This window comes from Puma concolor, chromosome B4 (genome assembly GCF_028749965.1).
Source record: "Puma concolor isolate L17-30 chromosome B4, mPumCon1.1.hap2, whole genome shotgun sequence".
NCBI classification, from domain to species: domain Eukaryota; kingdom Metazoa; phylum Chordata; class Mammalia; order Carnivora; family Felidae; genus Puma; species Puma concolor.
The window spans coordinates 114,149,587-114,221,675 of record NC_141673.1 but is presented as its reverse complement, the minus strand read 5'-3'; the positions used below and the strand labels follow the sequence as shown (position 1 = coordinate 114,221,675).

Here is a 72,089-nt window from a genome sequence, read left to right as displayed (position 1 = left end):
TGTACACCTTAAATACTTACAATTTTTATTTTAACAATGCTTTTGCTTTGGGGGTGCCTGGTTGGCTCAGTCGGTTAAGCATCTGGCTCTTGATTTTGGGCTCAGGTCATAGTCTCACAGTTCATGGGTCTAGGCTCTGTGTCGGGCTCTGTGCACGGCTCAGAGCCTGGAGTCTGCTTCAATTCTGTGTGTCCCTATCTCTCTGCCCCTCCCCTCTCATGCTCTGTCTTTCTCTCAAAAATGAACATTTAAAAAATGCTTTTGCTTTGGAAAATATAACTATGTTAACTTATATTAACATTTAATGGGTTTATTGTTGCTATTTTCTTTTTAATTTTTTGTTTGGGAGAGAGCGCGACCAGGGGAGATAAATTTTTTTGAGCATCTGGGTTGGTCCCAAGATAAAAAAGTTTGAGAACCACTGGCCTGGAGGAATGCCATTCTCTTTGCTGTGGATTGGTATGGGAATGTTCATGGACTCCAGAAATGTCCAATGAGACAAGAGAAAAGTCTACTGGGAAGCTTCTGGGAAAAGCTTTTCTACTCCTAAATGTGAGCCCCAGGAAGATATTCTCTTCTTCCCCTAGGGAAATGATGTTTCCAAATTTCATGATTACAGTGATTTGATGAACATCTTTCTATGTAAAATGTATTTGTTTGAGTCTTTTGGTGGAATAAATTCTTAGAACTGGAGGTGCTGGATATCAGCATATACACATTTAAAATTTTAATAAATATCAATTATTGAAAACTTGTCTTCCCAAAAGTTTTTACCAATAAAAATGTCTACCAATATTTATTTAATAAGCGCTTATGGGGGCGCCTGGGTGGCGCAGTCGGTTAAGCGTCCGACTTCAGCCAGGTCACGATCTCGCGGTCCGTGAGTTCGAGCCCCGCGTCAGGCTCTGGGCTGATGGCTCGGAGCCTGGAGCCTGTTTACGATTCTGTGTCTCCCTCTCTCTCTGCCCCTCCCCCGTTCATGCTCTGTCTCTCTCTGTCCCAAAAATAAATAAATGTTGAAAAAAAAAATTAAAAAAAAAAAAAATAAGCGCTTATGTAAAGCTTTCTACGTGCTAGGCAACTATTCTAAGGCTTTTACAAATATAAGCTCACTAATAGTATATGTAAGTGCCTGTTTCTCTATCTTTGCTAAATTATTTTTTTTAATGTTTATTTATTTATTTTGAGAGAGAAAGCACGAGCAGGGGAGGGACAGAGAGAAGGGGAGAGAGAATTCCATGCAGGCTGCATGCTGTCAGCGCAGAGCCTGACATGGAGCTCGATTCCATGAACTGTGAGATCATGACCTGAGCTGAAACCAAGAGTTGGACACTTAACTGACTGAGCCACCCAGGTTCCTTGCTGAGTTATTTATTTTTTGTCTCTGCTTATCTAATAAGCAGAAAATAATTTACTATTTCAGGTTTCATAACTTTGCAGCTTATAGTTAGTATGGTCAAACATTTAAAAAATATTGTCTTTAAACAGTCTACTTGTGTCCTTCATCCAGTTTCCTTTTAGGTTTCAGCTTTGTTTTACTTATTGATTTCTAAGAGCTCTGTGTATATTAGGGACATTAGCCCTTTAATATCATATATGGAACAAATAAGGTTGAATCACTTATTCACCATTCCAACATCTGAAAAGCTCTGAAGTTTTTAGTAAATTTGGTGCAAACTCATTTGATAACAAAATGTAACCTCTGCTGACATAAGACTACTTTTAGCCTTTGTAAATTCCACTTAATGTGAGTAGTGGTACATTTTGCTGAAGAAAAAAACTGATTATAAGAGACTGGTCTAGACCTCACTGGTGGTGGTATTTATATACTGTGTATTATTATCTTTTCTAAATTCGTGAAACTCAAAATTCCATAAAATATTTGTCCCCAAGGATTTCAACTAAGAGATTGTGGAGTTTATTTACACATATAATGCTTGGGGGATTTTTAGTGCCTGTGAGGTCTTCAAGTGTATATGGGCTGCATGCTGTTGACATATGAGTTAGAAATTTAAGGGAGAGCTTAGGGTTAGAGAAGCAGATTTTGGATTTATCGACATATAGATAATGGTTGCATTAGAATCATGAAAGCCCGTAACAGAAACCGTGCATTGCCAGAAGAGCAATGGGAACATCAGTGTTTAAGGGATGGATCAAGAAATGTGGAGAAGAAAGCTTGAATTGGACGGAGCAGAGGGTGTGATCATTCTGGACCATGACCACTAGCAGTGGCCAAGGAAAGACACAGCACACTTTTCTGGCTTCCTAGTTCTCAGTGGAGTTATTGTCAGATGTCAGAGTGAACTTAGACTTTTGGAGCACGTGTGTGGAGGATGGGGTAGGAAGGGCTCACAGTTGCCTCTGCGTCCAGGCTCAGGGATCTGACCTCCACATTCCTGGTAACCAAGCATCTTTCCATCAGCCTTCTTGAGAAGGATTATACATGCTTCTTCTCCCATAAAAGTTCAAGGGTCTGCTGCAGTTTTCCAGTCCCATCAGCTCTCTGTTGAGCTCAATCCTCTAACAAGTTACTCAGACCCCAAAATGAGCAAAGTATTGCAATACTGGGTATAGGAAGAAGTTGGTCCTGGACACAGATACTGGGCCAGAGGAGACCAGAAAGGAGACCAGGCTTGTTCCTGTGTTTTCTTTCAGATAGGCCACGTTGGGAACCTTGGCAGGAGCAGTTAGAAAACACTTGCTGGTGGACAGCCACTGTCAAAGATAGGACAGTTCGAAGACCTCTGGTCTGCCTCTAACCTGCCCACTGCAAAACAATCTGTAAACCATTTGCATCTGGTCTCCTGTCTAATGAGAGAAAAATCTGTTTTTCCTTTTCAGTTGAATGTTCTCAGCCTTCAAATGTGTGCCTTTTGTTCATTCTAACTCGCCTACATCTGCATAAAACAAAAGTTCATTTTCAGAGCAGTGTGGAGGGGGACTGTGCACAATTCCAGTTATTGTATAGAAAAGCTGTGTGCCTAACTTTTTATTCAGCGAGAAAATAATATATCCAAGATGTTAATGTGGGTGTTTTCTGTAGCTCACACTGGTGATGTCTTGTCTATCTCTCCAGAAACAATGAGCATTTATTTGGGATTGCTTAGATTTAGTTACGCTACTTTATTTTTTATTTCAAATGGCTGTCAACTGTTAAGTGGGTGAAAAAAATGAATTAATTTCTTGGATATTTTAAATAGTTGTCATAGGTTCTAATCTTAGCTTCAGTGGACACATTTGAAAGTTCGTAATGTTAACATTAATTCATTAAACTAATATGAAGAGCATTAAATAAATATTCTGGTATAGATCATGACACAAATAATTCTAGTCCTGAGCTAATATACGTGTACATTTTTCTTTAGAAAGCACTTCTTGGGGCGCCTGGGTGGCGCAGTCGGTTAAGCGTCCGACTTCAGCCAGGTCACAATCTCGCGGTCCGTGAGTTCGAGCCCCGCGTCGGGCTCTGGGCTGATGGCTCAGAGCCTGGAGCCTGTTTCTGATTCTGTGTCTCCCTCTCTCTCTGCCCCTCCCCCGTTCATGCTCTGTCTCTCTCTGTCCCAAAAAAATAAATAAACGTTAAAAAAAAAAATTTTTAGAAAGCACTTCTTGGGGCGCCTGGGTGGCGCAGTAGGTTGAGCGTCCGACTTCAGCCAGGTCACAATCTCGCGGTCCGGGAGTTCGAGCCCCGCATCAGGCTCTGGGCTGATGGCTCAGAGCCTGGAGCCTGTTTCTCATTCTGTGTCTCCCTCTCTCTCTGCTCCTCCCCCGTTCATGCTCTGTCTCTCTCTGTCCCAAAAATAAATAAACGTTGAAAAAAAAATTAAAAAAAAAAAAAAGAAAGCACTTCTTTTCCAACACTACTGAATTGTACACTTAACAATTATTAAAATGGTAAATTTTATTTTATGTGCATTTTACCACAATTTAAAAAAATTCCCTTCTAAATTTTCAAACTTTAGAAACATTTATTTCATAAAGAAGTAATTTCAATAACTTTCCATTTCAGAGAACTTGTGGATTTGTTTTTGCACATCATCAGTGATTATAAAGGCTTAATTTAAAATGAACCCTTCAGATGTGAGATATATATATTTATCTTATATATATATTTGAACTCAGACAAACATTTTACTTAAAAATACGGAATGCTTCGGGGCGCCTGGGTGGCGCAGTCGGTTAAGCGTCCGACTTCAGCCAGGTCACGATCTCACGGTCCGTGAGTTCGAGCCCCGCGTCAGGCTCTGGGCTGATGGCTCAGAGCCTGGAGCCTGTTTCCGATTCTGTGTCTCCCTCTCTCCCTGCCCCTCCCCCATTCATGCTCTGTCTCTCTCTGTCCCAAAAAATAAATAAACGTTGAAAAAAAAATTTAAAAAAAAAATACGGAATGCTTCAAATTTGCATGTCATCTTTACACAGGGGTCATGTTCATCTTGTCTGTATTATTCCAATTTTTAGTATATGTGCTGCTGAAGCAGGCACCAGTTGCTATATTTATATCTCCAGGAAAGGTTAGTTGGCATCAAAGAATTATAGAGCAACAAGAGATCTAAGAGTCACCTTGCGGTTTTCAAATGACAGTTCTTTGTTCTACAAATGAACAAGTTAAAGTCTGTTAGGTCAAGAACCTGGGGCTAGCATCCAAAGCCATCTTCACAGCAGAGCTGTTGATGACAGAATACAGAGCTGAGCCCTGAAAAGTCAAACGTGCTGTAGAAAACTTGTTTCAAAAACAGTGGTTCCCCCCCAATCAAAATAAACAAAACTAAAAAGTGGTCCCCTGCCCCACCTCACCTCTTTCCCACTCTCCAGAAGCAGCCTTTTTCATTTTTTTCATCTCCAAATCCCTGCTACTTCTTGATTATTCATGGGTAAGCATCATCAGTTATCACTATGGAAGATGAAGAATGAACCCTTTTCGTTACTACACACACACACACACACGCACACCCCTCCTACCACACACAAATGCACCCCTCCTGCCCACCCCACACTCCCCACACGAGTGCACCCCCCACACACCCCACATACACAAACATACCCCACACCCCCACACACACATACACCACACCCTTAACCCCTCTTCTTCTCAATAAGGTCATATCATGGGGGCGCCTGGGTGGCTCAGTCGGTTGGGCGTCCGACTTCAGCTCAGGTCACGATCTCACGGTCCGCGAGTTCGAGCCCCGCGTCGGGCTCTGGGCTGATGGCTCAGAGCCTGGAGCCTGCTTCCGATTCTGTGTTTCCCTCTCTCTCTGCCCCTCCCCCGTTCATGCTGTGTCTCTCTCTGTCTCAGGAATAAATAAACGTTAAAAAAAAAAAATTAAAAAAAAATAAGGTCATATCATGAATTTAATAATTCATGTTTATGAATTTAATAATCAGTGTTTATATACTGTGACAATGAAATATGCCACTCGCAGCTGAGCCATGTTAAATATTATGGCAACTTTTCCTTTCTCACTTAGGGTTCCTTTTTGAATCAGTAATTTACCTTCTTTCATGGTTCTATGTACCAATCATTTGGTTAACCTTACTCTTCAGTTATATAAATTTCCTCTCCAAATCTTTAAACACATCAATTAATCTGTTTTATTTTGGAAACATATCTCTGGTAGCTTTCTAACTGGCCCTAATCTGGACTGGTTGCTCTTTATGTGTCACCTTGATGATTCCCTTCTTTTGTTGAACCCTTCTTTTGCATGTCCCACACCTTCTTTCTTAGTTTAATCCCTCATTTTGGTTAGCAATAGTTTCCCAGTAAAGGGTTCTAAGAAGTAAAATTTTGAGAACTTGTGTGTCTGGAAACTTTTTACTTCCTTTATATGAATTGAGATCATTTTCCCTGAGAATTTTGACAGTAGTAATACATTTTCTTGTAATTTCCAGTGTTGGTTGATGCATTCAGATTCTCAGTCCTTTGTATGAAATCTGTTGTTTTTTTAAGGTCTTCTTTGTACTGAGATATCACAATGATGTACCTTAGTGTGGGTCTATTTTTACCCATTGTGCTGTACATTAGAAACTGATGACCTTTCGTTAAACTTTCTTGAATTATTTCATTGATTATTTCCTCTGTTCTATCTTTGTGGGATGCTTAATTATTCCCATGTGGGTCCTTTTGTTCTAGTCTTCTAATTTCTTTTTTCCCCCTATTTTCCAACATTTTTGGGTACTATTTTGGTAGCAGTTTCCTCAACTTCATCTTCTAACCCTTCTATTGAGTTTTTCACTTCTATTTTCTATTTTCTTTTTTAATTTTTTAAAAATGTTATTTATTTATTTATTTTTGAGACAGAGAGAGACGGAGACACAGAATCTGAAGCAGGCTCCAGGCTCTGAGCTGTCAGCACAGAGACCGATGCGGGGCTCGAACTCACGGACTGTGAGATCATGACCTGAGCCGAAGTCGGACGTTTAACCAACTGGGCCACCCAGGCACCCTGTTTTCTTTTTTTTAAACATTTTTATTTATTTTTGAGAGACAGAGCATGAGTGGAGGAGGGGCAGAGAGAGAGGGACACACAGAATCCCAAGCAGGCTCCAGGCTCTGAGCTGTCAGCACAGAGCCTAACATGGGGCTCGAACCCACAAACCGTGAGATCATGACCTTAACCGACTGAGCCACCCAGGTGCCCCTTCATTTCTATTTTCAAGATATTTTGTTTTCTGAATATTTCTTTTTTATGGTCCCTTGGTTTTTAATCTTTTTTAGTGGAGACAAACTTTTTTACTACTTTAAAACCTGAGAATATTAGTGGCATTTCTTTAAGATATTCTCTTCTCCCTTCATAGAGCCACTCTTTGTCATAATATTTATTTTTATTTTAATTAAATATATTGTCAAATTGGTTTCCATTCAACATCCAGTGCTCATGCCAACAGGTGCTCTCCTCAAGGCCCATCACCCACCTTCCCCTCTCTCCCACCCTCCATCAACCCTCAGTTTGTTCTCAGTATTTGAGTCTCTTATAGTTTGCCTCCCTCCCTGTCATAATATTTTTTTTTTTAATTGTTTGTTTTGATTCTTTCACCTTTAAGGGCTTTCCTCAAATGTCTGATGATCCTTGACTGTACATATTTAAGATGGGGACACAAAGAAGCTGACTGGAAGCAATTGGTTCGTATGAATAGGATTTGCCTGCATTTCTGAAATTGCTTCCTTGGGTACCCCCAGTATCAGCTGTCAAATTTTTCACAGAGCAATCTTCTAATCTCCTGGATGGAGAGCCTAAGCCTGGCTGCCAGCATTCAGGTAGCCAAGTGAGGGAATAAAGGGCTGAGGTTCTAAATACTCACATTATAAACTTTCATATTACTCTCTGTATCAGTCATGGTCCAAGGGGATTAAGTATAAATGGGTACAGATAACTTTTATTTTTATTTTTTTTCCAATATATGAAGTTTATTGTCAAATTGGTTTCCATACAAGACCAAGTGCTCATCCCAAAAGGTGCCCTCCTCAATACCCATCACCCGCCCTCCCCTCCCTCCCACCCCCCATCAACCCTCAGTTTGTTCTCAGTTTTTAAGAGTCTCTTATGCTTTGGCTCTCTTCCACTCTAACCTCTTTTTTTTTTTTCCTTCCCCTCCCCCATGGGTTTGGGTACAGAGAACTTTAAAGAACAGTCTAGGGCTAAGGGAGAGTACCCAAGAATGGAACAAACTTAGAAGGGGGCCCCCTGTCCCCATGTCTGGGATTCAGATTTAATTGAAGGTGATTGCAGCCCACTGAATGGTGAAGTTTGCTAGGGTTCTCAGGCTAGAACTGGACCACAGTCATCAGGCAAGCAAGAACCATCCCTCTGGGTTGCAGTCAGGCCAAGGTTGGCAAGCAGGGAACCATGACTGGAACTGGGAAAAAGGAAACACCTCACTGGGATACAACAGGGTTGAGGCTAGCACATCCCTCCAGAGTACAGGTGAGCAGGAAATGCCTCTCCACGAGGCTGAAGGGCAGGCTCAGAGGGCGTCAGGACTTTGGAAGTCTATTTGCCAACAAGAGAGGTGGTCACATGCTCCAGGGCTGCAAGCTCGCTTAGAGACTTTGTACCCTGGGGTTGAGAGCCACTGGATGTCTCCATCCAAAACCACAAACACACCACTAAAAACTGGATAGTGTTAACAAGAAAAGCAAATGAAAGCATGCCAGCTAAGAAACGAGAAAAGGAAAAATGCTTGAGGGTCCAACTCAATATTGTAGTGTAGCCAATTGTAGTAGTTTGCTAGGGCTGCCGTAATCAAGTACCACAGCCTAGTTAACTTCACAGAAACTTATGGTCTCACAGCTGTGGAGGCTGTAAGTTCAAAATCAGGGTGTTGGCAGGGTTGACTTCTTCTAAGGGCTTAGGGAAGAATCTGTGCCAGACCTCTCCTTGGCTTGTAGATCGCTGTTCCCCATGTCTCCTCACATCATCTTCCCTGTGTATCAAATTCGTCTTTTACAAGGACCCCAGCCATATTGGGTTAGAGCTACTCTGGTGACCTTTAACTTGATTACCTCTGAAAAGACCCCCATCTTCAAGTAAGGTCACATTCTAAGGTACTAGGGGTTAGGACTTTTATATAGGTATTTGGGCGGGCAGGGGGAGGAGCACAATTCAACTTCTATTAGCAATGAAGGGTGAGTTTGGGGATAAGAGGCAATAAATTGATAATTGTCATGCTCCTTACCCTTTGTTTTCAGTATGTTACCCTCCCCTCAACTCTTTGTGGTGTTTCCTAGTATAGAGACCTTGTTTTACCCCTTCTAAATAAACACACAGGCTTATGCTGGGATGCTGTTGCCAAGCTGTATAGTATTGAAGAGCCCATCTGGGGATCAAATTGAAAGTCCTAAATACTTTCAACTCATCCTATATTCAAGCTCCTTCTACTGGTACCTGATGTCATATTCATGAACATTTGGGAGTTCTACGGGAGGCGAGATACTGGGTTGCTTCTTAGCAATCTTTTCACTGTTGACTTCAATGTCAGGTTTCTGGAGTCTGCTTTAGTTTCCAGAATGTTACTGCTGTATCTCTGTTTCTTACCGCTTTATAAATTATTAAATAAACCTTTTCTCTTGGAATAATTTTAGATTTACAAAGTTGTAAAGTAATACAGGGAATTCCCTTATACCCTTTACTCAGTTTCTCCCGATGTTAACATCTTTCATCACCAATGCTTCAAAATTAAGAAACTGATACATTACTTATTCACCAGGTTTTCCACTGATGGCTTTTTGTTCCAGGATCCAATCTAGGATACCATACTGCATTTGGTTGTCAAGAATCCATAGTCTCCTGTGATTTGTGAGTTTGTTTTTCCTTGTTTTTCATGACCTTGACACTTTGGAAAAGTACTGCTCAGGCATTCTGTAGAATGATCTATTTGGTTTGATGTTTTTCTCATGATCAGATTGGGGTTAGGAGTTTTGGGGGAGAATAACAGGAAAGTGCTCTCATTACATATCAAGGGTACAGGATATCCACATGTATCATTGGTGATCACTTGGTTAAGGTAAAAAGTTCAGCGGTGACTTTCTTCTGTATGGTAGGGCCCGATGCCTGATGGTAAATGAGGCTGTTATAGAACAATATTCATTGGGGTGCCTGGGTGGCTCAGTTGGTTGAGCCCTCCTACTTTGGCTTAGGTCATGATCTTGTGGTTTGGGGAGTATGAGCCCCACAGGGGCTGTCAGCATGGAGCCTGCCTTGGAACCTCTGTCTCCCTCTCTCTACTCTTCCCCTGCTTGCGTGCATGCTCTTTCTCTCAAAAATAAACATTAAAAAAGCTAAAAAAAAACCCAAAAAACAAAAAACCAAAAAAAAAACAAAAAAACAAAAACAAAAAAACAACCCACTAGGATTACTGATAGCGATGGAGATGACAAAATTCTCCCTACCCTCTCCAATATAAAGACCAGGTGGTGATACCTAACTACCAGAAGACAGAAGGATATAATTACCATACTGTGTAGCAGGGCTGACCTGGCAGCTTAGGGGCCTGGATTCACAATTATGGATATGGCTAATAGAACACAGTATGTCTAAGGGCAACATATACGGGCAGCAAATAAGGATACTATTCAGTTTTTACCATCAGAATATTAATGATGGAAGACAACAAGGAAGCTAAGGGCAGTTGCCCTAATAAAGTCACAATACCTTTCCCAGTTACCCAAGCCAGTTTTTCAACCCAGAACACAAAATGAAGAGGTTTGGTACCCAGGAGGAAGGACCTGGCAACAACACAGCATGCACAGACTAAATTCCCTGACCCCAAACAGAATTCTGGCCATTTACTCAGAACTGTACACTGGAGAGAGGGATAGATATCCAATGTTTTGAGGGGAGGCTGTTGGACACAGTCTGGGTTGGCACTGACACTCAGGGGTCTGAAGCATCATCATGGTGGGGAGAGGGGGAGGAGAACATGTACAGGCACAGTAATAAACATCAGTGTTGATCAAATTATAAATGTATGTGTTAAGTACTCTTACACTGCATACATTCATGGACTGGAAGAACAAGTATTGTTATATCTATGCTACCCAAAGCAATCTACAAATGTAATGCAATCACTATCAAAATGCCAACACAATTCTTCACAGACGTAGAATAATCCTGAAATTTGTATGGAACCACAAAAGACCTTGAATAGCCAAAGCAATCTTGAAAAAACAAAACTGTTAGTAACACAATTCCAGACTTCAAATTATATTACAAAGCTGCAGTAATCAAAAGAGTATGGTACTGGCACAAAAACAGATGCACAGATCAATGGAACAAAATAGAAAACCCAGAAATAAACCCACAATTATATGGCCAATTAATCTTCAACAAAGAGGTATGCAAATAGGAAAAAGATAGTCTCTTCAACAAATGGGAGTTGGGAAAATTGCAGTTACATGCAAAAGAATGAAACTGGACACAAAAATAAACTCAAAATGGATTAAGAATGTAAATGTGAGACAGGAAACCATAAAAATCCTAGAGAGAAATCCTCAGTAATTTTTCTGACATTGGCTGTAGCAACATCTTTCTAGATATGTCTCCTGAGGCAAGGGAAACAAAAACAAACTATTGGCAACTACACCAAAATAAAAAGCTTCTGCACAGCAAAGAAAATAGTCAACAAAACTATAAGACAATCTACTGAATGGAAGAAGATATTTGTAAACGACATATCTGATAATCAGGATCTATAAAGAACTGATACAATGCAATAGTCAAAAAACAAAAAATCCAAATAAAAAAAATGGGTGGAAGAAATGAACAGACATTTCTCCCGAGATTCCTATGGCCAACAGACAACACATGAAAATTTGCTCAACATCATTCATCATCAAGGAAAATGCAAATCAAAGCCACCATGAGATATCATCTCACACCTGTCGGGATGGCTAAAATAAAAAACACAAGCAACAGGTATTGGTGGGAATGTGGAGACAAAGGAACCCTCTTGCATGGTTCATGGGAATGCAAACTATTACAGCCACTCTGGAAGACAGTATGGAGGTTCCTCAAAAAGTTAAAAATAGAACTGTCCTATGATCAGCAATTGCACTAACTGGGTATTTACTTCCAAAATACAAAAACATTAATTCTAAGGGATACATGCGTCCCTGTGTTTACCGCAGCATTATTTACAATGCTCACATTATGAAAGCAGCCCAAGTGTCCAATGATAGGTGAATGGATAAAGATGTGGCACATATATATAAAAGTATATTATTCAGCCATAAAAAAGAATGAAATCTTGCCATTTGCAACATGGATGGAGCTACAGAGCATAATGCTAAGCAAAATCAGAGAAAGACAATTATCATATGATTTCACTCATATGTGGACCTTAAGAAACAAAACAAACCAAGGAAAAATAAAAAAGAGCAAGAGAGACAAACCAAGAAAACAAACTCTTAACTACAGAGAAGAAACAGATGGTTACCAGAGGGGAGGTGGGTGGGGGACAGAAGAAAGAGGTGATGGGGATTAACGAGTACACTTATCATGATGAGCACTGGGTAATGTATAGAATTGTTTTTTAAAAAATTGTATATACTGTGGACTCAGCTTATAGGTCATTTCCTTATCTCTCCATGTGTAACCAGAATTGACATAATAGATGGCAGGGCGCCCCACATGCATCTTTGGCCTGTAGGACACAGGCTATCCCAGAGGCCAAACAGAAGCCTTTGAAACTACTGTGCCCTCCCTTCCCACACCCACTGGCCAAAACAGTATATAACGTGCTCCTTTCAGATTATAAGCAGTTCACATTCATATGTAGCAGACAACATTCATGTACAATTTTGCTCCAGGGCCATGTTAACTCTCCTGACCTCTGTCAAATTTGAGAGTTCTGGACATCTGGTCACTCCACAGAACATATATCAACACCTTTTTAATTTAAGCTTATCGAAATAAATGCGACAGAAGTAGCTAGCACAGTGGAGGCCCTAAGACACACTGTACCAGTGTCCAGTGTGGGAGAGAATATGTAAGAGTCGGTTTCCATTTCAATTCCTCCATAAAAGGGAAAAATGATTTGGAGGCTCACAGAGTACACTTAAAAGAAAACCAAGTAACAAAAACAAGGGAAAAAATGCACTACTGGTCACCACTGGAAGATAGTAGTGACATGACTGACTTTGAGACTTGCAAGGAATCATTTATCCTGTTTTTCCTCTGCAGTTCTCTACTGCAACTAACAAATGAAAGCATCATCACATATTACTGCTATTCTGCAACCCCTAATAATTGGTGGATAAAGGCACTGATCATTAATGGCAAATAATAATCCAGGAAGAGAACAGACATTATGTGCCACCTGATGGAAGAATATCAGCATCTATGAAGCAATGCTGCACCTCTCTCAACAGAAAAGCTAAACCTGAAGAAGTCTGTGGATCCAGGATAAATTTATAGGAAATATAAAGGACCAAGGAGTTAGTATCAAAGGAATGTGAACAGCAAAATTTGGTAAACTACCGAACAAAGAACCTGCTTTCCTTATAAACTAATTACAGGGGGAAAAATGAGAAAGAGAAATGAAGTGGATGCTACTGCAATATATGGATTTTAATTGGATCTTGAGTCAAACAAATTGTTCATAAAATTGAATTTGTTTAGGGAATTATTCGTTTTTTTGGTGATAATGGTATCTGGTATTGTATGTTTTAAGGAGTATATACTTGAGAAGAGTGTGGAAAATGGGAGAGGCAGAGAGAGAGAATCCCAAGCAGGCTCCACGTTCAGTCCAGAGTCCCATGCAGGGCTCGTTCTCATGACTGCGAGATCACGACCTGAGCCAGTATCAAGTCAGATGCTTAACAGACTGAACCAACCAGGCACCGCTTAACGAGCATGTATTTTAATATGCATAATATACTGAAATTTTATGAAGAAATGCATATATCCAGGATTGCTTTAATGTATATATGGGGGAGGGGGCACATGAGTGGGGGTTATGGATTAAACAGAATTAGCCCTGAGTTGAAAATCGTTGAGGTACTTGGACGTTCGTTATTTACTGTATGCTTTTATATGTAATTAAACATTTCTATTAAAGAATTTAATATTATACACCCCGACACCCCCCCCCCCCCAAACAAAAAGCCAAATCACCACTAGAACTTAAGAACAGTCTTTCTTTAGTTTTCTCCAGCTAGGCTTGAATGATCACTGAGGACCACCGAGTAAGCATTGAAAAACAAACACTTCTTACACAGGTTAATAAAACAATCAGGCTCAGATGAACAGAACCATGTAGGTAGGCTAAAGTAAAATAACATGGGTGAGACTGATTTCATTTCTGGCTCTGAAGTTTTCAGCCTACATATTTAATACCCACTGTCCAAAGAGTAAGTAATACATTAGGAAACAGAATATACATGAATATAATGACACATTAGTCACTATTCTGTCAAGACAAAAGGCCTCTTAGTCATATAAAATCAACCTAATACTTCATCAACTAAGTTTTAAGAAAGTTATTACATTTCAAAAAAATTTTCCTCTTTATTTAAACATAAAACACATTTACAGCATGCAGGTTAACTTAAAATTATATGGCGTCTTCCCAAACCAATGATCTTTGAGTGTATCTTCAAGCACTGAAAATAAACCCACATACTCCACAGGTATACTCAAGACTCTTTTCTGTCACCTCATATCAAATTGAAAGTTACAAATAGTAGTTTAAGTTAGGCAAATAATTTAATTGCTCACCATGAATAAATATTATTCTTTTATTTCACTGAGTTTCTCTTCTGAACCATTTATCAATACCATTCAGAGGAACGTTGATATTGTCAAAAAAAAAAAAAAAAAAAGACACGGCAAATTGAAATAAGCGTCAATGTTCCAGATGATCAGAAATTTTCATTTATAAGAGTAAATGCTGTTTAATGACCTACCGTAGCAAATAGAGCAGTTCACTGAAAACTAATTTATGAAATTCTTTGTACACTTTGTGAAAGTTTGAAATTATAAATAGAAAAGAACCATTTCAATATTAAAAAACCCTAACATTGTGTATTCTGAACCACATGCTAGTTACAATTGTTTGTTACACAGCACCAATACCCGTGATACATCTAACAAGAGTGAAACTACCATGTTCAGATAAAAGAGAAAAAAAAAATCTGCTTCATTTAAGAGTACTGCCAAAGAAGCAAGCTTTCTTTTGAAAACAAAATATAAATGTCTATGTGAATGCAGCCAAATATTTCTCCATTTAGAAAACTATCATCATAAATAGGCTATAGCACTTTTTTTTTTTTTTTTTTAAAGTTAACTGTATTACTTCAATCTTGCTGCACACCAAGGTTTCATCTCAATTTCTGGAGTGTTTCTTTGATCAAAAGCAACACAATCATTTTAAAGGTTGCATACTACAACAGCAAGGATTTTTGACTGTTAAAAAAATAAATAAATAAATTTATCTTTTAAATCAAAACTATTATAAAAGTGGAAATTACAATAGTTAAATAGAAAAATAAGCCAATTATGATCTGAGTCTTCTGACTATGGCTCCAAATTTAATACAAATATCTGTGTATAAAACTTTTTCAAAAAGTTAATTCTGCCAGCCAGATCCTAACACAGAACTCTCCAACTTTCTTTACTGACTGAATAACCTTAAATCCTCATCCTCTGCAAATTTCTGCTAATATAGCTGTAGTCACCCCACGCACAGATGAAGCAAATATTGAAACCTCTTTCCTTATTACTTTTACAGCTTCTGAAAATAAACTTGACGTCGCCTAATCAGCTGAGAAGAATGGCAAAAACAGGTACACTTAGTACTAATTACAAAATTAGGGGCTATAGCCAACACAATAATTTGAGGATTAGTGACTTGCAATTTATTATTTCTAGACTAAACAAGAAATAAATTATAGTGTATGACTTGGTGTTAACAGATTAAAAACACCTCAAGGATTTCAGACCAAAATTAATCAACGTGTTTGTAAGTCCACCATATACTTGTCCTGTTCTTCCATACTTTTTCTCAATTTTCACAGACTATAAATTTAGAATAATCAATACAGCACTAACAATATAAAATGCTGTTTGATCGTGTAGTATCTTAATTCATTTCACTATATTAAGATGATAAATTAATCTGTCCAATTCTTATATTAATTAGCAGGCTCACCAGAATGAAGCAGGGTATTTTCATTCCATCAGGCCATATTGATTACAGAACTGGGAAGAGTCTCCAAACTCTCTTTCATAAAGTGAGACTGCTTTTGATATAAAATATTTCTATTCAAGATAATTTAGCAACAGGCATTTCATGAGAGAATTAAGTAGCATTGCTCAGTCTCAAATGCCTACTTATGCAGTTTTAAGGTTTCAGTGCTCAAACAGTAGTTTTCAGAAGCAAACTTCAGAGACGATACAAATAATTTTAACTCTGAAATCATTTCAAGGGATTTTAAAGTACAGTACTGACTGGATATATTTTGTGGGCATGTAGTGTTTTAAGTGGTAAAATTTAAGACATTTAATCTAAATGTTCCATTTTCCCTAAATAAGGAAGACATCGTAATAAGAAAAGCAAAATAAAAAGCAGTAGCAGCTAGGTAACTTAAACTGAGATTAAAAAATAAACACACACACAAAAAAAAGTACAAAAAGCACAATCCTATATGGTACAGTTAGCTTGGCACAGTGAAGACTAAATTTAAGACACAAAAGACAAACTGTGTAATAAATAGGACCACAGTTGTAAACTGTCATTTTTTCCCTCCTAAGACGCCAAAATTGCACTCTAGTTGTGTTGGGAAGCAGCAGAGTTTACAAGAAGAGTGGGTAGGAAACAGCTGTACAAGCCAGGTATAATTTATACATTAAAAAAAAAGTTATAATTCTACAATTCCCAGGGGGTAGAGGTTATAGTCACTGAAAGACTCTGCTTGATATTATGTCCTCTTCATATTCAATTACTTTCAATGCCTGAAAATAGATGAAAAACAGAAAATATTTTTATTTATACAAAACTTGTTTCCAAACAATCATGAAAAAGATGGAAGTAAGTTCATAAAATACACCAATAGTTTAAAAACATTTTAGCCAACAGCTTAGACCACTTTCCCCCAAATTAAAAAGACTGGCAATATTAAATGATTTTATTCCTTTTCCTTTTACTTAAGTTTTAAACAGTGTAGTTTATAAGCAGTATAGTGCTTAAAAGGTCAGCCCTTTATTCTCCCCAAGAGAGTTATGAATGAGCAAATGAAGGAATTACATTTTTTTGTAAAAAGAAACAAATGGTTAATAAAATGGGAGCAGTAGACGATATCCATGACATTTTTAAGCCAAGGATCATGAACTAGCAAAGTTTTATACATGGTAGCTGGAAAAGAAAAACAAAAAGTGGGGGTTGGGGACAGGAATAGGGATATACAAGAGATACATGGAGTGGGAAAAGTAACCTTAAAATAAACAATTCCAACTGCTGTTACCTGGAGGCATCTTGTATTAAACTACCTCTTTACCTATGTGTTTAGGAAAACTCAACTTGTCGAAAGTATTATGCAAACTACAAGACCAGCCACGTAAAACTGGGTTCTAAAAGAATCAGTATTAATACACTGTTGTCTTTCCCAGAAATAAATCCAGTGTCTCAAAATGTTTCTTAATAATTAAAAATTTCTCTACATATTATCTAATTTTTCAACACTTTATCACTTATGAGGCTTGTATACTCCTCAATCATGGTTTAAGACTGCAAGGCTTTAAAAAATAACAATCACTATCCTCTGGCTCAGCAATGAAACAAACCTGCAAACGACTACTTCAAGTCTTGCAAACCTCATCTGGACAGGTTAGCTATCTCCCTCATGTGCTAAACTGCTGTCATTACACTGGGATCACCATTCTACTTTCAAGCTAAAACTTAGTTATATTTAAGTAAGGCCATGGTCTATCTTGTCTATAAATGATAGTGCAAAGTTTACACATGAATGCTGATGTGAGGACAATACCCAAAAAGAATAAACTTTTATCTGTATGTATATATATGCTTTGAAAATCCCTTTGCCTTCCAGAAAAGGCAACTTGAATCTACTGTACAACTGTTGTGTACTAGGTAACACTTTATTATTAATTTTTTTTTTTTTTCAACGTTTATTTATTTTTGGGACAGAGAGAGACAGAGCATGAACAGGGGAGGGGCAGAGAGAGAGGGAGACACAGAATCGGAAACAGGCTCCAGGCTCTGAGCCATCAGCCCAGAGCCCGACGCGGGGCTCGAACTCACGGACCGCGAGATCGTGACCTGGCTGAAGTCGGACGCTTAACCGACTGCGCCACCCAGGCGCCCCGGTAACACTTTAACTTGTAGAATTCTCAAGCATGACTTTCATTCTTGTGGCAAAGGGGCTTCAACAAGTTAATTACTCCAAATGGAGAAAAACAGAGGCCACCTCTAATTGGCAGGAAAACCACTGTTTTACTGATGCAATACGATATTAATATTAAATTAATGCAATACAATATTAATATTAAACACATTATTACTTTATGTGGTAGTCTCATTAAGAATGGTTACTTATGCCCAATCTAATAAATGCTTTCATTACAACGAATAGAGAAACAAAGCTACTTACTATACATAGAAACAAACACACCCAGAGGTGGCATATGCTCAAGAGAACTAGCCTAGTCTCTTCAGTAAATCAATGTCATTAAAAAGGGGAGAATTTTTCTAGATTAAAAGAGACTAAGGAGGTCTAACTGAATGTAAACAGCAGTCATGGATTATACCCTGGTTTAGATAAACCAGCTATAAAGGACTTAGGAAAAAAATAACGATTAGAGAAATATGAATATGGACTGGTATTAGACAATGTTTAAAAATATTGTCAGGTGTGATACTATTGTGATTATAGAAAAAATGTTATGTTTACAGATACATTAGTTTTAGATCATAAACACATAATTTATTTTCATACTTAAGAAATTTAAAAGGAGTCAAAACAAGAAAGAAATTATATACAAAAAAAGTAACTTGTTGAAGTTCCTAAAAGTAGAAAACTCAGGATTCAAACTTATGGAACTCTGATGTCTGTACTCTTCACTATGTTACTCTCTTTTAAATCTTATACTTTGTGGACAAAAAAATTTTATGAGTTATTGGGATATTTGAATCCTTCAGACTATTGCTTAATTCTCTACTCAAACTGAGAGCCATTCTTATCCAATGTGTCAAAGTAAAAATAAGCAAGATGCAAATAAGTGGACTTTAGTATTTGTCAGAAAGTGTTAATAGGTAACGTAATAATCTTAGTATTTTTACTAAGATTTTTACTAAGATGTATACCCAAAGCGTGTATACATCTGGGACTTTCTACACAACAAAAATCTGTGTTTCTGCTAGATGATGACATACTAGGCAGCTTATTAACTAGTCAATCATGTTGTAAAAGAAAATGTTCAGAACACATTGCCAAGTTAAAGAAGGCTACAAAGAAACATGTACTAGAATAGGAGCAGTATGTTATTAGAGTATTTATCAATAGTTAGAAATTTTTAATCTAAAAACGAAAATATGTGGGCACCCGGTGGCTCAGTCAGTTTGACTTCAGCTCAGGCATGATCTCATGATTAGTGAGTTCAAGCCCCCCATTGGGCTGTCTGGTCTCAGCACAGAGCCCACTTCAAATCCCTGTCTCTCTGTCTCTGCCCATCCCCTGTTCATGCTTTTTCTCTCTCTCAAAAATAAATATTAAAAAAAAATTATAATATGTAAAGAAAACACCAGAAAGATACACACAATAAATTGTGTCGTATCTCTGGATGAAATGTATCTTCTACTTTGTGAGAATTCTTTACTCTCCTATAAGGAACAGACATTACCTGTACAACTAGAAACAAATAAAAATCACTTGCAATAGGTAAATGGAAAAGGATACATACAGGAATAACTCAAAAAAAAAGGGAAATATAAATGAGTCGGTAAATATATGAAAAAAATCCAACTTCTTAATAAATCAAGGAGATGCTTATATTAAAACAGAAGTTTAAAAACTATTAATATTCAATACTGGCAAAGATGCAACAAAATAGACAGTATCCCTGGCTATGACGCAATTTGGCCTAGTCCTTCTAGACAGCAATGTACTAGTATGTATCAAGAACTTTAAAAATATTCATGCTTTCTTATAATTCCACTTCTGGGAATCTTCTGAAAATAATCTAAAAGGTAAGAGAACACAAAAAGATATTTCACACTTGAAATTTTCCAAACTGAAATTTCCGTATATGAAATTCGAAATGTGAGACATCTTTTTATAGTAAATATAGAAAAAGAATTAGCATGCTTAATTTAATTAAATGTCCCATAAAGGGAATAGTTATAAGCCATGGTATATCCATTAGACAAAATACAAGAGCTTTTAAAAATATCCCAGTATGTAAGGTTAAAGATGTTAGGAACGCAAACTTGAATATAAAGTATGAGATCTAAACTATGATAAAAGACTAGAAGGAATTATGCCAAGTTACTTTTATAATCACATACATAAAAAAAAAAAAAAAAAAAAAACCCAATATGGATATCCAAAAAAGCAGTATTTAACAACCAATGGCTGAATATTTCCATGTAGAGCTGTGACTCAAAGCCAGATATAAACTACAAACCTGTGGGTAATGTGTAGAGGTTACACTTGTTTGCCTCCTCCACCTCGAACTGCTACTGGCTGGCTGTTCTGAACAAATGCACCTCCTCCACGAATTGCACTTGGATGAGTTGGAGAAGCTGCTGGATGTTGCCCAGGACGAATAGGTTTAGCTAGTGTGAAAAACAAAAGCTGACTTTAGCATAAATCTTAACACATGACTCTTGTCTTTATTCACAACAATTCCCAAATGTCGTTTTTCTTTGCCTTTTTGTTCCTCAGAGAATTCTTCTCTTTTTTTCAGTTATAGCCTTTTCTCCAGGACCTATACAATCCCTAGTCTCTTAAGAACCTAATTCCTGTATCAATATATATTCTAAAACTTGTAATATTGTTGCTAAAAGACTGCATATTCCTGTAAGTCTCTCTGCTTTAAAAATGCTCTCTATAGAGGGGCGCTCAGTTGGTTAAGCTGAGGTCTCAGGTCATGATCTTGTGGTTTCTAAGTTCAAGCTCCGGGTCAGGCTCTGTGCTGACAGCTTAGAGCATGAAGCCTGCTTGGGATTCTGTGTCTCCCCCTCTCTCTGCTCCTCCCCTGCTTACACTCTGTGCCCCTCTCTCTCTCTCTCTCAAAAATAAATAAACATTAAAAAAAAAAATGCTCTTTTTATAGCTTCACCTCCTCCTGACCATTTTTGCATGCTAGTCTAGTTCTTATTTATCTTTTTTTCCTGTGATGTGGCTATTCCTCAGTTTGCTCTTCATTCTCAACAATGCCACTCTTAGGTAAGTTAGAAATAAAGACAAGTACAACCATGACAACACAGAATCTGTCAATCAGATTACGTTTTCAAGTAAATAAAAACACTCAAAGTAAGCAAGGTTAAACGGTTTTAATGTGTTCTACTAACCAATTTGTGCAGAATGTCCTCTTCTAGCCATATTCTTTGACCTGACTGCTTCCTTTATACGATCTACTTCTTGCTGATAGCGTTTGCGATCACGAGATGCATTTTCTTTGGCTTCTTTCAGTGCTGACTCCAAAGCTTTTACCCTCTCAGCTGTAGCTCTAAGTCGCTTTTCCAACTTAGGAAGTTCACAGCGAAGATCTGCATTATCACGTACCAACTAAAAGTACATAAAGAAAATAAGGATTTTAGCTTTAACCAGATGAATTGAAGAAATATGAATGTTTCATAACTTCTCGTTAGAAAAGAAAACTACATTTTATATTAATGTTTTCCATTTATCTAACAACTTAGGCAGCAATAAGCAAAGAATACATACATCCATACAGATCCATATGTGTGTCTCACAAAATATAACTTCATTTAATTTTGGGAGGGGTTGAGGGAAAGGGTTCTTTCTCCCCACTAGCCAATGATGGGAAATTGTAACATCTGGTAAATACCATGTTAAGTGTTAAAATCAAGTTTTGAAAGCAAAAAAAGGCTAAAATTCCCTTAACTTTACTCTGGTGCAAACATCAGGTCTACAATAACGAAATGTACAATTGAGTGCACTAAGAAACTTTAAAAATAATTAAGTCACATATCAAGGCACAGAAAGCAAAACAATAAAAACCCACATAGTTTAGGTAATGTGAAAGCATTATTTAAAAAAAAAAAATGAACTGCCTCATTATTTTATTTATTTCACACTCTGGGGCATTAAATGTAAAAAGACAAAAGACAAAAAAATGTATTTGTAACTACAAAGACCTATCTATTGAAGATTTTTAAATTACCATGGGGGTGCCTAGGTGGCTCAGTTTACTTAAGCGGCTCCTGATTTTGGCTCAGGTCATGATCTCACAGTTTGTGAGTTTGAGCCCTGCATCAGGCTCTGTACTGACAGTGAAAAGCCTGCTTGGAATTCCTTCTTTTTGCCCCTCCCCTGCTCGTGCACTAAGAAAATAATAAAACACCAAAAAAAAATTTAAGGGGCACCTGGGTGGCTCAGTTAAGCATCTGACTTCGGCTCAGGTCATGATCTTGCAGTTCATGGATTTGAGCCTCTTATCAGGCTCTGTGCTGATAGCTCAGGGCCTGGAGCCTGCCTAGGATTCTGTGTCTCCCTCTCTCTTTGCCCCTCTCCCATTCATGCTCTCTCTCTCTCAAAAATAAACATTAAAAAAAATTTATAAAAAAATGTTTCTTAATTACCATGAATAACAGAAAAACTGACAAGACTTAAAATCCTAGAAAAGAAATACATGGCCTCTTGATAAAAGGGTTGCTAAAAATATTAAGTTCCCTAAAAACTGCTAGTGATTTATTTATACAATTGCTTGATTAAAATAATGGAACAGCTCAGGGTATGAAAATTCCTTAGTACTCTGAAATATATAAACACTCCTCAATTTTTTTCTTAATTTGCAGCTACCATAAAATACACTCTCTATTACCTGTTTGTGCACTTTAGTGAGTTGTTCAAGATTATTTTCAAGAAAGGAGATCTTCTGCTTTTGAGCAGCACTGCCTCCAGTGTCATCAGAATCAATCTCGGCACTCTAAGAAAAGAAGGTCAATGAATACTACAAAAACATTAAAGATTAAAAAAAAATCTAACCTTAACTACACAGAAATTGTTTTGATAACATAAAATTATTTCACTTATGAACATAAATAATCATAGTAAACACCACTTATATAAATACCCACCTCAGCATTATTTTATTACCTTTTTAACTCTGGTGGCCAAGTCCTGAACAAAGAGCTTACGCAGGTTGTGTAAAGTCTGAAGTTCTTTTGCCTTGAATTAAGAACAGCAATGTTTTGGAATTTGGTCTTTAACTTTAGTCATAAGCCAGGGGAAACCCATTAAACATCCCACTATCTTATTTATTTTCAAGTTTTTCTTACCACTGTCTCTTCCAAACCTTTCAAGTCTTGTCTTGCTTGTTCTCGTCTATCTTGCATGACTCTAACAGAAGAATATACATAATTTTCAAGTTGAATTTCATAAAGTCATAGTTTTATTTTCAAATAAATTTTTATGCCTTATAATTTCCTTCTAAATCTATAGTTTATTAGGAAAAAAAACCCTTATAGCGGAAGAGATGAAATAAAATGCAGCAGAATTCAAAGAATAAGGAGTGGTTCTGATATCTTAGTGCCACATAGAACACACTGCTATTTATCCAAAATAATTCCTATTAAGTGGGAATTAGAGATAAATTATTGAAGACTAAAACATTTTATGTATTTTATATTAGAATTATTCTAAACAAAATTATGGTTGAGATTCGCTAGTTTTTATAAAACCAACTCTGAGTTGATCCTGATCTGTGACCATCCTAATAACAGCAGTTCCACTTACAAATCGTCTTTCATAAATTCAAGATAGGAAAAGTTATAATCATGTGTTTTGTACCTGCTCAGATTCTAGAAAAATAAGTACAGACTATATTTTTAGTATGTTAGGAAAAAAGTAAATGGTGAAAACCTCTGTTCAAGAGGCAAGGCTGAAACAGTAATCGTCTTTTATGCAAAATCAAATCTGACAAAAATTCAATTTTTTTGGCAGACCCTGAAATCTTTGAAATGACTTAATGTCATATAAGGTATATTTTTACAATGGATCTTCAACTAATATGGTAGCACAGAAATCTGAATCTTGACTATCAGTGAAAAATACAGTATCTTGTCTTTGCTAAACTACAATAACATATAGTATATTATTGCCAAGTTTTAAGGTATAAATCAAACCAAATCAGAGGTTTAAGAAAAATACCCTTTAACCTATACAAACTGAAAAATGTATTCATTGGATATAGCAAGAATAATATCTGCAATCTTCTAATTTAGTTTTTATTTTTAAAAAATTTTTAAGTTTTAAAATTTATTTTGAGAGACAGCGTGCATACAGGGGAGGGGCAGAGAGAGAGAGGATCCCAAACAGGCTCCATGCTGTCAGCACAGAGCCTAACTTGGAGTTCGATTTTACAAACTATGAGATCATGACCTGAGCTGAAATAGAGTCAGACACTTAACCAACTGAGCCACCCAGATATCCCCCTAGTTTTCATCTTATTTTTTTTAATGTTTATTTATTTTTGAGAGAGAGAGCATGCAAGCAGGGGAGGGGCAGAGAGAGAGGGAGACACAGAATCCGAAGCAGGCTCCAGGCTCTGAGCTGTTGGCACAGAACCCGATGCAGGGCTCGAACTCATGAGCTGTGAGATCATGACCTGAGCCAAAGTCAGCCGCTTAACCGACTTGAGCCACCCAGGCACCCCTCTAGTTTTTATTTAAAAAAAAAATTTTTTTTTTGGGACAGAGAGAGACAGAGCATGAACGGGGGAGGGGCAGAGAGAGAGGGAGACACAGAATCGGAAACAGGCTCCAGGCTCCGAGCCATCAGCCCAGAGCCTGATGCGGGGCTCGAATTCACGGACCGCGAGATCGTGACCTGGCTGAAGCCGGACGCTTAACCGACTGCGCCACCCAGGCGCCCCACTAGTTTTTATTTTTAAACTTGAATTAAAACATTTACTCACGTAAGTTCATGTAGTTTTCTGCTCTTTTCCTGATCTGTAGCTTTCAATTTCTCATGCTCTACTCTCAGACGTTCCTGTTCTAACATCATTTTCTGGTTTTGGCTGACAAAAGAAAAAAACATAACAGTATCAACAGCATTGTTTTCTGAATGGCACCATTAAAATGTTTTCATCAAATTCTTTAGTTCTATAATCTCATCACTGAAATACTTAAGACTACCTGTTATCCTGTCCTCACAGCAGGGAGAAAAAAAAGGAAGAGCACATGGCTACTACTTTCAGCCATATAATATTTTTCATATTTTGGTTTGAAATCATGACTCTCATTCTATACTCATAATTTCCCTGAACCCTTGTCCCTAAATCAATTAGGTATTAACATTAAGATCCACATGTCAAAATTTATCATTTTTTGTTAGTCACCTCTGGTTCTTACTCAAATCATGATTTGATTGCAGACCTCCAATTTCTATAAATTCTAGGCTATATATGCATATGGCTATGGAAATAGGGAAAACCTCTTCTAGAAAAACTAAGATGACAACAACTATTAAAAAAAACTTCTTGAATTAAAATAAAATAAAAACTTAAAAACTCCTAAACCTCATAATTTCCAATAAAGTTTTTTCTCTGTTAAGAAATTTTCAAAGAGGAAGTTAATTTTTAAAAATTTCATCTGGAACTTAGAAGTTATGCTCATAAGCTAAAAAAAAATCTTTATCTTCAAGTCAAAATGACAGTATCAATGAAAAATGCAGGTTTCTAAAATGGACATACTGTCCATCAATAATTTATTATTGCCTCTTGCTAAACAGTCCATCTTTCTGTGTTACTTCTAATATCTTAGAAGGAAGAAAAGTTTACTTACTCTTGAAGATCAGTAATAAGTTTTTCTTTTGCCTCAACTTCATCTCTCAAACTACTAATTTGTTTTTGATGTGTTTCTCTGTGGCTCTGGATCTGCTGTTCAACAGCTTGCTAAAATTATTGGGGGAAAAGGATGTTAAGGTAAGATTAATCAACATAAGAATAACGAGTTCAAGTCATTAGAATCTAATGCTACATCAAACTTGCCTTAACTTCATTTGCAGTCTGAACTTTATTTAAGTGCTCCTTTTCCATTTCATGCACTTTCTCTGTTTGGGTAGAGAGAGAAAACAGAAGAAATAAGCCTTAAAGTTCTTCCTATAAACCAAGGAGCAAATAGGTTTAATGAAGGATCTGTTGCTTAACAGTACTAGACTTTATCCAAATGCCATACAGTAAATCTTGCTCTTGAAGTTCAGAACATTTTGACTCTTAGTTATATCCATTGTGTTATTAGTATTATGGTTACGGTTTCTTTTATTTTCTTTGCCTAATCCTGGAACAGATTGGTTAGGGAATGGTAGGGAATGAGATAGCTTTCCACCACATCCCCTATATTACGATTTATACATATATATACAACCTCATGACTCTGTGGGAAATTCCTAGATTGACCACTTCCACATTCAAACACAATTTTGCAAAAATATGTGTCAAAGCCACATTAAAAGGTATTATTTGTTTCCTATTGCAAATTACCCATATTCCTACTATATTCTATCAGTTTGAATATAAGTTTACTACAATTATACTAAGGGAAGAATATAGACAAGAAGTCATAAAACACTGAAAGCCAATACCTTGTGCACGAAGTTGGACTAGTTCTTCACTGAGGGAATCGACAGATTCCTCTAGCTGTCTTTTCTTTTGCTCCACATTTTGAAGGTATTCAGTCAATGACTTGATTTTGGCTTCATGCTTTTGGGAAAAAATATACTGATATGAATGAAGTGCAAAAAAATCTTACACGCACATTTTACAGATAAAGTTAACAGAAAGCAAGGTTTTATCTATGTATCTAAATATATATTGCAACAATAAAGAATTTAATCATTGAAATGGTCACCTGTTTAACTTATAACATTTGCACATTAAGGTACTGAAAGCTGACATATGAGATAATATTCTTACTATTATCTACATCTAATACTACTCTCTTTCCCTCCTTACATAATTCCTATCTTGGTGAAGGACCTCATCCATTCAGTTGCCAAAGCCAGAAAACGGGTCTTGCAGTTTTGTCTACCCTAGAATTCTTCAATAGTCAAATCAGTTACAGCTTTCTAATAAATTTCTATACATGTCAATAAACATAACCCAGTTAAATTCATTCATGTTGCTATACTGCAGCGAATCTAGGAAAAAACTACTTGCATTACCCTTTTAATTGTTACCCAAAATAACCTATAGAAGGTCATTTTCCTTAAACTTTGTTCTATAGTAATACATACTTGAGAGATACGAAGCTGGCATGCTGCTAACTCCTTTTCATTTTCTTCCATTTTTTTGTTGCTCTCAGTTTGCGTGCTTTCTAACTGTTTGCAGCGTTTTACCATTGTTTTTACTTCTGATTTCATTTTGCTAATGTAGAGCCTTGCAACAGTGAACTCTTCATCTATCATGCCAGTTCCCTCAGGCTGCTGTCAGAAAAAAAAAGAAAAATTAAATACAATAATGTTTTTTAATGCTTGCTTGATTTATTTATTTATTTATTTATTACATTTATTTATTTATTTAAAAAAAAATTTTTTTTTCAACGTTTTTATTTATTTTTGGGACAGACAGAGACAGAGCATGAATGGGGGAGGGGCAGAGAGAGAGGGAGACACAGAATCGGAAACAGGCTCCAGGCTCTGAGCCATCAGCCCAGAGCCTGATGCGGGGCTCGAACTCACGGACCGCGAGATCATGACCTGGCTGAAGTCGGACGCTTAACCGACTGCGCCACCCAGGCGCCCCTACATTTATTTATTTTTGAGATAAGAGTGAGAGCAGGAGCAAGGGAGGGGCAAAGGAAGAAGGAGACACAGAATCCAAAGCAGCCTCCAGACTCTGAAGCAAGCAAGCAGTCAGCACAGAGCCTGATGCGGGGCTTGAACCCACGAACTGTGAGATCATGACCTAAACCAAAGTCGGATGCTCAACTGACTGAGCCACCCAGTCGCCCCTAATGTTTATTTATTTTTGAGAGAGAGAGAGAGAGAGAGAGAGAGAGAGAGAGAGAGAGAGAGAGGGAGGGAAGGAGGGAGAGAGAATCAGACTCGGAGGGAGGGGCAGAAAGAGAAAGAGACACAAAATCTGAAACAGGCTCCAGGCTCCGAGCTGTCAGCACAGAACTCCACACGGGGCTCAAACCCACGAACTGGGAGATCATGACCTATGCCAAAGACAGACGCTTAACTGACTGAGCCACCCAGACGCCTCGCCTTCCTTATTTTGTTTTTTTTAAAAATGTTTTTAATGTTTATTCATTTTTGAGAGAGAGAGAGAGAAAGAGACAGAGGGTGAGCAGGGGAGGGGCGGAGAGGGAGAGGGAGACACAGAACCCAAAGCAGCCCCAGGCTCTGAGCTGTCAGCATGGAGCCTGACGTGGGGCTCAAACCCACAGACTGTGAGATCATGACCTGAGCCAAAGTCAGAGACTTAACCAACTGAGCCTCCCAAGGAGTCCCTTGCCTTCCTTATTTTCTAAAACTTAATGTTAATACATGCTTGCAAGAGAAAAAAAAAATGCAACCTAAAAACAAACAAAACTGATGACACTTGCTTCTTTCTATTTTTGATTTCCTCTTCATTCCTAATCATATGTGAGTCCAAATTAAAACTTTACAAATACTGATGTGTAGGTGGCAGAGGAAGGATGATTCTTAAGCTCACCAAAAGAACTGTGGTAACTGTACATTCCTTAAGTTTCATTACAAAATTCCAGTACAATATTCAGTGTCAAAATTAAGTGGAGCTTGAAAAGGAAGAAATTAAGACTGTCTTTGTTTGCAGATAGGATTGTTTAAAAAAAAAAAAAACAACTCCTAAAATAAACTATCATAGTAACATTGCAGAATACACGATTAATATACCAAAGTCACTTTCCTATATACCAGCAATGAACAAGGGAACTTGAAATTAAAATCACAGTGGCACTGACATTGTAATAAAAAGAAAAAAAGAATTATTTAGGCATAAATGTAATAGAATAGGTATAAAATCAACAGGACAAAAGAAATCAATGTAGAACTGAATAAATGTTAGATATTCTATATTCATGGAAAGAAAGACTCAAGATGTCCATTCTTCCTAACTTGATCTATAGATTTAACATAATCTTCATCAAAATTCCTGCAAGTTATTTTATGGCTATCAACAAATTTGACTCTAAAGTTTAAAGGGAAAGGCAAAAGACCTTGAATTTCCAACACAACACTAAAGAACAACAAAATCAAAGAACTGACACTACCTAACCTAAAGACTTACTAAAGCTACAGTAATCAAGATGGTGGGATACTGACAAAAGGACAGGTAACTAAAACAGAAGAGAGCCCAGGAACAGACACACACAAATACAGTCAATTGATCTCTGACAAAGGGGCAAAGGCAATTCAATGGAGATTTTTTTTTGAGAGCGACAGTGAGAACACGAGAACAAATGCACACACACGCGTGAGAGAGAGATAATCTTAAGCAGGCTCCACACTCAGTGCAGAGCCCACATCTCTAGACCTATAAGATCATGACCTGAGCCAAAATCAAGAGTCAGACACTTAACCGAATGAGCCACCCAGGTAACCTGGAGATAGATCTTCAAGATTCAGTCCTAGAAAAACTATCCAGCCACATGTAATACAATGAAGCTGGACAGACCCTTTTTATCTCACAGAAAAATTAATTCTAAATGGATCATAGACCTAAATGTAAGTATAAAACCAAAAAACCTCTAGAACATAGGAGAAAATCTAGATGACCCTGGGTTTGGAGATGAGTTTTTAGATACAATACCAGAAACACAATCCTGAAAGAAAAAATTTTCAAGTTGAACATCATTAAAATTAAAGGGAATGAAAAGATAAAGCCAGACTTGGAGAAATATTTGCAAAACACATATCTGGTAAAGGACTGTTACCCAAAATAATACAAAGAACTCAAGGTAACAAAACATCCCAAATGCAAATTAAAACAAGATAACACTACACTTCTCAAACCAAAAAACCAATACTTGTGACACCAATACTTGTGAGGGTGTGAAGTAACAAGAACTCTCACTCACTACTGGTTGGAATACAAAATGCTGTAGCCACCTTGGGAGTCTCTTACAAAGCTAACACTATCTTAACATATGATCTAGCAATCATGCTCCTAGGTATTACCCAACTGAATTGAAAAATTGTCCACAGGAAAACGTGTACACAAGTTTATAGCAGCTTTATGTATAAGTGCCAAAGACTGGAAGTAACCAAGATGGCCCTCAATAGATGAATGGATAAACAAACTAGTACATCTATACAATGGAATATTTGGTGATATAAGAAATGAGCTATCACGCCACAAAACGACACGGAAGAACCTTAAATGCACATTGCTAAGAAAAATAAGCCAGTTTGAAAAGGACATTTACTGTCTAATTCCAACTATGTGATATTTTGGAAACAGCAAAACTGCACACATAGTGAAAAGATCACTGGCTGCTAGAGGTTCAGGGCTGAGGCATGAATAGGGTAAAAAGGGATTTGTTAGGTAATCTACATTATTATATTGTAATGGTGGATCTGAATTATGTATTGTCAAAATCCACAAAATTGTACAACACGAGTGAACCATAACGTAAAAAACACAAGCAGTACTTACTGGTGATGTTAAGAGGAAAAGAATTACATACAAATGACAAAAATATTGAGAATCCATACATTAAAAAAAAAAGAAGCTATTTGCAAGGCTGACTTGTTTTCAAAATGCTATAATGGTATAGTGAAAAAAGCAGTCTGGGAGTAAGGGAACCTATATTCTATCACTGGCTCTACCACTGAACATAAGCCGAAATTTCTACTCTTATTTTCCCTATCTTTACCACCTTTTCATGTAAGATTAGTTCAACACAAAATGGGAAGATTTTTCTAAAAAGAAGCTGCAAATCTACAAAGCAAATTTTGAACACCATTCTAGTGTTTAGTGATATTAAGTAAATTTACTTTTCCATCCCAAAAGATTCCCACAGCTCTATCATCTCACATTAGACCACCCTAATGAATGACAGAAGCGAGTGATGAAGTGAGTGAAAAGACAAGCGAGTGAAGAGAGAGAACAAGTCAAGTCATCCAGTATTTAACAATAACATTTTTCCTCTGTTTCAATGGCATGACAATGTTAAACAATAATATATGAGGAGAATGAATCCCTGCCTCCATCAACAAACAGCAAATTTGAGTAACAATTGACAAAAGGAATGTGTGTTCCACATTGCAAACTTACTCATTTCAAGCTCTTGTTAAACTGGGCTTCTTATTCTTAGTAGGCTGTCACTATCAACCCTAGTTTGTTCTCTGTTACAAAATTAAGCTTTAATCAAGAAGATAAAATCCAAACAAATACCTAGCGCAACATACAAATCTTTCATATTATGTGCATGTGCTTGCAGCTAAGAGTCCTAGTGTGCTTTTCTGGTCTAAGTTTTAAAACCAGGTCACTAAACGTTTTTTTTTACCACATGCCTAGTGCTAACATAACCAATGTTAGTACCCTAAAAGAGACTATTAGAAAAAAGGCATAAATAAAATAGGTGTGGCAAATTTTTGATAATAACTCTGAGGTTCACAGTATTATTCTCTCTACTGTTTAAAATTTTTTATAATAAAACTTAAAAAAATTAATAAGCATATCCATCTTTTATCTTTTCAAACATTTAAAACAAACCACAGGCCAATTCATTTACAAGTTTACTCCCTGAGCTAATCTTCACTGTTGTCCCAGTGACATACTTTCAAGTACTGTAACTAACATAATTCCTAAATGCAAACATACATAGTAAAGAACCAAACATGGGGTCCAAATAAATACTTACTGAATATACTTTCTGAGTGCCCCTTATTCTTTTCTCACCTATTACCATCTACTATGCATTGCTGTTGTGCATGAGATAATGGGTATGAAAAGAAATTTGTAAAAAGTTAGTAGTAAACAGAAGTATGAGTGGTGTACAAATAATTATGCTTAATATTTGATTATTATTACTTACCTTTACATCATTATTTCCTACAGCAATTCCTATTTCTGCAAGGTCTTTTAGTAAAGATGCCATCATCTCAGCTGCTCGTTTTTTCTGGTGGTTGGTCATTTCCTTAAGTTTCTGAAGTTCAGCATCTATACTTGCTAAAGTTGCCTAACATAATCCAAACAAAAGACACAGTTAAATCTATTAAATGAAATATTACTTCAAATATTGACACATCCCAAGTTTTCACCCGGTACTTACAAAAGCATTATTTTCTAGTTCAGACTTTTTTTAAGACTTTAATTTTAAGTATTCTCTACGCCCAACGTGAGGCTCAAACTCACAACAATGAGATCAAGAGTCACACACTCAACCAGCTGAGCCAGCCAGGTGCCCCTCTACTTTCAGTTTTTTGAACTAACTATTCTACTGAGTTCTGGGACAGCTCTCAGCTCAAACTTACAAAATATTTCAGAGCTAATAGACTACATAAAATAGCCATATTATGCTCCATTACGAGCAGGTAGTTTGTATCATTTCACTAATTTTTGAGACTGGGTAATATTTTCTGCCTAGAAATGGGAAATTTCCATATTAATTAGATTGAATTTTCTTTTACTTCCACAGTATAGCTTATATTTGGAAACAGCGTCTGAGCAAATTAATGTTAGAACTGAATTTTCTAGATGGTTTGTAGGTTTTCTTTATATACTTTCTACATACACAGTCACTGGAAAGAATCCACCTGATAATTACTACTACTACATGATATAAAGTTATTTAGGAGATAGTGATGAAATAGTATTACTGAATTTAATTACTTTAAGTTTAAAATAATAGCTGGTTTATCAACAAGAAAGTCACCACAGTTTTGCAAAGTCCAACCATTTTGGCCACTTTAAAACTAATCATTATAGCACAAGTCAGATACTGACTAAAAGTAAGTTGCACTAAAAATAAATGAGTAAAGATGCCATCATTTCAGTTTTTTGTTTCTTATGGTCATTTCCTTAAGTTTCTGAATATCAGTAGTGTACTCACCCAATTTAATATAAAATACCAGGTATCTTTCAAGTCTCATAAGGTAGTATGCTTTATTTTTTAATTTTTTTAATGTTTATTTATTTCTCAGAGAGAGAGAGAGAGAGAGAGAGCATGCGTGGGGGGAGGGGCAGAGAGAGAGAGACACACACAGAATCAGAAGCAGGCTCCAGGCTCTGAGCTGTTAGCACAGAGCCTGACGCGGGGCTTGAACTCACAAACCGTGAGACCATGACCTGAGCCGAAGTCGGTCGCTCAACTGACTGAGCCACCCAGGAGCCCCAGGTAGTAAGCTTTAATGTTTAAATCACCAGGTATTTTCTCTAACAACTGAGCAGGAATATTGTACGCATATACAAAGATGCAGAAAGCTATAAGGTTTCTAACTCCTATTACCAATACGGTGCTGACAGATTCAGCTTCGTAACTGGGACACAGACACAAATGTCTTAAAGACTGAAATAGGTGACCAAAGACCAACTTACAGCTTATAGAGATGTAAGAAATTCCTACTGCTCTTCCAAACGGTAATTAGGTTTGCTAATAATGCAACCCAGTAAGAGCTATAAAGGCACCTTGGTTTCCACGCTGTGAAACTGTAACTTCCAGCTTAACTGTAACTTTGGAGATTAGAAAGGGAAAATGAATTTACCAGGGGTACGAAAACTTTAGAAATAGTGTTGATTGCTTTCCTTTAGATAGATGAACATGGACAGGGAAGTAAGCAGTGAACACTGATCCTGAGTCCAACTCTAGATGTGGTTTCTAGACAAGAAGTTAGCATTAGCAATAATAAATCCTTAATGAGAAAGCTCATCCATGGTGATGCTGGAGGTATAGCAGTCATTATCACAGCTATCTATTATCTTCAGCATCACTCTAGGAGGGTGGCAAATCCTGTTCTATAGCAATGATGACAAAGATTCTTATCTACTGTGGAATCACAAGGCAGATGTGCCAGGTGGGCTCTGCTCCAGGGGCTGGGAGTGTAACAGTGAACAAAACCCAAATTATATGAAGTTATATATTTTTCTTTTTCTCAATTTACAGTTTGAACAATCATCTAATAACTTTACTAGAAGTTATTTTATGGGGGGGTGGGAGGGAGGAGAGGGTGGGTGATGGGTATTGAGGAGGGCACCTTTTGGGATGAGCACTGAGTGTTGTATGGAAACCAATTTGACAATAAATTTCATATATAAATTAAAAAAAAAAAACCATAAAAAAAAAAAGAAGTTATTCTAGCAACTAGAAGCTAACTTATTTCCCCTTTAACATCAGAATATTAAGAAGAGTCAGCAAGTCTTAAAATGGCATTTTAATTACCCATTAATAGACTTTCAGGAACTAAAAAAACAGCCTTCTTCTTTACCTCTAAGGCTTCATATAAAGGAGGAAGTGAAGTTGAGACCTGGAATTCCTTAAGAATTGATACCATCAGTCTTGGGCTTACATAGAAAGAAGTTACTGAGATAATTTCAATTAAGAATACTTGTATTAGGGGCGCCTGGGAGACTCAGCTGGTTAAGCATCCGACTCTTTATTTCGGCTCAGGTCATGATCTCATGGTTCTTGAGACTGGCCCCCATGCCGGGCTCCGTGCTACAGTGTGGAGCCTACTTGGGATTTATTCTCTCTCTCTCTCTCTCCCCACCCTTCCCACGCATGCATGTTTTCTCACTCTCAAAATAACAAGCATTAAAAAAATAATAATAAAGTATTAAGAAAACAAAATCATAGTTTACCGATTTCTGGTTTAGTTCATCACTAAGCAATTCATATTCCTTAGTTTTATCTTCAACTTCCTGAGACTTCTGATCATAATTGACAGCAAGCTCTTCTAAGGCTTGTAAAACTTCTTTTACTTCTTCTTTAGAGGCATCATTTTCTGCTTGAAGGCGATTCAGTTCAGCTTGCATATTATCTTGATCTCTTCTGGTCGATGCCAGAAGCTACATGAAAGAGTAAAAGTATACAGGTTTAAAAAAATCTATTTGCTTCATCATATGCTATATACAGTGAATAAAATATGGATGCAATTAGCTGTTAGTATTTATTCATTCAACAGATTTACTAACTACTATGTGCAGGCAATGTGCTAGACACTGTGGGAGACAGCAAGGAAATTAAATAATGACTCTGTCTTTGAGGAATCTAGTAGAAGAAACACAGGTACATAAATAAACGCATGAGATAGAATGTTAAGAGCCATAAAAGAGGCAACAGGACATAACACATAAAAAGTACTTGGTAGTATTTAAAACAGGAGGGTAGGTATTTCTGTAGGTTATTCACAAAGAAGGAGGCTAGAACAGGCATTTAAAAACTTTTTTTTTAATGTTTATTTTTTGAAAGCGTGCCATGTGCATGCAAGTGAGGGAGGGGCAGAGAGAGGAGGAGACACAAACTGAAGCAGGCTCCAGGCTCTGAGCTGTCAGCACAGAACCAGACATGGAGCTTGAACTCATGAACCGTGAGATCATGACCTGAGCCGAAATTGTAGGTTTAACCCACTGAGCCACCCAGATGCCCCTAGAATAGGTATCTTAGTCATGTGTAAATGAACGTAATAGAAAGGAACAGGCATATTAGGTTCATGAATGGTGAGCATAGAAAAACAAGGAAATTAGTAGATGTTTAGAAGATTTCAGATTTTCTTAGGGCAACCAGGGGTGACACCTAAATTATGTCCCAGGAAAATTTAGTATCAACAAATAAAATTTGAACTGGAGAGAAATCAAGACACTAGTCTGGAGAACACTGTAATCATCCAGGGTTAGTGGCTTTAAAGAAGGGGTATTTGGAAACGTGTAGGAGTATTTCTAATGGGGCAGAATGCTAATGGCACTTAGAAGTAGGGACCAGGGGTACTAAATGTCCTATAACATACAAAACAGAATAATATAATGAAAAATTATGCAAGTTACTAGTGCCCCTTTTGAGAAAACATGCTATAATTTAAATAAGTGCAAAGATGACGTGACCAGGATTAAGTTGGTAGACAGTGGCTATCTTTTCCTTATTGAAGCTATACAGTTTTTGCCCACATTTCCAAAACAAACCTTAAATGATGTACCATTTTTCAATTATCCCCCTGCTCTCCCAGGTAAGATAAATTGACGGTCCAAACTAGGTGACAAACTAGAGAAGAGAAACTTGAAAGGCGGCAGAAATGAATGGGTTCAATGAGGGTAGACATGGTGAGAGAGGAGTCCCAAAGGATTTCATTCACTGATATTCTCATTCCCACAATAAGTCATACCTCAAATTATGCAATTATTAAAGACAGGTCAAAGTAATTCAGAAATCAGTATTTTCCTTGTTTAATCATCCCTTTAAACTCTGTGTGTTTAAGTGAATGATAATAAAACATGCTGTTTTTTTTATATTCTTTCCTTTATTTCCTTGGGGAAATACTTTCCATGAAGGGAAGGAGAGTCTGAAGTTATCCCAGTCCAGTGTAGTAAGTCTTTCTCAAGAATCAGTAAGAAATGTTTTGGGGAGAATAAGGAGATAAAACAGCACCATATTTTAAGCAAGGAAAGAAGAAGACAGAGTTAAAAAGTCCATTAGAAATATGTTAAAGAATAATACTGAAAATTGTTATCTTCTCCCCTCCAGTTAGAACTCTAACTTAAAAAAAAACAAAAAACAAAAAACAAATTCCTATCCTAGGGGTGTCTGGGTGGCTCAGTTGGTTAAGTGTCCAATTTCAGCTCAGGTCATGATCTCAAGGTTCACAAATTCGAGCCCTGCGTGGGGCTCTGTGCTGACAGCTTGGAGCCTGGAACCTGCTTCAGATTCTGTGTCTCCCTCTCTCTCTGCCCCTCCCCCCTCATGTCTCTCTCTTTTTCAAAAATAAACATTAAAAAAAAATAATAAAAACAAATACTTTAAGAGGAAATCAATCTTTGCTTCAACCCATATGACAGCACAGAGAGCACAACCCACAGAGAAGCAGTCACATTCAAAACATTTTTATTTTATTTATTTATTTTTTAAAATTTTTTTTTTTTCAATGTTTATTTATTTTTGGGACAGAGAGAGACAGAGCATGAACGGGGGAGGGGCAGAGAGAGAGGGAGACACAGAATCGGAAACAGGCTCCAGGCTCTGAGCCATCAGCCCAGAGCCTGACGCGGGGCTGGAACTCCCGGACCGCGAGATCGTGACCTGGTTGAAGTCGGACGCTTAACCAACTGCGCCACCCAGGCGCCCCTCAAAACATTTTTAAATGGACTCTAGTATATTTTGAGATCTGTAGGTTCATCTTTTATGTTCAAATAATAACAACAAATTATAAAGCTCTCCTGAAAGCAGTATGTAAAGTATTCAACTTACCTCTTCTTGATCCAACATTTGTGTCTTTAGTTTCTCTACCAACTGGCTCTGTTGATTAATTTCTTCATCCTAGAATTTTAAAGTACCAAGTTAACAAAATTGCTCACAATCTGATTCTAATTATTTTCTTTTTTTTTTTTTCAACGTTTTTTATTTATTTTTGGGACAGAGAGAGACAGAGCATGAATGGGGTAGGGGCAGAGAGAGAGGGAGACACAGAATCGGAAACAGGCTCCAGGCTCCGAGCCATCAGCCCAGAGCCCGACGCGGGGCTCAAACTCACGGACTGCGAGATCGTGACCTGGCTGAAGTCGGACGCTTAACCGACTGCGCCACCCAGGCGCCCCTGATTCTAATTATTTTCTAATACGAATTATAAGGTAACTATTCCCCCAATCAAGGTATTTCAAAACTGTTTCTCCAAGTCCAACATTGCTTATTTCAATCTCCTAAAAAATTGTTGAAAGAGATGGAATGTCTTTCAATTAATTATAACACTTACCATGCAATTAAAAAAGCTTAAACTTATAAAAGTTATTCATTAAATACTTTAAATGCTAAAAAATAATAAACATGTTTAAATTTATTATTGAAAGTAATGGCCATTCACTAAAAAGGAGAATTACGGGCCAGCATCACTGATGAATATGGATGCAAAAATTCTCAACAAGATATTAGCAAATTGAACTCAACTGTACATCAAAAGATTATTCACCGTGATCAAGTGGGATTTATTTCTGGGCTGCAGGGCTGGTTCAGTATTCTCAAATCAATCAATGTGATAAAAAAAGGATAAGAACCATATGATCCTTTCCATAGATGCAGAAAAAGCATTTGACAAAATACAACATCTTGATAAAAACTCTCAAAAGAATAGGGAAAGAAGGAACATACTTCAACATCATAAGAGCCACATATGAAAGGCCCATAGCTAATATCATCCTCGATGGGGAAGAACTAAGAGCTTTCCCCCTAAGATCAAGAACACAACAGGGGTGCCCACTCTCAGCAGTGTTGTTCAACACAGTACTGGAAGTCCTAGCCTCAGCAATCAAGACACCAAAAAGAACAAAAGGTATCCAAACTGGCAAGGAAGAAGTCGAACTCTTACTCTTCACAGAGGACATGATAGTCTACATGGAAAACCTGAAAGACTCCACCAAAAAACTGCTAGAGTTGATACACAAATTCAGCAAAGTCACAGGATATAAAACCAATATATAGAAAATCTGGTGCATTTCTATACACCAATAATGAAGCAGCAGCAAAGAGCTATCAAGAAATCAATCCCATTTACAACTGCACCAAAAACCGTAAAATACTTAGGAATAAACCTAACCATAGAGGTAAAAGATCTGTACACTGAAAACTATTTTCCACGCTCACAGAAAGAAGAACAAATACTGTTAAAATGTCAATACTGCCCAAAGCAAGACACATTCAATGCAATCCCCATCAAAATAACACCAGCATTCTTCACAGAGCTAGAATGAACAATCCTAAAATTTGTATAGAACCAGAAAAGACCCTGAATAGCTGAAGTACCCTTGAAAAAGAAAACCAAAGCTGGAGGCATCAAAATCCCAGACTTTAAGCTGTATTACAAAGCTGTCATCAAGACAGTATGGTATTGGCACAAAAACAAACACACAGACCAATGGAACAGAGAACCCAGAAATGGGCCCACAAATATATGGCCAACTAATCGTCAACAAAACAAGAAAGACCATCCAATGGAAAAAAGACAATCTCTTCAAATGGTGCTGGAAAAACTGGAGAGCAAAATGCAAAAGAATGAAACTGGACCACTTTCTTACACAATACACAAAAATAAACTCAAAATGGATGAAAGACCTAAATGTAAGACAGGAAACCATCAAAATCCTACAGGAGAAAACAGGCAACAACCTTTTGACCTCGGCCGCAGCAACTTCTTACCTGACATGTCTCTGGAGGCAAGGGAAATAAAAGCAAACATGAACTATTGGGATGTCATGAAGATAAAAAAGCTTCTGCACAGTGAAGGAAATAATCAACAAAACTAAAAGGCAAGGTATTTGCAAATGACACACTGGATAAAGGGTTAATATCTAAAATCTATAAACAACTTATCAAACTCAACACTCAAAATACAAATAATCCAGGGAAGAAATGGGCAGAAGATATGAATAGACATTTTCCCAAAGCAGACATGGAGATGGCTAAGAAACACACGAAAAGATGCTCAACATCACTGATCATCAGGGAAATACAAATCCAAACCACACTGAGATACCACCTCAACAGTCAGAGTGGCTAAAATTAACAACTCAGGAAACAACAGATGTTGGCAAGGATGTGGAGAAAGGGGAACCCTTTTGCACTGTTGGTCGGAATGCAAACTGGTGCAGCCACTCTGGAAAATAGTATGGAGGTTCTTCAAAAAAGTAAAAATACAACTACTCTACAACCAAACAATTGCACTACTCAGTATTTATCCAAAGGATACAAAAATGCTGATTCGAAGGAGCACATACACCTCCACACCCCCATGTTTACAGCAGTACTATCAACAATAGTCAAATTATGGAAAGAGCCCAAATGTTCACCAACTGATGAATGCATAAAGATGTGGTACACACACACACACACACACACACACACACACACACACACACACACACACACACACACAATGGAATACTACTTGGTGATGAAAAAGAATGAAATTTTGCCATTTGCAACAAACTGGATAGGACTGGAGGGTATTATGCTAAGCAAAATCCATCAGTCAGAGATAGATTTATGATTTCACTCGTATGTGGAATTTGACAAACTCAACAGAGGAACATAGGGGAAGGGAAAGAAAAATATATAAAAACAGAGAGGGAGGAAAGCCATGGAGGAAAGCCGTAAGAGACTCTTAAACACAGAACAAACAGAAGGCTATTGGAGGGGAGGTGGGTGGGTGGATGGGTTAAATGGGTGATGGGCATTAAGCAGGGCACTTGTTGGGATAAGCATCAGGTGTTATATTAAGTGATGAATCATTGGGTTTTACTCCTAAACCAAGACTACACTATATGTTAACTAACTTGAATTTAAATAAGAAAGAAGGAAAGATAGACAGAAAGGCCATTCAGCTACTTCAAACTTGCCATATCTGCCTACAACACATATAAAATTCCAACTAAAAACAAAACCAGAACTATTTTCTTCTAGTCTCTTCACTGTTCTCATTTTCCCTTTCCTATTTGCTTTGTAATTTGTTATTTTTCACACTTCTAATGGATATAATCAAAGCAGGAAAACACTATTACCACTTTATTCTGTTCCCTCTCTAATCTCTTGCATCACCTTTATTATTGAGTCCCTAGACCCCTGATTCTAAGAGATCATTTCATTAAGGCTCTCCAATAACCCAATGTTCAATTTCCTTCAGAAAATTAAAGAAGAGGGGGAAAAAATTAGGTCTCATACATAGTTTCTGCACAGAAACAGAAATTGTGATTTTATATTTTTTATTAAAACAGATGACCCTCGAACAATACAAGGGTTAGGGGTGCTGACCCCTCCATGGAGTTGAAGATCCACATGTAACCTCTGACTTCCCCAAAACTTAAAATATTGGTAGTCTGCTGTTGAATAGAAGGCTTACCAATAATATAGACAATTAACATATTTTTTATGTTATATTATATGTAGTATTTAAAGAAAATGTTATTAAAATCATAAAGAAAATACATTTATATTACTGTATCAAAAAAACCCACATCTAAGTGGACCCATGCAGTTCAAACCAGTGTTGTCTGAGGGTCAACTTTACGATTTTCAAAAGGTTAACAAATCAAGGAAAGATGTATACACAGGTCACCTGGACCCACAATATTAAAATTAGATAATAAAAATACCTGTATGTCATAACATTCTAAAACAAAATAGAATGTGAACAATACGTACCTTGTCATCAAGTTGTTTGTACAATTTAGCAATTTCTTCCTCACACTTTCTTCTCTCAGCATCAGTAAAGTTTCCAGTAACTCCAATCGTAGCTGCAGGTTTATCATTGGTGATGGTAATATCCTTATCCACTGCAAAAGCTTCCAAGTTGGCTTTCTCTTTGTCAAACTGTTCATCAATAGGCACTGTCTCTCCTAAAATAAGACAACAGTTAATAAACATCCACCTGTCTAAAACTAATGACAATTTTATTCAATTTCAGCAGCTCTCACTAACTTTATCTGCTCAGTCTGAGATTTAAAAAACTACAATTACTTTTCACTCACCCCCATCTTCTAAATCCAGTCACCAAATCTTGTAATTTTTATTGCTTCCACCCTAATCTAGGAAACTTGCCATCTGTGCCTTGATTGCTATAGCTCCCAAGATGGCCTTTATGCCTCTATTTATTATTTCAGGTAAAATCAGAATTTAAAAGACTGTAGTCATTTTTATTTGATGATCTCTAATACGTAAAAAATAAAAATGGATACGCTTTGCTATTCTTATTTATATTCGTGTCAGTCTCAAATTTATAAAATAGTTTTACATTCATATTCAACAAACTCAAAATGACAGATTTTATAAATTATTACCATTACGCCACCGGTTGAGTTCATTTTCAAGCCACTGAATGGTGTTCCGCAGGGTCTTATTTTTTTCCTTTTCTCTTTCATACTTCTTTTTCCACTGTTCTGCAGTTAATTCTACATTTACACAAACTGTGTTCTTAATTGTTTTGGCCCTAAAAGAAGTAATTGCAGGAAAAAGTGTGACTAAAATTAACTATTTTCAATTACTATCTATAGATCTCTGTTTTTTATATATATGTATGGCATATATGGCTGAGTAATTTGACTGTTTAATTATCTTTAGACTAAATACAAAGACCCATAATTACTACAGTGCTTCTTCAACAAGCTAAATAAATTTGGGTCAGTCCCAAATCTGTGAATAGCTTAAAGACAAAAAAAATTAACCACCAGAGGAGGATAAAAAAAAGGGCCCATATTTTCCTAATTCTTTTGCAAGGCTGAATAAAAAAAAATTATTGTTGAAGGTCAAAAATAAAATCATCACTAATGACTTTCCTAGGTTAACCAATTCATATTATCTCATTATTTGAACCTGTCAACAGACTAACAGAGAATTAGATTTGTCAAGCTTTTGTTATCTGACTCAAATACTTATTTTCTTTAATGTTTAATTAAAGCTTCTCCTATAAATTTGACTGAACTTAACATTTGATTTCAATATGTACTAAAACTTAATTCAAATCTAAGCAGTTTTAAAAATGGACCTTGCTTGTATTATCTCTCAATTAAAAAGTTGTGTCATATTAACAATATGCACTAATTTGAATATCTACCTTTATTTTCCTAGATTTAATAAACAAAAGACCTATCTACATTTAGACTTTGTATTTTCTTAACAACAAACCTTTGACCAAACAGGAGTGTAGATTTTGTTTCAGATTCATTGTACGATGATGGAGAGCAGCAAATTACAATAGTGGTTCTACAGTTTCCACCTAATGAATCTTGAAGAATTCTTGTCATTTTACTATCGCGATATGGAACATACGTCTACAATACAAAAACAAAAGAAACAAAGACCAATGGGTTTCTACAGAATAAAATCTGTTTATAAATACTGTAAGTAAATTACAAAGGGATTTTGGCTATTTTAACTGATAATATTATGATGGGAACTAGAACATACATACTACTATAAATTCCTAAAGACAACTAATTTACACATACTGACTTAAAAACACCAGATGCCCGCTCCACCCTGGCCCCACAAACATCCATGCATATACATACATTGATATTTAAGTAATTCCCCATAAGATAACCATAGGGAAAGAGAAGACGTGTGTACTCACACTTCCCTCTGCCAAAGCAGAAATGACATTTCCAAGAGCAGAAAGTGACTTGTTGATGTTCTTAGCTTCATCCAGCACAGCACCTTCAGCTCCAGTTTTACTAACCTATGCATAAGATTTCAAAAGAATGAAAACAAAACTGTAAGTTTAAGAATTATTTTCTTTGAATTTTCTAAAAAGTTCAGAGGTCATCAATAACCAGCAAAGAACAAAATGAAAAGCTTCATGATTTTGTCAATTATTTACTCTAAGCTATCACTACTTGAGTATTGGTCTTCTGACAACCTTAGGTCCATGACAAGAATGTGATTAAGGAGATCCCGAATTTTATTTTTAGTTTGTGCTCTTGAAAATAACAAATTTTCAGGTACATTTGCAATTTACTATTTGTTAATCCCCTTTGCTCCATTAAAGAGGAACCTTTTAAAATTTGCTAAATCATAGGTTGATATTCTGTTATGTACTGAATTTAAATATATAAGCAAACCTGCTTTTAAAAAAGATATAAAATACACATGTTAAAGATAGGATAAAATAGTAGACTAGCAATGTCGGCTGAAGAAACAGCCTCTCAGAATTCACAAAATTAAAGACAGGCTTTGAAGGATATGTTTAAGGCTTGAGTAAAAGGGAGTAGGTATGTCATTTTAATCAGAAGAAACAAATTAGTGAAACAGCAAAAATGGTTGCAGAGATCAATATTAAAATATTTGAACTTATTTTGATTTTCACATAAATTATAATCAGATGACAGTCCACAGTAGAGTCTGTAATAATTAAATAATCATCCAAAGGAAAGAAAATAGGTACAACCAAACCAGAAAAGACTAATGGATAGTTATCAGTTTTCACAGGGAGCCCACTGCCAATATGGATAAAATAGATACCAAAAATTAGGAAAAGAATAACTAATAAAATTGATAACAATATATGCTGAACTAATTCTCAATAAAAACATATACCCTAAGTAAAAGGTAACACCTATTGGTTGAACTGGACTATGGCACAAATGATAGTAACTTGCAACTGATTTTTCAGTTTAAGTAGTCATTGGCAATGCATCAGTGCTTTTAAACTCTCAAAAATACTACCAAATCCAATTTGATAAGTTTTCAAGATGTTAACAATGAATAATGCCTAAGTCCAAATTCAAGCTAAAGTTTATAAAAATGCTTAAATATCTACCAGAATATAAAGATTTTACCTTTTCACTACCAGCTAAATCAACCAGATAAAGTTTTCCACTCAGCTTTTGTTCCGTTTGCGTGTTCTCTTGTTTTACATTAATAAGAAATATACTGTGACTCCTAGAGCTATGTTCATTCATATCTGCAATGAAATTACACAAACAACTATAAACAAACATGGCTTTCCCTTACTAATAATTTCTAAAGCATCACTTTACATAAAAATCTTACAATTAACCAACTTGATAAAGATATTTTAAGGCAGCTCTGTACCTTAACTCGTGTTAATAAACATTCTACTTACTTGTAACTGCTACATGTCTGTTGGATTTTCCTTCATCAATGGTATCCATAACTTCATCTGGACTACATACAAAACGTTCTGTGCATCCCTATAAAATAATTTTTTTTTAATATGTCAGTAACCTTAAAAAATTTTCTTACAGGGTTTTTCTTTAAAAAAATTTTTCTTTAATGTTTATTTATTTTTGAGGCAGAGAGAGGAAGACAGAATCTGAAGCAGGCACCAGGCTCTGAGCTGTCAGCAGAGCCCAACACAGGACTTAAACTCATGAACTTTGAAATCATGACCTGAGCCGAATCAGACGCTTAACCAACTGAGCCACCTAGGCGCCCCTATTACAGGATTTTTCTAAACAAGCATTCTGTATTATCTTATAAGTACCTTTACATAGGGAACTCGGTTTTTATCTTCATGAACGGAAAGGTTGGTCTTTGAAACTGAAAAAGACAAATAAATAATATCAGCAACATTCTCCTAAACTCTAACACTAGTCATGAAATAGCTAATTCAATAGATTGTTTCCTTTCCCAAGCGGCCTAATAATAGGTAAATTTTAAAAATATGAACACATCACTATTAAAAAAGACTCTGTAGAAACAGAGGAGATCTGAATAGAAACTTAATGCAGCAATATAGAATTTTAGGTCCAATGCAACCTCTACCACCCACATTTTGGAAATAACAAGCCAGAGTGGTTGAACAGTTTGCCCAAGGGCAATGTATCTGACAGCAGACTAGGACTCAGGACCTCTAACTACAATCCATTTCTCTAATTACTACTTAAGAAACACAAGCACCCATAAATATGTGCTTTAAATAAGTTATTCAATGTGTAAAAGAAATTCAACTAACTTTAAAAGAACTTTAAAATCGGTTTCTTGTAATTTAAGTCAATTTCATAGAGGTTACTTAGAAATGGTCTCACACCTATTAAAAAAAGTAACATGTGCTATTTTAAAATGATAAAAGAGCAAGAATTTAACTTACCATCTAACAGGTCCCTTATCTTATCCAAATAAATTTCAAAATATGAAACCTGAAGGGCAAAGAAATAAAGTAAAAAAAGATCAACTAATTAAAATTATAAAATAATTTATTAGTAGTATAATAGTATACTACTATACTACTACTACTACTATACTACTAATATACTACTATTTTATACTACTATAGTAGTATAAAATAATTCATAATTAGTTCATTAAATTTATTGGGGTTGGAGTGCCAAGTACCATCTATACCAGAGGACAGAGTTAACAACTCAGCCACAGCTCATGTTCTAACAGGAATATCTAAATTCTCTAAACTGCTCATGTAACTAAAAAGCAATTTCTATTACATATCTTCATCTTCAATGAATTAGACTCATGAGAGCAGTAAGAACCTTTGAGTTCAGTAATAAACTCCATCACTTTACAGAGGAGGCTAAGACAAAAGAGACTTTATGACCTTGTTTAAGGTCATCTAATTGCAGATTAAGAACCCTCAGTTTACTAACTCTAATGATCTTTCTACTGTAACTGTCCATAAAATAACTAAAAATATTTTTAAAACAAAAGAGCATTTATTATTTCTTGGAATAAAATTATTCTAATATAAAACAAAATACCCCACGGATTTTACCTTAATATGAAATTCCAAATTTTCATCCATAGAATAAATGTAATTAAAAATATCTTGCACTATTCTTGGAATAATGCCCATGCCTTCTGGATCATGAAGTTTACCCTAAACAGAAAATGAGACTTTAAGTATGAATTAAAAGTAGAAACTTCCAATCTACAATTTACAGCCAATAGAGGATAGAAATTGTAATTGTTGCCATTTTATTGTGAAATGGCTCTACAAATATGTAAAAAATCCAATTCAACTATTACATATATTTGAAAATTATACATAAATACTGCATGTCAACAACATGGGTTACCAACTGATCTTAGCCTTTTATTTAATCATTAGATTTAGATTGTCCATGCTTGTGAAATGAACATATTCTAAAGAAAGAGTTTTAGTTTGTTTCTTCCAATGTAAGTTCATACTGTTCCTTCAAGTCAAATCCACGCAAGTGCTAGAAATGTCCTTATTCTCCATAACTTTATGGAAACGAGTAATGTGAATTACACTAAAATATTCAGCCATTTATACAGAATGCTCAGGTAAATGACAAAAGCAGATGCTTTGTAGCAGCAGCATAAGATACAGGATGTTTTCTAGAAGCAAAGTTTGGGCAGATCCACATCTTATTATAATGGCAGCACCGACAATTGTGGACACATTCCTATTAAAGAAAAGTGGCAGGTATTTGGAGAGGAGAACGAATTGCTCTGAATAGAAATGAAAACATAAAACATTCAAGATTTCAAATTTCCATCATAAAGAAAATTCCTGTTAATTCTAAAATGTTTATAATTGTGTGGTTATGCTGTCAAAACAAAGCTAGATATGATTTCAAATATATAATTTCAAACTCCAGAACTGATTAGATTCCAACAGTGATGTTACCTATGTATTATTCATAGGAGAGTAAGCAACAGAATAAAGCTGTTTAAACACAGTAAAATCATTTCGCAAATAATGAATGCACCTCTATTCTGCAAACCACATGCAAGTACAGATTATAAAATATTACCTCCATTGTATGTGTCTTCCCAGAGGATGTTTGTCCATATGCAAATATCGTTCCATTGTATCCCTCAAGTACATCTATGAGAAAATAAGAGATTTTGTACGTCAGGGCATTTATTTTTCCCCTTAAGGAAGTTTCATGAGAAATTACTTAAGAATGTTAGAAAACACTGAAAAAATTCACATACATATTAACCCTGTTCCTCATCCATGCATAATCAAATCTGCACAATAAAATATCTGTGGGAAGAACAGTAAGGAAGGTTCAGATTTTCTTTATACTAATATGAAAGATACCATCACAAAATTTAGTTCATGAAAAATTTATAAAGACATTAAAGAAAAAAATAAGAATACATTAATAGTAATTTTCTTAGTAATGATCCACCTGAGTAGTTACCTTCTCTCCAGCCCAGATTACTTTCTGTGGTCAATAAAACACAAAATTTAAATTCCATTGCTTATATTCATTTCTTATATAAGTGTACATATATCTCAAATGTCATTATACCTGTATTCCAAAGATTTATGTGACCTAAAAGGAAAAAAATGTTCTGCAAATTTACATAGAGATATGAATTCACTTTTACAACTAGGACTGATTAGTGGTTAATTGGTGATTAAATCTCACAAACCCATACAACAGTCTCCCTTACACAAGCTTAATAAGCCCAGTTCTAACTCCAAAATAAATTCTCAGACAGTTCCTATGAAATTAAGTATTTTCTAGCCCTGTATGTACTCCAAAATCTACCATTAACCTTAATTTAAATATCTTTCTTTACTAGGTTGAAGGGAAAAAAGAAAATTTAACAAGGTGACCTTTTTATTTTCAATTTTTAGGGATTTAGTTGTATTATTTTGGTGACAAAAAGGTACTAAGAGATTACACTGTATTCTAGAGGAAGCTAAAGTAAAAAGAGAAGACTCTGTTGGAAATAGCTGATGGCAACAGTGGTAAATCAGTAAGCAAGTCAATCCTTGTATTTTTTTTTTTAATTGGTTATTTAAAAAAGAAAAAAAAGAACAATCCCAACATTGGGCTCAACTAACTAGATATTAACAGATTTCCTACAGAAACATTTATTAACAACAACAACGACAACAAAAGAAGGTATTTACTCCCCTGGGAAAATTTTAAGAGATCTTCTATCACATTTAAAATGGATGGCATTGCAGTATAATTTTGAGTAAGAAATCATCTAGAGAAAAAAGTACTAGACCCTTTCCAATTCACTTCCTTTACACATAATTGTTCTCAGTATGTCTAATGTCACACCCTCTGCTTAATACCTTTTAATCAAATCCAAATTTTTGATATATCTATTCATGATACGATCCAAATCCCTAGCAACCACCAAAATAAATACTTAATAAATACTGGTAAGTGAACAAGTGACTTTCTCAAGATCATATTTACTAGCATGTCTACAGAATATTACAGTATTATTTGTGGTTATGTGAAACTATGTTATGTGAAGGGACCTAGGATAACAAATGTATACAATACATTTGTATTTGGGACTTCAAGCATAACTTAAAAAATTTCGTATGATTACAGAGATTATGGAATATTCAACATTCAAATATTTATTGGACACCTGCTAGGATCTAAGCTCTGCTCTGGGCGCAAGGGATAGAACAATGACTGATTAGAGGTGATTTCTAGACATACCACATTATAACTAAAGTAAGTTTATAAACTTACTTTATAGGTAGGAAAATAATTCTTGCCTACCTTCATATCCAGCCCTGACTTTGCTTTCTCTAGTGACTTACCCCCAACAAATCTAAACATACAGAAAAAGCGAATACATTTTACAGGGAACACTCCTATAACCACTAAAATCTGATCAGTAACATTTTATAATTTTACTGTTTAATCATGTATCTATCCATCCATCTCATTTTTTAATGCATTTCAATGTAACCTGCAGACTTCAGTACACTTTCACCTAAAATACTTCACCATGCATATATCATTAACTAGGATTCATTTTCCAGTTTCCATCCCTGAGGTAAAAAATTTATATACAATGAAATGTACCCATCCTGAGGATGAATCTTTAAAAAAATAAAAAATAATACTCATCTGTTTAAAAGTCCGGGAGAGCATACATTTGTAATCAGGTAAAATTAGGCTCTTTTTGACCTGGCTCTTGTTTGCTTTTTCAGCTCCACCTCCCATCATCCTTCCTCTCACAATGCTCTTTTGGTGGTCAAAATGATCAAATCTGACAAATTCACATGGTTCAACTTCAGTCATACCATAATGTATGTTGTTTCCCACATTCACGATGCTCTTCTCAAGTGGGTATGGCTTGATGCAAGGTCACCTCTGCCCACAAGGCACCCGTCTTTCTCCTTCCTACTCTTTGTGCATCTTTTTTAAAAATGTTTTTATTTATTTTTGAGACAGAGACAGAGCATGAGGAGGGGGGAAGAGAGAGAGGGAGACACAGAATCTGAAGCAGGCTCCAAGCTCTGAGCTGTCAGCACAGAGCCCGACGCAGGGCTCGAACTCACAGACCGGGAGATCATGACCTGAGCTGAAGTCGGATGCTTAACCAACTGAGCCACCCAGGCGCCCCTTTGTGCATCTTTTAAGACTAGCTTAGGCTTTACTTTTTTCTCCAACCCAACACCATAAACCACCCCAAATAAATTTGGATGAGCAGCTTATCCTATGTGTTCTTATAGCATCTACATTTAAAGATTATACTTATTACTGTATATTGCAACAGTTAATTAACTTGTCTGCCTTCCTCTATTGCAACAGTCAATTAACTTGTCTACCTTCCTCACCTGCTTGTAAACTCCTTGAAGCCAGGACTGTGTTTAACTCCTAGCACAGTGACTGGCACTTAGTAGGGACTTGAATGCTTGCTGAATAATTGTTACCATTACAAACACACAGCATCTTTCTAATGCCTCCCTCACCCTTTAAAATACACGTTTGCTGTTCTTGTGAGAAACAAAGATGGACAACTATAGACAAATATTACGTCTTTCATACTCTGTAAAAACGAAAAATATTTAGGGGCACCTGGGTGGCTCAGTCAGATGAGCATCTGACTTCGGCTCAGGCCATGATCTCACAGTTTGTGAGTTCCAGCCCTCATCAGACTCTCTGCTATCAAGCTCAGAGCCCGCTTCTGATCTTGTCCCCACCTGCCCCCCCTCATTCGCGTGCTCTCTTTCTCAAAAATAAATAAAACGTTAAAAAAAGAAAGAAAGAAAAACATTTAGTAAGCAAGACAACAGCATAACACCTTCTAAAAGCCAATTCTCTCTCTGAACTTCAGGTTCCTCATCAGCAAAATGTCTGCTTAAGGAAGGCTATGAGAATTACAAATCAGAAAATTGTTAACATCTGAGAGCATAAAATGTGCCAGGCTCTAATAATTTTTCATACATTAATGTATTCAATTCTCACAAAACCCTGTGAAAGGTACTATTTTTAGTCCTACTTTACAGAGAACAAAACTGAGGAACAGAGATATTAATTTGCCCATACTTCCACAGCTAGTAAGATAGAGCTGGGATGCAAACCCAGACAGTCCTGGCTCTAAAGACATACTCTTGACCCCTGTACTGTATTATCAAGGAACACAGGAACTAAAATAAATATATGGGAGGCCACATCTGGAAAAATTAAAAGTAAATGAAGTGGCAAACAGTTCAGGTCAGGAAGCTCCGGTAGGAAACAGAAATCTATTAAGGACTGGTAAGATGACTAGCATATAGCAAGTACTGAATAAATGACAACTACTTCATACAGAGAACTGAAGAGACATCCCTCAGATTTGGAATTCACGAGAGAATACAAGTGGGTAAACCTTGCTCAAAATAAAGAAAACCTATCTACTGAATCTATAGAAAGGAAAAGGTAATAACTTTGTACATAATAAAGTTATACAAACATAAACTTGTACAGAAATTTATGAAACAATGCTTCAGTGAACCATCAGGAGCCCAAAGAGTACTAGCTGCTTTCAGGTCGTCCTTGGCAGCTTGCTCATCAAATCCACATCTCAGAAGAAATACCAATTCACCTATCATTTTGCTGACTATTGCCTACCAACAGTTTCTAACCATGGCCTTCCACCTGATTTGTGTGCCAATAACTGTCCCAAGGACAACCTGCCATGTATTTAAATTGGTTTCCTGTCCTCATACCTCACCAGGCACTCACCACCTACCTCTACCTCATCTCTCTCCTTACATCTATGTATCTATCGTTAACTCTGCCACATTCATGTTTTTGCCCAGGACAAGTCCCACTACCTACTATCAATATCCAGCCTTCTCCAAAATGGTAGACAGCATTTGGGTGAAGATAAAAGGAGCAAGTCATAGCCAGGTGATACTTTCCTAATACAAATTACAAGCTGGCAAAGAAGCTGGAGAGAGACAGTGACAGAACTTTCTATTGTGATAGTTGCTTGAAGCCTAATTTTGTAGAGTGAAAATATTGTAGACTGAGTTACCCTAAGCACAATTACGATGATTCAATTAATAAAATAATTTCCTCTCTTAGAAGACAGAGGAAACAAACATCAGTTGATATCTGTTGTGTATTTGCTTCTTCATACCAGGCCCTGGGTGAAGTTCTTTTTCTTGAATCTTTTTTTTTTTTTTTTAATTAATTTATTTTGAAAGAGAGAGCAGAGCATGCAGAGGGGTAGAGACAGAGAAGTGAGAAACCCAAGCAGTCTCCACACTGTCATCACAGAGCTCAATTTGAGGCTTGATCCCATGGACTGCGTGAGATCACGATATGAGCCGAAACCAAGAGCCAGATGCTTAACCAACTGAGCCACTCAGGCATCCCTCCATGAATCATCTTTTTAAATATTCACAGTACCCTCATTTTACAGAACAGGAAATGGAGACTTAGAAAGGTTAGGTAACCTGTCTCTGTCTCTCAAAAATAAATAAATATTAAAAAAAAATTTTAAATACATATATATAAAAAAGTGGTGCCCGGGTAGCTCAGTTGGTTGGGTGGCTGACTTCAGCTCAGGTCTTGATCTCGCAGTCTGTGAGTTCGAGCCCCGCGTCGGGCTCCGTGCTGACAGCTCAGAGCCTGGAGCCTGCTTTGGATTCTGTGTCTCTCTCTCTCTGTTCCTCCCTGCTTGTGTTCTCTCTCAAAAATAAATAAATGTTAAAAAAAAATTTTTTTTTTTAAAAGGAAGGTTAGGTAACTTGCCAAAAGTCGCACAGCTAGAAAGTGGCAGAGCCTGGATTTCAATCTAGGTCTGTCTGATTCCAAAGCCTGTATTCTTAACCATAATGCAAACAAATGAACTGCTCTTCAGAATTCAGTTCTAAACAGTAAAACAGAAATTTGTTGTGAAGTAAAAGGGATCAAATTTTGAGAACAGGAGGGAAATTTCACTAAATAAATCATGTCATCTTAAAATTATAAACAGTAATGAAAAAGAACAGAAGGTAATAGAAACATGTACCTCAGGACTTCAGATTACAAAGGGTTCTGAGAAAGGTAAGTATGAAACTATTATTAAGAGACTAATTAAGGATGTACAAAAGAGATAAAAATCACTAGAACAGCATGAGAAAAACAGAAGTCCATAATGAGTGAGTCTAATCAAAACAAAAAAGTTAAGGCCCTAAAAAGAGATTTTAAAATATTCAGAAAAAGACTAATATATGAGACTTGCATAGCCCAGAGAATAAAATGTTAACAGATAATATAAGACAGAGGTATTCCCATTTTATTACCACCTTCTACACAATTATCCTCAAAATGGAACAACAAAATAAACACTGCCAAGAAAGACTTTAAGGCTGAAGTGGATAAGACATCCAGAGAATGGATTTAAATGAGCCCAGGTTTCTAGTTATAGGAGAAATACATTCCATGGATAAAAACTTCACAGCCACCAAGCTAATTTTTAAAAGCCATGGGGAATGAAAAGTTAACAGCAGATTACTAACTTGTAAATGTTATACTCATTTTCAAAAAGGAAAAATGATAGATTATGGGAACTACAGACAAGTATACAAAATTTCACTAAGGAAAAGCTATGGTTGAACTAAACTCATTTCCTGTCTCGATACGGTCACCCAACTGATACTCTGGGGAAACACCATACTCATGTACCATGACTTCACAAAAGGATCCAAATTTTTCATCAAATTTTTGTTGATATGTGACAAGCTAAGAACTAGGTAACTGTATAAGAGAATCTGAAGTCGGATGGATACCCAGTGTGATTTAATTAACTGCCAAAAACCTTATTTAGTTTTCAGAAGACTAGGCAAAGGAACACAGCCCATTAAGCCTTTATTAAAACTTACTATACTTTGAGTGGGGGGAGAGGCAGAGCACTGGGCTCAATCCCACAAATCATGCGATCATGACCTGAGCCAAAACCAAAGTTGGACGCTTAACCAGCTGAGGCACTCAGGCGCCTCCCGTTAAGCATTTTATAAATGATTTAGAGTCATATTTTTCAAACAACACCTATAAAAAGTTTAAAAAAAAAATTCCAAGTCCCTGACATCATAACAGACTTATCAAATACGCTGACAGCCAACATATATCCCAATAAGATAACCATAAAAACAACACTCAAAATATAATCAAGAGCTAAAATGATAAGATGGAATCCACACTTTGAAAGCTGATAGTCAAATTTTATTTTATTTATTTTAATGTTTACTTAGGAGAGAAGGGGAGAGGGGGAGGGGGAGAGAGAGAGGGAGGGAGGGAGGGAGGGAGCGAGCGAGCGAGCAGGGAGAGGGGCAGAGAGGGAGACACATAATCAATCCAAAGCAAGCTCCAGGCTCTGAGCTGTCAGCACAGAGCCAAATGCGGGGCTCAAACTCACAAACCATGAGATCATGACCTGAGCTGAAGTCGGACGCCCAACTGACTGAGCCACCCAGGCGCCCTTATAGTCAAATTTTAAAACTCCAATACTCAAGTGTGGAAGAGGGTTTAATGTTGGCCACAGGAGATGTGAAAAAGATCTGTACATTTAAGTTGCCCATAGCTTATGAATCAATTACTGAGTAGTGAATATGGGGCACCCGGGTGGCTCAGTCGGTTAAGCATCGACTCTTTTTTTAAAAAAAAATTTTTTTTCAACGTTTTTTATTTATTTTTGGGACAGAGAGAGACAGAGCATGAACGGGGGAGGGGCAGAGAGAGAGAGAGACACAGAATCGGAAACAGGCTCCAGGCTCTGAGCCGTCAGCCCAGAGCCCGACGCGGGGCTCGAACTCACGGACCACGAGATCGATCGTGACCTGGCTGAAGTCGGACGCTTAACCGACTGCGCCACCCAGGCGCCCCTAAGCATCGACTCTTGATTTCAGCTCAGGTCATGACCTCAAAGGTTCATGAGTTCAAGCCCTGCATTGGGCTCTGTGCTGACAGTGCAGAGCTTGCCTGGGATTCTCAGTCTTCTCTCTCTGCCTCTCCCCACCGCCCCCTCCCACCCCATCAAAAATAAAGAAATAAACATTAAAAAAAAAAAAGCTCATGTAAAATCTTAGGCTGTACTGATTAAAAAAAGTATGTTAAAATCAAAGAATGTAATGTAATTGTGTTCTATGACAGATTCATTTGGAAAATTACTTGATGCCTACAAACAAAAGAGGACACTGCCTGTTCCTCTTTGTTGTAATCATTTATAGAATCAAGTTAATTCTCCATCTTTCTATGAAGATTTCAACATCCAGTCCACTGTCTCTCATCAATACTATTCCTGTTGTAATTCTTGGTGATTCCAATGTCCATTTAGTAGATGATCCTATTAAAATACCCTGGTCTCTCAGATCCTGGGCCTAGTTTTCTCCATGATCTCTTGTCCTTTACTCCTTCAGATGTCAATTCTACAGTTATATTCTAGACCTTTTATTTAATTACTAACTACACTGTTTCCCTAAGGCCAATTAAGTATCTACCCCCTATTATTCCTTCTAGTACCCTGATTCCAACAAACCTTTGACCCCACAAAGACTATAATATATTAACCTTACCGCTTCTTTTCATGTCCCTCAAACCCATTTCTCCCACCTGTGCTCTCCTTCCCCTCACTCACCGTAGATTCCATGGTTCACTATTATCATCATTCTCTTGACTACAGCCTCAATTAATTCTCCTGCCTTTCTCTCCCTCTTTTGTACTCATCTGGTAAAACACCAACTAGGTAAATTCAACTCTTCTGGCTACTAACTTCAAGTGGGCCCTTAATGCTGCCTGGCAATACTGCCACATTTCCCTAATCCATTCACTTCTATTGCCAGACAACTTCATTCTTTTTCCTAGGACCCCCTCCCCCTCATCTTCATTCTGTGATGACTTTGCTCCCTGTATCACATACAAAATGGAATATGAAAAGATCTGAATTTTTCTTTCATCACACCTATAGACTTCTATCCAAAAACTCTACCTATTCTCCTGTTACTGGATGAATTGTCTGTGCTCCTACTTAACCCTAACCTGTCCACTTTTATACCAAATCCCATCCCCTCTATCCTAGTATTCACTGGGATATCACTCATACCCTCTCTCAACTCTAGGGTTCTATGATTTTAGAAAATATAAACTTGGAAAATCTTAGTACAAATTAATAGTATTAACTGGAATGTACACACTTCCTCCAGCATTTTTCTGTTGAACACAAGAGAAGTCTTTGGGGAAGAAATAACAATGGAATGGAAGAATGATAGATTGCTACCATTTTCTACTATTTTTTAGAAACTTGTCTAACTATTTCGTAGTCATTCTCATGCTGCTGTATTTCTATAACTGCTACCTTAGAAACTCTCCTGGGAATACCTAATAGAAATGCATCTAAAAGAATGCATTCTAAAAGAATAGGTGTGTTAACACTAAAATTCTTATAATACCCTTCACTAGGTACTGTATATGAATTAGATCATGGGATTTGAGCAACAGTGTGTTTACTAATTGTATGTTATCTTTTTTATTAAACTGTCTTCCACAATTAACTAAAAACGGGGGGGGGGGCAATTAAAATGAAAAAAAAATGTTGGGTAAATGGAGAAGATCACAAACAAATTTTACTTATTGCTGGGACAACATAGCAATATATTTACCTTTAACAATCTTCTTTGCACAATCATTATATACTTGCTCTTGAGAGGTGTTGGACTGGAACACTCGGTCAAATGCATAAGGCTTGGACTGAAAAACAGAAACAAAGGTGTCAACATCACAAATTAAAGGTGAATGGACACTTCTAAGCTCCTTTAAAGATGTCATCATATATTTAACCTTTGAAATAGAGTACTTACTATGCATTACTTCATGTCATAGTATCTTTGTAGAAAGGACCTTAGGGATCACTAAGTACAAATTCACTAGAATAAACTTTACAAAACCAAAAATGTCTTTGTTAGATTTCCAGGGCCTAGCACTACTATGATAGTGAAATACTGTTGAGTGAATTTTTATTTAATGAGTGTCTACTCTGGCAAGTACTGAGGCTCTATTTTCAATAGTATCATTTTGCAGACAAGGAAACTAGAATCCTGAAAGGTATAAATGGTGTTAATGACAAAACTAAAATTTAAATCCAAATCTCCGTTCAGTTCAGAGCTCCTTCCACTACTCCCATTAGGCTTTTCATTTTACTGCAACAGCTTTCCAATCATTCATTCATTTAACAAATATTTATGGAATGCCTAATATACTAGACATCTTACTAGAATGATGAACAAGATAGATACACTCTCTACTTTAATGGAGCATAAGTAATAGTGGGGCAGGCATCAGACAAATAATTAAATGACTAGATATCTGACTCATGCAATGGAGTGCTGTGACAGCATATAAAAGAAGAACCCAAGTCTGGGAGAAAGCAGAAATATAGCAGGGAATGACTCTGGAGAAGGGATGTTTAAGAACTGAAGAATAGCTCACTACCTGTCTCTTCAATACTAGTCATGGGAGGGTGAGGGTGGGAAGTAGCCTAGCTAGGTATTGGGATGCTTAAAGATCCTAGGGCAGAAAGAAGCTTGTAGAATGCAGGAAGCCAAAAGAAGTTAAGTTGGAAGTTTAAGGAGCAAAGATCAAATGTAAATGACAACACAATGAAAAAGGCAAATAACATTTTAGTGTTATTTTGAAAATAGTTTTGACCTTCTGGGTCCCCTGAAAGGATCTTGGGGACTCATTTAGAACACTGCTGATATTGTCTGATGAATGAGCCACAGGGATGGAATGAAAAAAATCAGTGTCCATGCAAGTCAAGGAAGAATTATCAAGGAGGGACTGATTGTGTCAAATATAGCTGTGAGGTCAAGGCAAAACTGAAAAGTATCCAATGACAAAGGTCAGACTGGAAAGAGATTTAAAAAGTATTAGAAGTAACTGAATAGAGCAGAAATCAGGCTACAGGTCTAAAAAAAATTTTTTTTTTTTAATTTTTTTTTCAACGTTTATTTATTTTTGGGACAGAGAGAGACAGAGCATGAACGGGGGAGGGGCAGAGAGAGAGGGAGACACAGAATCGGAAACAGGCTCCAGGCTCTGAGCCATCAGCCCAGAGCCTGAAGCGGGGCTCGAACTCACGGACCGCGAGATCGTGACCTGGTTGAAGTCGGACGCTTAACCGACTGCGCCACCCAGGCGCCCTAAAAAAATTTTTTTTAAAGATGGGTAAGACCTGAACAAGTTTAAATGCTGGCAGGAACAATCTAGTAATCAAGGAGAAAAAGTAAGCATGCACAGATGAGAGGAGGGCAAGGGGATTCTAAGTATTTGAAAGGAAGTGTATGCCTGCTTTCTACCTGCTCCTAAAGGAAAGGACAGACACTGGACCCTAAAATATAAAACAATCATCACTTCCCAAACAATCCTTAACATTACAGAAGACTTCTCAGGCCTTAGCTAAAAAAAAAAAAGACCTTACTTTTTAGAAACTACATCCCAGTCTCCTTCCCCAAAGTCTGCAATAATATAATGAAAATTACAACGAAACAGACACTCTTAAAGGGCTATCCAAAGTCATTCCTAATTCCCCTTCCCCATGCCAGTTTCCACTACATACGTTGGGAAGCTAACCACCAGATAGCCTAGTCTCCCTGCAACTAGTGGACACGTGACCCAGTTCTGGATTCTGTAAATAAAGTGATGGTCTCCTGAAGGGTCTTGGGGAAACGGTTGTTTTCTGATAAAAAGGACCATCTCAGCTGAAGCTGCCCTTTCTCCTTTCTGGAATGATGGAGCTGTAGCATCCATCTTACAAACATCATGATAAATCAATTAACTTAAGGATGACAACAGATAACAGAGTCATTAAGTAGTAGCAGTAAGGGCCTATCTGCAGACTTTTTATATTTGAGAAAAATAACCTCGTATTTATTTAAACCACTATTAGTTGTTTTCCTTCTGCAGCTGAAAGCATTCCTAAAGGATATACTAAGATGACCTCACTTTGGTATTCAATTAAAAGTAGGCATCTCAATGTCTGATTATTCTTTGCCTAAATGTCCTTTCACTAAGGTTCTACAAAGACATTAACATTCAATTTTACAGGTGCAACTAAAAAAAAAAAAAAATCTACTCTTTTACTGATTTTATAAGACATAATTTTGATTGAAAACAAACACATGTACAATCAAAATAACAATCCCCATCCACAGATAAACCATGCTAATTCTTCCTATGCAAAAAGAAAGTAACTTTTCCTCTGTATGTATCCAGCAAACATTTAGCACCTATCAGGTATCAGATATCGTAAACGATTAACAGAGTTTTAGAAATGTTATTTAGCTAGTACAGACTGTAGAGTTCAAAGAACAGAGAATAAGGCTGGGTAGAATCTTGAATACTAAGGTAAGAAGCTGTATACTAAGATCTAATGTAAGTGGTCATGCAATGTTAACTGAACTGAAATGGAGTCAGCATCTGGCATTAAAGAACTCATGGTAAAGAGTCAAGAACAGACTGCAATTAGCCAAAATATGCATTTAGTAAAAAATGTATAAAAGATACTATGAAAACAAGAATTAAACAATGATTAATTCAAATTTTGCTTGCATGAAACAAACTAATCAACAGAAAATAGGTAACAGCATGAAGACAATTGCATCCTCCAAAGTAAGTCAAGTAATACAATTTTATTAAAGTAAACATTTTGAAAATATAAAGAAGGGTGCCTGGGTGGCTCCGTTAGTTGAGCGTCAGACTCTCAATTTCAGCTCCGGTCACTACTTCGAGGTTTGTGGGTTCAAGCCTCACATAGGGCTCTGCACTGACCGTGTGGAGCCTGTTTGGAATTCGCTACTCCCCCCCCCCCACCCCGCCCCGCCCCTGCTCTGTCCCTATCCCACTTACACTCTCTCAAAATAAATAAACTTTAAAAATTTTTAAAATAAAAATAAAAAATACAAAGAACAGGAGTGCCTGGGTGGCTCAGCTGGTTGAGTGTCTGATTCTTGGTTTCAACTCAGGTCAGGATCTCAGTTTCATGAGTTCAAGCCCCCTGTCGGGCTCTGCGCTGACAGTGTGGAGCCTGCTTGGGATCCTTTCTCTTTCTCTCTCTCTTTCCCTCCCTCTCCCCTGCTCACACTGTCTCTCTCAAAATAAATAAACTTAAAAAATTATATATGTATATAAAGAACAAACACGACTCAGTTTTAAGTCATCTCCATTATCACATCAATAAAAACAGTGGTCTTAAACTTTCACTTAGTAAGAGATATACCCAAAATAATGGATAATAGTAAAACCTGCCTCAAAAGTACTTTTATACAGCTGTTTACTATAGCATTCCTTATCGCAAATATGCAAACTAAAAAATAATTAAGCTAGGATTGAGTGATTTTTTTTAGATGTTAGATCATTGTTAAATCAAAAATTAAGTACTTATAAGCATTAAGTTGACAAAAGTTTTATTTTAAATTCCAAAACTAAACTATAATTTTGTTAAATAAGGCAAATGTTTTGATTAGAGGTCAAGACCTGAAGTTACTAACTGACCATAGCTTCCTGGGATGAAAAACAAGATACATGAAACATAAAAACTTCTAATGGGTCTACAATTAAGGGACATCTCTTAATTAAAAATCTTTCAAATGAATTAAACAAAGGAACACTCACAATCTAGACATCCGTATCTTAAAAATCCTGGTTCTTTGCCTTGAAATGTACATTATATAGTCTTATTTCTATGAACCTTCAGAGATACCCCAAGTCATAAGATACATTCATATCTGACTTAGGCTTCAAGTGGACAAAACCAAATAGGAATGTTTATCTGAATTGCAACCATACCTCAGATTTGTCTTTTTTTTTTTTTTTTTTTTTAAGATTTTAATTTTAGGTAGTTTCTACACCCAACGTGGGGCTTGAACTCAAAATCCCAATATCAAGAGTTGCATGTTCCAGACTGAGCCAGCTAGGCACCCCATACCTCAGATTTCTTAGTGAAGTGGTTCCTGTTTGTATCTGCAGAACATCAAATCTGGTTATAAAGGACACCCTCCTAGCAGGCATATATACCTTTCTCTAAAATTTTGAGTAGTGATCCTCAGATCACATGGGATTATAGCTTATCAGATTTTCCTTAGTTTGACAATGACTGTTAGCTAAGATTCCACAACTGTACAGGTGTGATGATGACTTCTTCTCTTTTAATGTTCACTCTTAAGGTAATTAGGATCAAACACCAAATCATCATTCACTTGAAAAGAGAAATCATGTTGAGCTATAAGCAAGGAACTGGACAAGATTATCTAATTAGGTTTTACTTTCCTCTAATTTCAATGAACTGCAACAGCCTGTTTTTGGTTCTGACAGCGTCTACAGTATACCATATAAGGAACAATGATTAATAAAGATACTTAATGATACACATACGCATGTTCCACTTTTATGATGCATAAAGAAATAATTTTTTCTATTGACTTTTTTTTTTCCTGGAGTTTTCGGCAGGCTCATTTCAACTAAATACGGTGTTTCCCTTGTCCTCCTTTTTTTGTGGATAACAAGTTCTCTTATTTAAAGCAAATACGTTCTGTTTTTATCATTTAAAGGTTTTCCTTAAATAATCCATTTATTTCATTCAATATGTGATACTTATACCTCTTTAACAAGCACTTAATTACCAAAAAAATCTGTATGAAAGTTGCAAAACACAGAGAGACACTATAGGATCACAAGATTTGCCTGCCATGGGATATTATATTAAAATCACTGATGTAACAGAAAAAAGTTTGGACAATATATTGGAAATTGAACTTCAATGAAAATGAGAATCCTTAAAAATTATCTTCTAAAGGAGCACAGATTATACCTATAATTCAGTAACATTATAAACTACTTACTCTTTAAATCTTGATTTAACCAGAAGACTACAAAATGTGTTTAAATCATGTTTAAAATAATTTAGTTTTAAATGACGCACTGCAGCAATTCCTTCTTAAAACCATTTCTTTTGAATCAGGATCCAGTAAAATGAACAAAATAAACCAACACATGACTTTACCTAGTAATTTTTAAATTTCACTCTCTCAGCTATTCCTTATAAATTCCCAACCTTTTAAAATATAAATTCATTTAAAAAATTGAGACCTCAGAGTAACCAATGACCCAGTAAATGCAGATTAATTCTTGAAAATAATGAACTAAACCTGCCCTCTTATATTTCTTAAGGCTACTACAGGACTCTGTTGTATTTTTGCTTAAACTTTAAAAAAAAAAAAAAAAGACTAAAAATGCTTACCAGTTTACTTAAAGGCCAACTTTTATTGCAGATTCACAACTCAATCACCTATTCATTATTTCTATTATTTAAATTTATTTACATTGTTAAGGAACGTCCAAGAACTTTATTCAAAGGGAACAACCTAGAATACATGTGTGCTTCCAGTGGTAATTACTTGTTTTAACTGTCCTCATATTTTATGTCATATTTGGGCAGAAAGTTGCCTTCTCAATACATCTTGTGAATCCTAAATCCTATCATTCCAACAAATGAATCCTGGTAATACTTATAGATTTGTTTAAACACACACACAAACATCTGCAGAAATGAGGCATTCTTAATACAAATCAAAAAGGAAATAGCTTCAATGTGTCAACCACTGTTACTGCTGAGTAATCACAAAAACTCTGAGCAACTAGTAGCCAGTTTGTCAACAACCCAGGCCCTGCAAGCCTCCTCTGATTCCACAGAAGATACCATCCTAAAGGAAAAGGATGACTACTTCTGTGCTTAACTTCTTAGTCTCACCATGGTATCATTTAGTTTCTCTCATGAACTTGTTAACAAAAAGCCAGCCGGACAGTCTTTACACAGTAGTGGCTGGCAGTTGTTAGTAATCTAATGATTTGTTTGCCAAAAGCCTACCAAGCAATAAAGGGCTATGACACGACACTCATTACCTAGAGCTTAATTCTGCAAACTTTCACATAGAAACTCTTGAAGAAGTTCAGTCCTATCTCCTATGTCAATGCTCTTAATCATCAATGTCCCATCTCCTGTGACCCTTTGTCCTATTTCCAAATTAGGCTGTGCAAACAATATGCTAAATATGGAATGCCATTACAGAAAAGATTAACATTAAGATTTTGTACCATGATAGCAATGTAGAAAAAAGTTCTGCCACAATCGCATTACCAAGAAAGATAAATTTAATTTTTAGTCACAATTAGGTATGTAATATTCTGCTACCCATTTTAATCTTCTTAACCTGGAAATTCTATTTCCAGAGGACCTTTTGATACCAGAGATCAGACCACAAAAAAATCAACCTTACATTCTGGTTTCCCTGACAATGATCAGCCAACTCTAGTTATGTTTTATATTTTATAGCACAAGGGACACTATTTCTCCGTCCTTAAGATTATCAAAATCAGTTTTTCTTCAAGGCAGAAGTAGAGATCTAATGTTAACAAGAAATCAATCCAGCTTACTGGTCAAATTTTAATTTTTTTAAAAAAGCTTACCTTTATAATTATAATACAAAAAGTTAACACTCTTTGCTATGCTCTTACCCCATAAAACCCAGTAAGAGATTACAGATTTTTCTGGGCACTTACTTGATCCAATCTGATCTGCTAGATCTACTATAAAATTGAACAAAATTGATCACTCCGATTTCAAAAGAAAACTCACTCTTTACAGTCCTCAATTTGTCATTTATAATAGTTAACATGAACGTTCATTCATCACTCAAAGGACGGGTGGGTGAACATTTGAGGTACAGGTATATTTGTAGTTGTTTGATAATTTTTCCTTCTCCCGTGAGGCAAACAACACGGTTCAGCAAATAGTTGTATCTTTATCTCCTATAAAACTAAGTATCTTCACTATTTAAGGTACAATAGGGCTAGTCTTAAAGCTCAACGTTCTTAGCTAAACTTTAATCTTGCACATGTTACAAATGGTAAACTTGGGGTAGTCCAAAACACCAACAGCATCAGTAACTGTGCGCGCGCGCGCACACACACACACACACACACACACACAGGCAAATATGCACTAAACTTACACCCCGGACAGTTCCTCCAGTGCCCCAGGTGGGGGAGTGTCCCAGACAGAGACCAGGCGCCTCCCTTCTCTGGGCACTTAAGATCGGGGTAGGGGCGATCCAGAACAGCCATGGAGCCGCGCAGTCTCCCTCCCCGGGGTTATCTGAACCGGCAAACTCTACTCGGGGGCGGGGTTGGGGTCATCACTGCTAGCTCTCAATTCTGCACCCCGCCACCTCCCCGAACTCGGGGCCCGGCCAGGCCCGAAGGAGCTAGACTGGGGGTAGGGGCGTTGGTCACTCACCGCGATCATGACCGTGTCTTCTCCCTGAAACTTGGCGATGTACTTATCGCCGCGGTTCACCTCAGACTCATTGAGAGGTCTGAAGCGACACATCACTTTGATGTTGCACTCGGCCGGGTCCGCCATCTTCCTCGCTGCCGGGGCCGGAGACCGGGAGCCACTCCCCGCCTCTCAGTCTGGAAGGAAGCAGGCCCGAGCTGAGGACAGGGGTCGCGAAGGCCGAGAGAGTCAGCAGTCTGGCGCGTCGCCCGCCCTTCCCGCGGCGGCGGTGGCCCGGGAACCCAGACTCGAAGCGCCGGCGCCGGTAGCAGTCGCCCTGAGGCTCACTTCCGATCCATCATGGCAGCCATGGCGGCGGCGGCACGGGTGGAGAGTCTGCGGCTCCTCAGTTTCTCCCTCGTCGGCCTGGGCAGGCTGCACGGGTCCGACGGGATTCTAGACACCGGAAAAATTGCCACGTCCCTCTTCCTCGGAGACAGCAGGCCGGCCCCGCCGTCCGCCCGCCGGGCAGTCTGATCGCCGGCTTGCCGGCAGCCACCCGACCACTTCAGAGGCCGAAGACCGGCGACTGAGCGGCGGGATGGGCGGTGCGCGCGGAGCACGGCGCACGCGCGGCGGGTCCCAGCCGAGATGACCAATCCGCGTCCGCGCTGGGCCGCGCCGCCGCCCTGCAGCCACTCTTCGCCCTGGGGTTGCCGATTCGAGTTTTACTGGAAGCTCTCTTATAGAAGTACCTCTGGTTGCCCCGCCGCCTGACCGGGCAATTCTCTGGCCGCAGAATTTCCCAAAGCGAAGGCAGACGCGCTTAGTATTCTCTTCTTCAGGGGTCAAGGGATTTGTTAAAACTACCTTATGTTGTAGCTTGTTTAAATAAAATACTGTATTCCTAATAAGGAGGTGTTTGCCTTCTGTTTGGTCTGGAGATAAAATTGGTTCCTAGCCCACCTTTTTAGAGCGCTTTCCCAGAGAAAGGAAGATTGGAAGCGAAGGGTGGGGCTTGGCTCTCTGGTTTAAGCGGTTACTCTTTACTGAGAGAGTGCGTTGGGGAGACAAGAAAGAAAAAGGACATTTCTCTTAAGGAATGCAGAAGATTGCTGAAGAAATGTGTAAGAGCAAGGTGGTTGGGGAGAAGGGCTTCAGTCAATTGGAGGTCCCGCTTCTCCGGTAATAAATACATGGAACTCGTCCATCTCAACACTGAAGGAATGACTGACCTGAGTCTGAAGATGGTCTTAAAAGACCTGGATAAATTTGTGGATTATATGTCAGCTAAAAAGCTGAAGTGGCTTTTTAGAAAGGTGGATACCATAATGACTCTCAACTGGAAGTCTCTCTAAGGTGCTCTGGAAGAACTGCAAAGACAATCAGGAACCCTTTCTCTGGTTTGTAAAAAGTGAATGATTGGATTGTACAAACTTCCAGTGCTCAGTCTTCGCCCTACCATCCAGATGCCTCCAGAAATTAATCCAAACTTCAACAGACACAGCTTTGTTGATCCACAGCAATGAGGGAGAGTTCACACCTGAGGAACTCTGGGACATCTCGCCCAACAAAGGCAAAGATGGAGTTAAAGGGCTCTGGGGGAAGTGTGGCATTTAGGTAAAATTTTAATAAAATTGTGTTTCAGTAGGCTCCAAACAAAGCAGAGATGTGACCTCAGGTCTAGAGTACAAGTGGACCCAAGGTCCTGTTTCCTTGGGGACTACAAAGTTAAGATAGATGTGGAAAGTTGTCTTCAGAAACCTCTGACCCAAATCTCTGCACCTGTCTTGGAAGTCAATCAAGGCAGCTTCTCTATGTCTTAGAGCCTCGAAGAAAGAGTAGGATGTTTTATTCTTACTGATATAATTTCAAACAATGATTCTGATAGTCTACAATTTTAGAGAACAAAATTTTCAGTGAAGGAGAGCAGCAATCACTCAAAGAAGGAGGTTGTTGTGGCAGGTGGGCCACTAGTTTTCCATCTTTTTAACAGGATTTCATGACAACCCTGTCCTCAGCACTCTGCTCTTTCTCTGAGCCCATGTCTTCAACAGTTGCTAGACTCTTATCTACAACCCTGACCTTTTCACTTGTGTGGCATTCCCATTCCTCTAGCAGCTTATAGGCCACCTTCTTTAGGATGCATTACCTTAACATTACATTTGACATTCTAGAGACTAATTAATTATCCTCTGCTTCCTGCCAATACTCAGTTCAACTACTCAACTTTTCCAGTTTGATTACCAGTATCAGCATTCTTCCATACTCACAGGCTATGAAAAAGTTCCAGGTACCTCTAACTCCACTGTTTACTTCATCCTTTATACATGCAGAAGAGAAATCTGGTAGTTTGTGTCTGAAGTTCCTCAACTTCCACTCCACCATTCCTTTGTGTCTTCACCTCAGACCTGGGGAATGATTGCTCTAGAGCAGTGATTTTCAAAGTCTCCGTGGAGTAGGGGTTCCAAAAAGGTGACTCAGGTGACTCATGTGTGTGGGACGGGAAAGGAGGTTGATGGAAGGGCCAAGGAATTAAGCTCTGGAAACATCTGCTGTTTAAGGCACTTTGGTTGCAACTGTTGCCTCTTCCTTCTTTCTGCACAGCAGATTCTGGAAGCACAGGCTTTATGAAAACAAAATCCAGAAAGGGAAGTGTCTGCAAGAGCCTTCTGCTTTCGGATCTGACATTCACACTTTTTCTGGGCAAGGGAGCATAAAGAACCTGACTCTGCCTAGGACCAGGAAGGAGATAAATGCTACTTGAAAAACAAAATATTTCTAAAAACGTGTCCTGGCACATCAGTGAGGAATAGTGGTATCAGGCAATAGGCTTTAAGAATTATTTTCATAGTGAAACTAAAGATTAACTTTTTAAAAATTGGTTAATCCCAGTTTTTCTTCCAAATATGGAAAAGACTGGCATTATTCCACATTAGCAATGAAACAGGTTTCCTTGAGGACACAGTTTGAGACTCATTAATACAACTTTTTTCTGATGAAAATGTGAGTGGTACTTGTACCTATACAGATTGATTGAGATTTAATCTTTTTATTAATGCTGAAGTTTTAAAAAACTTTAAACAACGTTGGCACAGTAAAGACAGAGGCATTCCTTTTCTTTTCTTTCTTTTTTTTTTTTTTTTTTTTTTTTTTTACCATGTTAAGTATAACTTTAATCCCCATTCCCCCACCTCTTCCCTTTGGTAACCATCATTTCTCTATAGTTAAGAGTTTGTTTTGGGGCGCCTGGGTGGCGCTGTCGGTTAAGCGTCCGACTTCAGCCAGGTCCCGATCTCGCAGTCCGGGAGTTCGAGCCCTGCGTCAGGCTCTGGGCTGATGGCTCAGAGCCTGGAGCCTGTTTCCGATTCTGTGTCTCCCTCTCTCTCTGCCCCTCCCCCGTTCATGCTCTGTCTCTCTCTGTCGCAAAAATAAATAAACGTTGAAAAAAAAATTTAAAAAAAAAAAAAAAAAGAGTTTGTTTCTTGGTTTGTGAATATCTTCCATAAAACACTAATAAAAGAAATTCATCCTCTTTGGTTAAGCTTATTCCTAGATATTTTATTGTTTTTGGTGTAGTTGTAAATGGAAAATGGAATTGTTTTCTTTTTTTTTTTTTTTTTCAACGTTTATTTATTTTTGGGACAGAGAGAGACAGAGCATGAACGGGCGAGGGGCAGAGAGAGAGGGAGACACAGAATCGGAAACAGGCTCCAGGCTCTGAGCCATCAGCCCAGAGCCCGACGCGGGGCTCGAACTCACGGACCATGAGGTCGTGACCTGGTTGAAGTCGGACGCTTAACCGACTGCGCCACCGAGGCGCCCCTGGAATTGTTTTCTTAATTTCACTTTCTGCTGCTTCATTATTAGTGTACAGGAATGCAACAGATTTCTGTACATTGTTTTTGTATCCCACGACTTTACTGAATTCATTTATCAGTTCTAGTAGTTTTTTGGTGGAGTCTTTCAGGTTTTCTATATATATACCATCATGCCATCTTCAAATAGTGAGAGTTTTACTTCTTCCTTACCAATTTGGATGCCCTTTATTTCTTTTTGTTGTCTGGTTGCTGTGGCTAGGACTTCCAGTACTATGTTGGATAAAAGTGGAAAGAGTGGACATCCTTGTCTTATTCCTGACCTTAGGAGAAAAGCTCTCAATTTTTCTCCATTGAGTATGATGTTTGCTGTAGGATTATCACATAAGACCTTTATTACGTTGAGGTATGTTTCCTTTAGACCTACTTTGCAGAGGGTTTTTATTGTGATGGATGTTGTAATATATCAAATGATTTTTCTGCATCTATTGAAATGATCATATGGTTTTTATCCTTTCTCTTATTGATGTGATGTATCATATTGATTGTTTTATGAATATTGAACCACCCTTGCATCCTGGGAATAAATCCCACTTGATCGTGGTGTATGATTTTTTCAATGTATCATTGGGTGTGTTTGCTAATATTTTTGTTGAGGATTTTTCCATCTGTATTCATGAAAGATATTGGCTTGTAGTTCTTTTTTTTGTGGGGTCTTTATCTGGTTTTGGTATCAGGGTGATACTGGCCTCAGAGAATGAATTCAGAAGTTTTCCTTCCTCTTGTATTTTTTGGAATAGTTTGAAAAGGATAGGAATTAAGTACCTATACAAACTTAGAACATTAAATCTCCATTGTGGAAGTTAGCCACCAAAGATGATCCTCCAACAAAGCAAGCATCCCTGGATTTAGGCCTCTCTCCTGGCCCTTTGACGTACTTGTAACCATATAATGTGGCAGAATTGTGATGCACTGCATGCTATCTAAGACTAAGTGGGAAGAAGTCTTGTAGCTTCCACTTAGATCTCTTGGAACACTCTTTCAGAGAAGTCTCAACTGCCACATAAAAAGATCAACTACCCTGCTAGAGACGCCATGTTTATATAGGCACTCTAACCATAGTCCCAGCTTATCCCAGCCTTCCAGCTGTCCTTACCCAAGCTCCAGACTTGCAAAGGAGGCCACCTTGAGCTGTCCAGACCAGTACACCCTGCAGATAAATATCAGTGAGTAATCTTAAGTGACACCCTTGGAACGGAAGAATCACCCAGCTGAGGCCTGCCCAAATTCTTCACCCACAAAATCATGAGATGTCATTAGATGGTTATTGTTTAAAGATGCTCAATTTTGAAAATTTATTAATGGCAATACACAACTGGTATGAAAACCCACAACTTGGAACTTAAAATTTATCTGCCAGAAACGACCCTATTAAATGTTACTTAAGCATAATATATGTACTTAGATTGGACTATATTTTAGACTAATTATAGTTAGAGAGGGCCTAAGAATGTAATATTATTTATAACATTATTACTATGAGAAAATTTGTTTATATTTAATGTGAAATGACTTTTTAAATGGGCATTTAGAATAGGAAATTACAGTATTTCTTTTTTTGAAATGTGTACAAGAGGCACCTGTTCCTTTCCATTTCTATTATCCCTTCCTAGTCCCAAGCCTTACTACCACATGTCTGGATTACTAGGACAATGCCCAGCCTCTTTTCCATTTGATTATTCAGTAAGTATGGGTTGAGCTCCTACTACCAGTCAGACACTGAGACAGGTTCTGGGGATACAATGGTGAAAGAGACCAAACAATTCCCTTCCATAGCCACTATTTTACATACAATAATTTTCACATTAAATATCCTAAAACCTTTCTTTATTACATCATTGCATTGCTCGAGAACCCACAACAACTCCCTTTTTTCTTACTTAAGCAAGTTCAAATTCTTCTGCTTAGAGTCCAAAGTCTTCTATCATCTGACTTCCCCCTATTTATGTAGGATTTTCTCACTGTTCAACATCTTACTTTCTTGATTCCTGGCAACTGGCCTTTTCACTGACCCCTTATATTTTGCTAATTTCAAAGTCTTGTGATCTCACCCTGAATTTTCCTTATGGCCACCAAACTCCATTCATCTTTCCCCAAATTCCACCTCCTGCAAATGGTTGTTCAGAATAGAATTCTTTCACTGTCAGATAGAAAACTCCTGCACTCTATTTAAGACCACAGTTTAATTCTTTAGAACATATTTTTAAAATGTTTTTATCAAAATAGCACACATCCATTGTTTAAGAATAGAATTACGGGGCGCCTGGGTGGCTTAGTCGGTTAAGCATTGGACTCTTGATTTCGGCTCAGGTCATGATCTCACAGTTCATAAGCTTGAGCCCCATGTGGGATCTGCACTGATGGTGCAGAGCCTGCTTGGGATTCTGTCTCTCTCCCTCTGTCTACCCCTCTTCTGCTGTGTACTCTCCCTCTCTCTCTCAAAATAAACAAACTTAAAAAATAATTAAAGTAGAATTACAACAATGAACCACATAAATTCTTGCTCAACCCACTCCAGTCCTCATTTCTATTCTTCAAAGCTATCACTTTAACTCTTTAACAATTTTTCTGGTATTTATCTCCATGTCCTAAATAACATAACATTCCTTTATTGCTGCTTTTTGATTTATTTTTATTATTATTATTAGGTAGGTTTCACACCTAGCACAGAGCCCAGCATGAGACTTCTACTCATGATCCGCAGATTAAGACCTGAGCTGAGGTCAAGAGTTGGACGCTTAATTGACTCAGCCACCTGGGCGCCCCTGATTTATTATTCTTTTTAAAGGAAAATATAACTCTTTTATATCAGAGTTTATATATATTTTATTTATATTTTGCCCCTCATCTGACTCAACACACACATTTTTCCCCTTCTCTTCCCAACATATTTCCATCACCATTTTTAGTTAATTATTGTACAGTGTTTACATTCTATCAGTCACAGCTTAGCTAAATCGTGCATTATAATTATATTACCTAACTTGTATAGCTCTTTTTACCATCTTGCAGCTTCTGTTGTTGTTGTTGTTGTTGTTGTTGAGAAGTCTGATTCCTTCTGAGTCCTGATCATCTGTGTGTGATCTGCATTTTTCTTCCAGGCAGCTTTTTTAGTTTCTTTTTACCTATGCTTCTCTTGTCTTTCTTATTTTCCATCGCTGGCTTTTGTGTGTCATGCTTATTTTTTTTAATGTTTATCTATTTATGTTGACAGCAAGAGAGAGTGAGCGCAAGCAGGGGACGGGCAGAGAGAGAGGGAGAGAGAATCCCAAACAGGCTCTACACTGTCAGCACTAAGCCCAATGTGGGACTTGATCCCACAAACCCATGAGATCATGACCTGACCTGAAATCAAGAGTCAGATGCTTCACTAACTAAGCCACCCAGGTGCCCCGTGTCATGTTTATTTTTAACTGTTATGTTGGCTTGTGTGTGTGTGTGTGTGTGTGTACACAAATATGTGATAACATTTCTTGGATATGCTAATGTTTTTGGTATGCTGATCCCAAACTGAAATAAACATATATATAAACATATATATGTTTGTACATAAACATATATATGCTTTTCTAAATTTTTATTCTCTAAATGAATGGATTTCTTTTTAATTTTTTAAATTTATTTTTGAGAGGGGAGGGGAGGGGCAGAGAGAGAGGAAGAGAGAATCCCAAGCAGGCTCTGCACTGTCAGCATGGAGCCCAATGCAGGGCTTGATCTCACGAACTGTGAGATCATGACCTGAGCCAAAATCAAAAGTCAGGTGCTCAACCCACTGAGCCACTGTTTTTAGTAAGGCAACTCATCACAACTTCAGCTGTGTCTGGTGTCCCTGAATCCACAGTCTCTCTGGTTCAACTTCTTCCGAGAGTGTTTTCTTCCTTCTGTTGTGCTGAGGAATGGGGCAATCTTCTGGCACTTGAGTAGGAGGGGATTGCATTTTACTGCTCCCAATATAATCTTTCAACTAAACCTACCTATTTTCAGCTCTACCTTGCACCCCTGCCTCTTGGTGTGTACAATTCCTGAGGTTTTCTGCATTCTGTGTGAAGAATTGACTTACTTTCTGGCTTTCTGCCCTGCAAGCCTAGGTTTTAGCATTCTCCAGCCTATGTAGGCAGTTACACATTTTCAACATTTTGCTGAAATCCTGTTTGCTGATGATCTTTCAAGTTTTCTTTCCACTTGTAGCTTTAGGACTTTTGTATTTCTTTACTGTTATTTTAGTGGAATGTCAGGGGGATCAAAGATAAATGTGAATATTCAACTTGCCATACTTAATTAGCCAGTCTATCTGTTTAAATATGTTTAACCCCAAGAATATAATAAATTCTTTGAGGACAGTAAGTGTGACTCATTTTCTTCAACAATGTTTAGCTCAGTGCTCAGGATCTCATAAGTGCTAAT

The 72,089-nt window shown here is 37.2% G+C and overlaps 1 protein-coding gene and 1 non-coding gene across 2 annotated transcripts; both read right to left on the bottom strand.

Annotated features, from left to right (window-relative positions):
- Nucleotides 1-4,376: 4,376 nt before the first annotated feature.
- Nucleotides 4,377-4,482, bottom strand: LOC112868021 (U6 spliceosomal RNA). Its single transcript, XR_003224220.1, has one exon. It is a non-coding gene; the product is annotated as a U6 spliceosomal RNA (small nuclear RNA).
- A 9,137-nt stretch (nt 4,483-13,619) lies between these two features.
- Nucleotides 13,620-64,410, bottom strand: KIF5B (kinesin family member 5B). Its single transcript, XM_086714621.1, has 26 exons — nt 63,829-64,410; nt 56,141-56,228; nt 47,049-47,122; nt 46,043-46,147; nt 45,407-45,455; nt 44,801-44,856; nt 44,420-44,507; nt 44,133-44,257; nt 42,929-43,033; nt 42,481-42,626; nt 41,637-41,785; nt 41,002-41,195; nt 37,063-37,131; nt 34,467-34,673; nt 31,705-31,848; nt 26,933-27,121; nt 26,282-26,399; nt 25,685-25,750; nt 25,483-25,588; nt 24,615-24,716; nt 22,978-23,038; nt 22,796-22,867; nt 22,521-22,625; nt 21,025-21,241; nt 20,136-20,286; nt 13,620-16,448 (listed from the first exon to the last, which is right to left on the bottom strand). The coding sequence occupies exons 1-25, from the start codon at nt 63,952-63,954 to the stop codon at nt 20,156-20,158; spliced, it is 2,892 nt and encodes a 963-aa protein (XP_086570747.1). The 5' UTR covers nt 63,955-64,410; the 3' UTR covers nt 13,620-16,448; nt 20,136-20,155.
- Nucleotides 64,411-72,089: the final 7,679 nt, after the last annotated feature.

Bases quoted from the DNA above. Each gene is read 5' to 3' on its own strand.
- KIF5B (XM_086714621.1), bottom strand. From the start codon at position 63,954: ATGGCGGACCCGGCCGAGTGCAACATCAAAGTGATGTGTCGCTTCAGA. The intron at 44,857-45,406 runs GTAAGTTAAATT...TGTCTTTTTCAG, and splicing joins GATAAGGGACCTGTTAGATG to TTTCAAAGACCAACCTTTCC. The intron at 27,122-31,704 runs GTAAGTAATAAT...TTTTTCTGACAG, and splicing joins TAGGAAATAATGATGTAAAG to CAGCCTGAGGGAACTGGCAT.